This window comes from Balaenoptera ricei, chromosome 4 (assembly GCF_028023285.1).
Source record: "Balaenoptera ricei isolate mBalRic1 chromosome 4, mBalRic1.hap2, whole genome shotgun sequence".
Classification (NCBI taxonomy): Eukaryota; Metazoa; Chordata; class Mammalia; order Artiodactyla; family Balaenopteridae; genus Balaenoptera; species Balaenoptera ricei.
This window is the reverse complement of record NC_082642.1, coordinates 157,783,282-157,854,324: the sequence shown is the minus strand read 5'-3', so window position 1 is coordinate 157,854,324 and position 71,043 is coordinate 157,783,282. Positions and strand designations below refer to the sequence as shown.

The 71,043-nt window shown below is 49.9% G+C and overlaps 1 protein-coding gene and 3 pseudogenes across 1 annotated transcript; 1 reads left to right on the top strand and 3 right to left on the bottom strand.

Moving 5' to 3' along the window:
• Nucleotides 1–58,160: 58,160 nt before the first annotated feature.
• On the bottom strand, nucleotides 58,161–58,789 carry LOC132364463 (keratin-associated protein 12-2-like). Its single transcript, XM_059920027.1, has 2 exons — nucleotides 58,726–58,789; nucleotides 58,161–58,675 (listed from the first exon to the last, which is right to left on the bottom strand). Exons 1-2 carry the CDS (start codon nucleotides 58,787–58,789, stop codon nucleotides 58,161–58,163), a joined length of 579 nt encoding a protein of 192 aa, XP_059776010.1.
• A 4,096-nt stretch (nucleotides 58,790–62,885) lies between these two features.
• On the top strand, nucleotides 62,886–63,250 carry LOC132365577 (large ribosomal subunit protein eL42-like; annotated as a pseudogene).
• A 182-nt stretch (nucleotides 63,251–63,432) lies between these two features.
• On the bottom strand, nucleotides 63,433–63,811 carry LOC132365578 (non-histone chromosomal protein HMG-14-like; annotated as a pseudogene).
• Nucleotides 63,812–66,771: 2,960 nt separating this feature from the next.
• LOC132365576 (keratin-associated protein 10-3-like) lies at nucleotides 66,772–67,370 on the bottom strand (annotated as a pseudogene).
• Nucleotides 67,371–71,043: the final 3,673 nt, after the last annotated feature.

Below are 71,043 nucleotides of genomic sequence, written 5' to 3'. Positions count from 1 at the left end.
GAGGATGGAGAGCGCCTATTACAACCTTATCAGATCCTTCCCGCTGTGGTGTCGGAAGGAGCCCACGGGCCCGACCCACGCTGGAGCCCACTCCCCATAGCCAGAGGGGGCAGGTGGAGGGGCAGCTAAGAGGGCTTCCCCTCGGACTCCAGGGACAGCCTCAGCAGAGAGGGACGCCCCTCGGGTCCTCTGGGGAAGTGGGCTTCCCGTCCACGGTCTACCCTGTCGGCTCCGTCACTGCTTCCCTAGGTCAGGGGTGACACGGGTGAACACATGTGTCCAACGTGTCCCACCTGGCGAGGCTGAGGAGGGCGGGGAGGGAAACAAAGTTTTGGGGTCTGTAGGTCTCCACTCGCAGCCATGGGACGGCCAGTTCCTTGGCCTTGCTGAACCTCAGTTTCCCCAAATGTAAAATGGGGCCCTGTTTCTTGGGCCACGTGACATGGCAGTGCCCTTGTGACTAGAGGTGCCTGAGCTAGAGAAAGGTGTCAGGTGAAGCCTCCAGCAAGACCTGACAGGTGCATCACAGGGCAGACCCCTGAGTCCTAGAACGAGGCCATTTCAGCTGCAGCGGAGAATGGCTCTTCATCCGAAAGGCAGCACTGGGGTGAAAGCTCCCAGGCCTTAGGAGAAACAGGACATCTGCCCATGGGACACAGCCAGACAACGGAATATCCACCAATGGAATATTAGCCAGCCAGAAAAAGGAATGGTCCTGACCTGAGGTGCAGCATGGATGAACCTTGAGGACATGATGCTCAGTGAGAGAAACAGACACAAAAGGCCACAGACTGTCTGATTCCATTTGTAAGGCGTGTCCAGAAGAGGCAAATCCATACAGACAGAGAGTAAGTAGATAAGTGGGTACTGAGCTGATGAAAATGTTCTAAAATTGACTGTAGTGATGGTTGCACACCTGTGAATATACTAAGCAACACTGAATTGTACACTTTAAATGAGTAAATTGTGTGGTATGTGAATTGAATCTCAATAAAACTGTTTTTTTAAAAATGTTGTGTAATAAAAAATGCAAAACAGTAACCAACCACAACAAAGAAACCTCCACACTGATGTGCTAATAGGTGCTGACATCTCAGGTCAAATACAGACTGGTTCCATCCTTGACCTCCTTCTCTGCTGCCTGTTAGCACCGCCAGGGGGCCAGGACTCCCTGGGGACTGGGAGATGGGCCTAAGAGGCACCCCTTCGAGTCCCTGGGCCCACAGCGGGATCTCCTGCCATGTCTGCCTCTGACCCTTTGTCTCCCTCCCCTCTGGCTGCTCTGAGTCAGGCCCTGGCCCAAGAACTAGAAGAACTGGATTCTAGCCTTGGCTCTGCTGTTGGCTGTGTGATCTTGGGCAAGTTACTCCGCCTCTCTGGTCTGTCTTCTCTTTCTTCACCTGTAAATTACAGGCAGCGCCCTAGGTCTAAGATCATTTGATTTGAGTTTAAGGCTTTAGCCATTCATAAATGTGTGCTTTGTTTAAAGGTCTGATAGGAAATAATGAGAAAGTGTTTAGAAAATTCCATTTCTTTTTGCTTTTCGAATCATTGCTTTATGAACAAATAAGACATTTATCAGGTCCTGTTTCTCAAATTTAAATGACTAAGAGTGACTTTCAATGACTTCGCTGAGGGACTGAGCCACGTACAAGGGCACCAGCCTTCAGGAGCACGTCTTCCCTGGCGCCCTCAAGCAAGGGGCAGTGCTGATGGGGAGAGCCTGCCAGACTCCAGCCAGAGCCCTCTATTCCTGGCTGCAAAGCTGAGAGCACGAACCCAAGGAAAGGAGAGGATAGATTCCAGATGATTGTGAAGGATTTTGAGACCCACATGGAATGATCATGTTTACCCCTTGTTGCATTTCAGAAATGTAGCCGAATCCGAAGACCAGAGAGCCGTTTCTCCTTTGCTTTTTGCAAAGCAGAATGCAGCTCGCTGTCCCTTCCTGGAATTTGGAAAGAAGGATGCAGGGATGAAGTAAGACGCCCTCTAGGTACCCCACACCTGCATTGTTCCCCTGTTACCTTCTTCTGCTTCTCCAAGGCTCCTTCCTTATGACACGCCTCATCCTTGCAGAGGTGATGACAGATTCGAGGTGCAGGGAGCCGGGCGGGAGCGGGGGGGCAGGCAGGACCGGCCACTGACTCGGCAGAGCCCAGAGCGAAATAAAAGCACGATGTTCCTTGTTCAAAAAGTATTAGGAATTTCAAGACATCGACAGCAGAGCTTTAAACCAAGTTTGGGCCCTTCTGAGCTCGGGACCCTGGCGTCCAGGCCCTGGCGGCAGGTCGCAGGAGCTGAGAGTCTTAGGAAGAGAGCAGAGAAGGAACGTGTTGTGTTTTGCTAGTACCCTGGAGATGTGCGTCTGTGCAGCTCAGCAACACGGAGGAAGATGCTGCTCTTCTCCAGACCTCCTGCTCATCCAGCTCACCCCTTCGGGGGGGACCCCGGGCACACAAGCAGGTGTGAGAGCTGCACACAGCCAGATGCACGGAGAGGGCTCAGGACAGACCTCACCGGGAGCTAAAAGGAGCCGGCTCGGGGTACGTGATTAAAAGTCAGTTGAGTAAGTCAGAAAGACCAAGACGAGTACCATATGATAGTACTTATACGACACAATACGCCACAAATGAACTTATCTACGAAAGAGAAACAGACTCACGGACATGGAGAACAGGCTGTGGTTGCCAAGGGGGAGGATGAACGGGGAGTCTGGGATTAGCAGATGTAAACTATTATATATATCAATAGGATGGATAAACAACAAGTTCCTACTGTAGAGCACAGGGAACTATGTTCAATATCCTGTGATAAACCATAATAGGAAAGAATATGAAAAAGAGTATATATATGTATAACTGAATCACGTTGCTGTACAGCAGAAACTGACACAACATTGTAAATCAACTATACTTCAATAAAATACATACATACATACATAAATAGGAACTAGAGTCTAAGCTGCACACACACACACACACACACACACACACACAAATCAATTGATGAGGCTTATATGGAGTTCACAGTCTCTTCTGCTTGGCCTCAGTGTGATAAACACATTTTAGAAAGCAGGGTAAAAAACAGACGTTTTTCTCTAATAGGGCAACACCGATGTACGAGGAGCAGAGATGTGGCTCGAAGTGAAAACCCAGACCCAACAAACCTACAGAAGGAAGCTTCCTTCCCACTTCCCCGGACACCTTCCAGCTGCGTTCACCACCTTGTCCTTCATCCTCACAGTGGTCCTGCACTGAGTTAGTAGGGGAGCTGCATAGCCCACTTCACTCAACTGAGATGGAAGAAGTTGCTCAAGGTCAAGTGGATAGTAAAAATCCAGATTTTCTGAATCCACATCAGATGCTCATTCATCCTGCAAGAGCTAGATGGTGGAAACAGCACATCTCCAAAAAAAAAAAAAAAAAAAATACATACTTTGGGACTTGCCTGGTGGTCCAGTGGTTAAGACTGCATGCTTCCCATGCAGGGGGTGCAGGTTCAATCCCTGGTCGGGGAACTAAGATTCCACAAGCCACACGGTGTGGCCAAAAAAAAAAAGAAAGAAAGAAAGAGCACATTTCCTGTACGTTCTATCATCGGGAGCCTTAAAATGCTTACTCCACGCATGGGTGGTGTGAGGTCCCCTTCTCCAGCTGAGCTGAGCAGAGCCGTCCTCTGGCTGCGCTGGTTCCTAATAGACTCGATCAAGGCCGTCTCCGCTAGAACCAGGAGAAATGAGGGGTGAATCTGGATTCAAACTGTTTATGTTTTCTTATTTTTATCTTTTATTGAAGTATGGATGATTTACAATGTTGTATTAGTTTCAGGTGTACAGCACAGCGGTTCAGTCATACATATATATATATATCTATTCTTCTCCAGATTCTTTTCCCATATATGTTATTTCAAAATATTGAATGCAATACAATCCTTGTTGGTTATTTTTTTTAATGATTTACTGCTGACTTTTTTTTTTGGTTGCTGTTGTTGCTTAAAATTTAGCTTTTAAAAGCTGCAAGTATATATTTATGCCAAATTGGAATCATGCAATATAAAAAGTTACGTAATTTTTTTCACAGACTACAAACAGTTCCCCTCATTAAATCTTCTGCCTCACTTTTAATGTCTGCAAAGGGTTCTGTTATGAGGATTTACCGTAATTTATTTAATCAGTGTCCACTCGGTGGTGGTTTTCAATTGTTTACAATTTTTTTTTATCGTAAAATCGTTTTAACAATACCTGAATGAGGTCTTTTCACTTGGGACTTTTGAAAAACAAGGAAATTTTGGGAGAGAAGCCAATATTTTGGCTGAACTAAACTAGATATAGGATTACATAAAAACAAAGGGTCTCATATGTGAGTAATTCTGGTACCTGCGATACAGGTTTGGTCTTGTGGCCTGATGGCTCCCTTCCACCTGTACCTGGGAAGTACTCTGGTTACAGGAGATGCAGAGGTGCCCTGGAGCTGGGGGTCGTTCTCCTTGGTGCTGGGGTTTTCGTTCTGATTCCCTCTGCTTTCTCCTTGTGCTCAGTTGTTTATTTGTTGTCTTAAATAATGAACATACATCTTCCGCCCCCCACGTTGGCACTGCTGTTTCCCATCTTTTGGCCTGGAACATCCATGGACACGTCACCCTACATCGAAATCCTTTTACCTTGGATTTTCACCAATTGATCTTGTTGACAGTGTGACTTTAGTGTCGTAAATGTGGAGCCAGACAAAGCTATGAGAATGTGCCGGATCCAGGGGAGGCCATGTTAATACCCACATGCATTGTGGTCCTGAAAACTAGATGGGAAAATTAGAAGGAAAGCCAATTAGTTGAGCTTGATCCAGTGTTGATGTTTGGTTCTGGCATCCCCAGCATTTGGCCTCCGTCTTGTGGTCCAAGATGGCAGCTCCAGCTCCGGCCAGAAGGAAGAGGAAAGGAAAGGAGGCTGAGTCCACCTCCCCAAACGGTGTGGACACTGCCCATTCCACGTCCACTTACATCCCATGGCCAGACCTTGGTCACAGTGAGTGGAGGTGGGGGGAATGCATCTTTATTCCTCATGGCGGGACGTAGAGCCAGAAAGTAGAGGGTGATGATGACCGAGGAAGGGAAGAGGAGACAGTGAGGGAACCGCCACCGGCAGGGGGTGGCTCCAGGGGGGACAGAAGTGGGGCTGAGGAGAATGCAGGGGCCTGGGTCCAAGGCTGCCTGGCCCAAGGCACCGGGTGCCACTGTGACCCCAAAAGGCTCAACATGGTCGCCTGTGTATTAGGGAAAAGTCAGATCTGGAGTCCAAGTTGAAAGTCAGGTTAATAAGCAACTTCGTCCCCTTGGAGGAGCACCCCAGTCTGCCTAGGAAGGTAGAATTATTTTCTTACTTGGCAAGAGTCTTTCAATACCAGGAAGGCCTAGAATTAAATATGCAAATGATGGAGGAATCAACCACAAATATTAGTATTGGAGGATTAAGTTTAGAACAAAAATACTAGGCGTGTTTGGTATTTAACGCGAAATACTAAGAGAATTTGGCAACAATGACTGTCAGATTAGCCTTGCCATTCGGGTTTAAGTTGTGTCATGGAGTAATTGATTTAAGTGTGACTTAAGTGGAAAAGTGTAAGAGCATTTTGCTAAACTTGTACAAGATTTTGGGACAGTCAAGGACACTTGATATTCACCCCATTCAAACTCTCTTTGTTAGATTTAGTGCAATGAGTTTCGTGCTCGGGGAACTTTTGCTTCTTGGAGACATTGGAAGTAATTTTAAAAGAAAATAATAAATTTACAAATGCAGTTTAAAATGTTTAAGGAAATTAGACTTATTAGGTTTGTGAATGTGACTGATTACATTAGGGAGTTTAACAGTTCAAATTGAGCTGTTCAAATATTAATCGAATTAAGCTCCCTGAAAGTGATATTAGAATTTCCTGGATTTACAAATAAAATTTAATATACAGGTTGAACTACAAAACCTAAGGAAAACCAGATATTAAATGTGAATCAATATTAATCTAAAATCATATTGATTTGATACTAATTTAAAATTAAAAACAAACAGTGGTCTTTTTTTTTTTTTGGTCACAAAAACTGCTTTCAAAGACACCCAAAATCGGGACTTCTCTGGTGGCACAGTGGTTAAGACTCCACACTCCCAATGCAGGGGGCCTAGATCCCACATGCATGCCACAACTAAGAGTTTGCATGTCACAGCTAAGGAGCCCGCCTGCTGCAACTAAGAAGCCCATGTGCCGCAGCTAAGGAGCCTGCCTGCTGCAACTAAGACCCAGCGCAACCAAAAAAAAAAAAAAAAAGGACACCCAAAATCTCACTGACAGTTCTCCTCCCCCATCTGCGCTCAGACCTTAGCCCACAGACCAGGACTCCAAGGACCACCCTAATCACACCCTTTCCACTGCGTCTCGGCCAGCCCTACCATCCCCAGGGTCTCACCTCTCATCCGAGGGAATTCCATGGGCAGTGGATAGTTGCCCTGTGGTTTTGAGTGGGAAATACAGCTTCCTGGTTGAATTCCTCTAAGGTTCTTCTCTGAGAAAATAGACCCTTTTCCTCTGAATCTGGCTGGTTCAGACACTCCCATCCTGACCTGAAAGTCGGGCCACTTGGAGAAGCATCAGTAGCCCCTTTACTCTGCCCCCAGGAGATCCCAGGCTGAGAGGCATGGATGAGCTTCTGAGAGAATTTAAACCCCTGGAGCTCAGAGAAGGGACCACTTCTCTGACAACGCCTTCTGCCACCCCCAAGGAATTAGCTGTTGGAAGGTCTTTTCTAGGGGTAAAGATGGTGAAGTTACTAAAACTCAGGAAAGTTTACCGCTGAGTGACTAACTTGGGTGTTTTTTACTGGAGCTATTTTATCTCTTATCACTTTTGCTTTTTAGAACTTGGGAACTGTCTCCATCTGTACGAAAAGAAAAGACAGCGATAAACACAATCTCAAATGAATATTTATGCTGCCTTGCTTGTCACCCTGTGACCAACAGATATGCCAGTCAGCCTTCAGAAGGGGGTGGGGCAGGAAACAGGAATATTGTGTTCCCTCGATGCTGAGTGTCCCATTGTCACCACAGGAGGCGGATCAATGGGGTTATTGTTCATCTTGGGGTTTCCAGTAAGACCCAGGCTGCCTCAAAGTCCTGCAATTAAGCTGTGAGAAGCCCCTGGAACTCCCCCTTTGCACTTTTCTCTGGCTCTCCCTGTACCACCTTCTCCCGCAGCCCCCATAGGATGGTTTCCTTCCTTCTGCATCTTCATCACCTCTGCTGAAAAGACAGATCCAGTGGAAGTCTGTGGCTTGCTCTGTTACCCCAAATGTTAGCACCCACCTCAGTGAGGGGATCCCCCAGCGGAGCACCTCCAGCCTGGCTCTGCCCACGAGGAATGTGAAGACCTCACTCCGGTGAGCTGCAGGGGCTCGTCGGGGCTGGGGTCTCTTGCCATCGGTCTGTCTTTTTTTATTTTAACTTTTTATTTTATATTAGAGTATAGTTGATTAAGAACGTTGTGAAATTTTCAGGTGTACGGCAAAGTGATTCAGTTATCCATATACATGTATCTATTCTTTTTCAAACTCTTCCCATTTGGGTGGTTACATAATATTGAGCAGAGTTCCCTGTGCTATGCAGTAGATCCTTGTTGGTATCCGTTTTAAATATAGCAGGATGTACGTGTCAATTCCAAATTCCCTAACTATCCCTCCCCCACTCCACCCTTCCACTGGTAACCGTAAGTTCATTCTCTAAGTCTGTGAGTCCTGTTTCTGTTTTGTAAATAAGTTCATTCGTATCGTTTCTTTTTAGATTCGGCATATAAGCGATATCACAGTCAGTAGGTCTTTAGATGCTCTTTTGGAGCAATGAAAATTGTGCAAAGGAGAGTGGATAGAAACTGCATTTTCAGGCAGGGTATTTGAGGTCTTCCCCCCAGCTCAGGCACGTCCCTGCCCGAGGATCATTCCTTTTGGGTGAGACATTGCTTTCCCCTTGGGACCATATCCTGGGAGGGAGTGAGCTCATGGGAAACTGCTCACCGGAGCCAGGACCTGGGAGCCTCGGTGTCAGACACCTGAGCCTGCATCTGACTTGTCACTCTCTGGCCGTGTGATCTCAGCTAGGCTTAAGCTTCTGAAAACCCGAAATCCAGCCTGGATTTCTCTTCTACGACAAGCGGCAGCCACAGCCAGGACCCCGCGGCCAGTTCTTGTCTCTCGGGTGGAGCACGATCTCAGGAAACCACACGAGGACCATCCAGTGACAAGCTGGAGACCACTAGGGACCCACTGGGGCAGGTTCCTTTTGTTTGGACTATTTTCTAATTCGGGTTTTTTTTTGGACAACTCTGCTAGGTTCATATTAACTTGTAGAAAACTGTGAGTGATGCAAATGATTCTATCTGATCACAACACAGTTGAATTTTGTCCTGTAGAGATGCTAATAGTTTATCAATCAACAGATCACCACCCAATGGGAGAGTATTATCGTGCTCTGGAGCCCCGTGCGATGCGGCAGCATCAGCCCAGCACGCCTTCTGGCACAGACCTCATGCTTTCATTCCTCCTGTTCTTTTGGAACCAGCTTTACGGTCCTGGTTACTGAGATCGATAAGTCATTGACAGATGCTCACCTCTTATGAGTCATACCTTTGACCATTAAGCAGTTCTACTTCCTGGAGGCACCCTTCTCTGCTCTCTTCTGTCCCACCGGCCACGCCTCTTCCATCTCCTTGTGTATCCCTCCTTGTGGCAACTTCCTTCCCCTCCCATTCACCCCATAGAAGATCCATCCAGTCCTAGAACCTGACCGAACTATATGCAGCTCCAAAATTTCTCTCTCTCCAGAATGGACCTCTCCCCAAATTCTCAACCTGTGTATTTGCCCTCATGTCTTGTGAGCAACCCAAATTTACTTACTTACTTACTTACTTATTTATTTTAACATCTTTATTGGAGGATAATTGCTTTACAATGCTGGGTTAGTTTCTGCTGTATAACAAAGTGAATCAGCTATACATACACATATATCCCCATATCTCCTCCCTCTTGCATCTCCCTCCCACCCTCCCTATCCCACCCCTCTAGGTGGTCACAAAGCACCGAGCTGATCTCCCTGTGCTATGCGGCTGCTTCCCACTAGCTATCTGTTTTACATTTGGTAGTGTATATATGTCCATGCCACTCTCTCACTTCGTCCCAGCTTACCCTTCCCCCTCCCCCTGCCCTCGAGTCCATTCTCTACATCTGCGTCTTTATTCCTGTCCTGCCCCTAGGTTCATCAGAGCCATTTTTTTTTAGATTCCATATATATGTGTTAGCATGTGGTATTTTTCTCTTTCTGACTTACTTTGCTCTCCATCCACCTCACTACAAATAACTCAATTTCGTTTCTTTTTATGGCTGAGTAATATTACATTGTATATATGTGCCACATCTTCTTTATCCATTCATCCGATGATGGACACTTAGGTTGCTTCCAGGTCCTGGCTATTGTAAATAGAGCTGCAGTGAACATTGTGGTACATGACTCTTTTTGAATTATGGTTTTCTCAGGGTAAATGCCCAGTAGTGGGATTGCTGGGTCGTATGGTAGCTCTATTTGAGCATCCCAAATGTAATGGGTCCAAACTGAACTCCTGATAACCTACTTCACCCCAAATTTGCTTCTTACCGAACACAGCAGACGGCAATTCCACTCTTCTGGATGTTCCAGCTGAGAGGACGCAGAGGGTAACCAAACACCCAATATGTCAAGGCTGAAAACAATACCATTTTATCGGCTCAGTCACTCCGCGACCGTGGCCCTGGTCTTTTCACCAGCCACTCTTTCTCGGACCCCAGAATCCTGCCTCGGGATCCCCCACTTCACTCACATCCCGCGCTCAGCGAGTGGGGCGATCTTGCTGCCTCCACTTTCAAGCCGGAACCAGAACTCAGCCTGCCTCATCATCTCCAGCACCATCCAGGCCACCACCGCTCTGTCGCCCGTGTCACTGTATTAACCGCCACCTCCAGCCTGGCCTCCTGTGTGCCTTCGCCCTTTTATAAACGTGATTCTCTTACTAGCCCTCTGCTCCAAGCCCCCCAGTGGCCTCCAGCTTGAAACAAAGCCAAAGTCCTTTCAACAAAGCCGTAGACCCATCATTATCAAATGGCACTGAGCATGTGAAATCAAGCGGAGAGCCGGCAAGCATCAGATTCCCGAGGTCACCTCCCCTGCCCCGCCCCCAGAGGTTCTGTTGTGGTAGGTCTGGGCTGGGCCTGGTAACCTGCATTCCTACCAGGTTCCCCAGGGGATACTGCTTCTTCTGGTCCTTGCCCTCCATGGTCCGTTCTCCCGGGTGGTGTCTGTCACACCTGTGGTCCCCCATGAACCACACTGCCTCGCGTGGTCCCCTTCTCTTCAATCTGGCTGGCCCTGTGACCCACTGTAACCAACAGCATGTGGCAGAAGTGGCCGTTTGTGGGTCTAAGCCTTAAGAAGACATGGCAGCCTCCACTTCGGCACTTCTGGGTACCCTGGGCCACCACACGAGAAGGCCAGCTCCTCTGCCTGAGAGCTACATGGAGAGAACTAGAGAGTCCACAGAAGGGAGAGAAAGGGGCCCACGTGGAGAGAGAGGAACCCAGCCACCCAGCACCCCTGTTCCGGCTAGCCCCCCGTGTGACACGCCAGCTAAATGCAGCCACACCAGGACCACTGGCGAGACCAGCTGAAGACCCACCCCACCCCCCACAAGCTGAACCTAGTCCAAATTGCAGACTCTCGAAAATAGAAAACGGTCGCTGTTTTCAGCTGTGAAGTGTCGGTGATTTGTCACCCTCTGCTCCCCTCCCATCTCAGCTCCTGCAGCTGTTCCCTCCAGCCACTCCCCTCCAACAGCACTGGCCTTTTTACTGTGTCTCACACACCATCAGCATGATCCTGCCTCAGGACCTTTGCACCTGCTGGCCTCCAGGCTGGACTCCTCTTCACCCAGTGAGGGGCTTGGGGTGCTCCTCACCTCCATAGGTCTCTGCTCAAATCGCACCTGAATGTCCAATTTAAAATTGTGGCACCCTCCCAGATAATCCCCTCCTTCTCCCGGCTTCCTCTTTCCCAGGGGACTTACCTCCACCTGACACAGGACAGATTTACTGCTTGTTTGTATGTGTCTGTCTCTCCCACAAGAATGTGAGCTCTGTGAGGTGCTGCCTTTCTTGGGGTCTAGAGCAGTGCTTGGCACACTGTAGGCACTGAGCTAGGAAGTATTTTAGGGAGGAAAGAAAGAAGAAGGAAGGAAGGAAGGAAGGAAAGAAGGAAGGAAGGAAGGATGGGGGGAGAGGGAAGGAGGGATGGAGGGAGGGAGGAAGGAAGAGGAGAAGGGGGGGTGGAGGGAGAGAGGAAGGAGGGAAGGAGGGAAGGAAAGCAGGTTCACTTCACAGGTTGTTATAGAAAACATCTGGCAGGTTGCCCAGCAGGTCATAGAAAGACCCATAAAATAAAGTTCCCTATTCCAAAGACTTCCCTCTCTAATAAGTGAGGCAAGTAGTATGAGAACAGAGGCGATGGAGGCAGATGAAGAGCAGGAAGGGCTGGAGGAGGGGGCAGAGCACTGAAGTTGGGCTTGAACCACCCTGGATTTTTCCTGGCGCTGGCCGGGCCCCAGACCCTGGCCCTCATCCTGAAAGGTGGGAGAAGCTGTCTCCCCTGTCTTTTGCAAATCCAAGGCTTCTCCTGCATCACAGCTGGCTTGTGGACCTGGGTTCAGGATTGAAAGCAAGAGGAGGAAAGCCCACAGCCCCAGGAGCAAGGGCCCTCCTAGAGCCCCCGATCCGGCCACATAGGCAAGGTCTGGCGTTGATAGGTTTAGGGAGTTTGGGACAAGCCACTTCACTTCTGATGTCCGGAGCCGCGGTTCTCAAACTCCATGCACGAGGGATCCCTGGGAATTTGTTCACACACGGATGCCTGGGTTCTCCCAGACCCTAATCCAAAAGGGCTGGCCCAGAAATGTGCGTACTTTAAACAAGCCGCCGGGGTTCTGAAGCCGATGGTCCCTGGACCACCCCTTGGGCTCTCAGGGCGTAGTCCAGAACCCACAGTGGGTGGTGGGCGAGGAGCCCCCCGGATCCTCTGCTTCTTCGCTCCTGGCTCGACTTCCCTCGGGAAACTGCCCCCAGCTTCGGATGCTTTCTTCTGGGCGCACATATGGCCGTCTGCGTGATGTCCTCAGCAGAGAAAATCCGGGAATCAGAGAAGGGGAGCGTCATCCCCCTGTGTCTGTCCTCTGACACCCTCACCCCTGCAGAGGAGCGGGTGGAGTGCAGATCAGGGTGATGAGAATGAAGAAAGGCCTGTGGGGGGGGGAGTAGGGCAGGACGAGGGGCTCCTGTGAGAAGCAGGGCACCGTCACGCATGTACCTTCCCAGGTGAGTCTGTGCTCTGCAGCCCGATGGGGAACTAGACGCAGGTCTGAGTTCATCTGCGTGTCCCAGCACCTACCATAGGCCTGCATAGGGTGTGGGGCAGGGGTTCGAAGGATGGATGGGTGGATGGAGGGATGGTTGGTGGGTGGGTAGATGGGTGGATGGATAGATGAATGGATAGGTAGTTGGTTAGGCGGGTGGATGGGTAAATGGGTGGATGGATGGATGGATGGGTGAGTGGGTGGATGGATGGATGGGTGGATGGTTGGTTGTGTGGGTGAGTTAATGGATAGGTGAGTGGAGGCAAGGATGGATGGATGGGTAGGTGGTTAGTTGGATGGGTGGGTGGGTGGATGGATGGATGGACAACCTTTACTTCTCTAGCTTGAGGTTTAGATGCTGCTCCCCAGGGCTTTGCACGTTCTATTTGTCTGGGGTCCCATCATTTTGGAGGCAGAATGCTTGTTGTGGAGAGTCTTAAGCTAGGAGGGAAAGTGTGAGAGTAACTTGCAGGTGAGACAAGAATGAGAAAGGGATTGTGGGGAGTGGAAAGGGGGACACAGTAGTGAGCAGGACAGAGAAAAGAGACTGAGAAGGAAGAAGAAAACTGGGGGAAGTAAACTGAGTCTGGCAGCTTTGAAGGCGACCCAGTTGCAGGCCCAGTTACTGCTAATAACACCTTGTAGCTCCTCGGTGCCGTCCTCCTGGGAGCTCAAAGCCTTTTACCGATACTATGAAACTGCACGACCTTCCATCGAGGGAGATACTGTTACTACCATCATCACTGTTTAATAGGCAAGGAGACCTACAGAAGTGGAGGGTCTTGCCAAGGTCGTGGGCAGCTCAGGAGGGATGGAGCCGGGCACGCAGGAAAATGGTCCCTCTGTTAGCAGCCGCTTCCCAGGCCAGGTGAGTTGTGTGGTCTGCCTGACCCAAGCTCTCGGAGAGCGCCCGACCACGTGCTCCGAAGAATTAGTAAGTTGCTGGGTCTCAGGACACACTGTGAGGTCACAGAGGTTACCAGCCTCCTTTTCAGGCAGAGGACACCCTGAGTCTTCCTAAGTCACTCTGTGTGTCAAGGCTAGAACTGGCACAGGGTGAATCTCAGGACTGGGGGGAGGCCAAGGTTTGTCTTTGGGCAGAATAAAGCACCGCATCAGGCGACGCCGTGGCTCAGCAGATGTGCAGGGCTGGCTCTCTCCTCCTCTCTCAGCCACCTCCACTTGGGGCCGCTAGCCCCTTGCTCCCGGCCGCAGCTCCTCAGCTGCCCCCCTACCCCCTCTGATGGGCGTCACTCCTCCCAGCCTTCTCACACATCCCCTGTGCTTCACTGGCAGGGCTGAGGGGTCTAGAGGTCAGGAGGCGGGTGGGGAGGCATTCCTCAGGCCTGAGTCAAAGAGGTAAACTGTCAAATAAAGCATTACCTCCCCCGCACAAAAAAATTTAAAAAAACATAATACATACATAATCCCCAACACAGCAGCCAAGAATGTACCTGAAAGGGCATGATTTCCTGGCTTCCTTCCTCCAGAAGTACCCTTTGTACCTTTATTGAGATGAGAAAAATGCAGAGCCTTCTCGAGCTGCTGTGGCCTCCGGCGCAGTCCTGTGCAGACTGGCAAGGGGGAGGTTGCTGCTCACGCCTGCCTGGGGCAAGGAGTCCTCCTCCTCCGGACTCCCAGGCTTGGAGCAGGGACGGAGTAGTGCGAGTGGAGGAGTGCTCCCTACCTTGAAGCCAGGGCTGCTGAGAAGTAAGACTAAGAGCCAGAGAACGAAGGTGGTGATGGTGGAGGGGCAACTCACCAGTCGAGCCATGCTGCTTGTGCCCTGTGACTGCAGATGACACACATCAAATATGCTGTCTGCTTCCTCCAGAGACCAAAGTCTTCCTGGCAGCAGGACTCTGGTCTTGAAAAGCTCTGTAGCTTCAGAAGCAAGTATAGCCCCTGGCAGAGTAGCAGGTGCTCAATACTTTTCTATGAGATGAAAGGATGGATGATGGCTGATGGATGGATGGATGATGGCTGATGGATGGATGGATGGATGGATGATGGAAGATGAATGATGAATGGATGAATGGGTGGATGGACAAATGAACAGAATTCTAGGACATAAGGAAGAGATTTGGGATCCTGCCAAAATCTCCATTGTAGCAGGCCATTTAATAGCATACTTAAAAGGGCCAAGCTTAAATATGGGGTGTATAGGGAGAAGACCCCCTGTGCCTTACCCAAGCAGCCCACCCGGGACTCTTGGGCCAACCCTCTGCCTTTAGAAGCGGTGGGGCTTGGACAGACAGGTGGCAGGCAGGGGAGAAGAATGACTGAGAGAGAAAGGGGACGGCGGAGGACTGGGGCAGCGTGGCTTCCCTGCTCCCCTGACACCCAGCTCTGCTCTCCTTGCCTCCCAAATCAGGCCAGCTGGCCCCAGCCAGGTTGGCGGTCCTTGGGAGAGTCTGACCTGGGGCCTGGCTCTGCCCTGTCGTCAGGGGCTTCAGGTGGCCCAGTTACACTTGTCCTTTCACTAGCACCTTTCATTTGGCTGGATCACAGCAGAGGGCTGTGATTACATCCCTATCTTATACAGGGACATAAATCTGGGGCAATTCAGGATGTGCCTTTCAAGCTGTGGCATGACTTTACGAGCTTCCAGTGAAGTTCTCAGAGCTGGGGGCCAGGGAGCACGAATTGCACGTTGCTGCTGGAGTGAGCCCCCCTTCCTTGTTGTTGGTTCTGAGCGGGGGGTGCCTGGGGGAGCAGGAGAAGGCTGGGAGGCGAGAGAGGAACATGGTCACCGCCGTCCAGTGGGCCAGGCTCCCAGGCCATGGCGACTGCAACATCCAGGCTGAGCCAGCACGCTGCACCCTCCTGTTGAGACTCTGATACCCCTGCTGGCCCCATTTCCTTTCCTACCCGCCTGGCCTGAAAGTGTACCTCCTTTTGCAGGCAGAGGGCGCTTTACCTGGGAATAAATGAGCTTAAGCTCCAGGGCCTTCATCTGCACGTTCCCTAAGAATGTGCAGGGCTTCTGGGAGCTATGGAGTGTTGTAGGCAGGGAGCAAGGCCAGAAGACAATCTACAGAGCCACTTCTGGTAAATTACCTAAAGAGATGGCGGAAGGAAGGCATCCGAATGTCCGCAGCTCTTGTAATTTGTTTGCATTCTAAATATGAATTCACATTTATACCTAATTTTGCTTTAATAATTTTGTGCTCTTTTCCTCAACGAGGGCCCCCAAATCGTATAAGCATCGGTCCTATAACACTGGGTGTGAATTAAGGTGGGCCCTAAGTGCCATGCCTGGTGTCCCTGGGAAGAAGTGGGAAACCTGGACACAGGGACACACGCCACGTGAAGATGGAAGGAGAGATTGGAGAGATGGTTCTGTAAGCCAGGGACACCAGGCCTGCTGGCGGCCGCCGGGAGCTGGGGGTGCGGTGAGGGACGGATGCCACTCAGAACCTCCAGAAGGAGCCAAGCCTGGCGACACCTTGATTTCAGAGTTCTGGCTACTGTGAGAGAAGACATGTCTGTTCCTTTAAGCCCCCCCAGTGTGTGGTGCTTTGTTACGGTAGCCCCAGGAATTTAACACCTTATGGGGGGAAGGAAGGATCTATAAAAATGCAATAAAATTCTGGGAAACTGATTCAGGGAAAGTGATCTAGACCGTCCACAATTCACGCGTGGCTCTTGAGCGGGTTGATAATTTCGACTCTCAAACTGTGGTTGTGCACGGGACCGTCATGATTTTTGCTAATGATTGCGCAAGAGTTTAAATCTCTCGGCAGGAATTGCCTAAGATCATGTCGAAGTGACCTGCGGCCCTCCGTGCCTCGGCTTCTTCAGGAGCATGGGATGAGGGAAAGCTTTTCTTTTGTTTTCTTTGTAATCACAGCTGCCTGAATTGCTCACCCTTTCTTAAGTTGGCCTGGGAAGTGAGGGCAAACACGTTGCCTCATAAAGGTCTTGACAGCCCTAGTCCTGTGCAGGCCCCGTGGGATGAGTCACTCGAGGGGTTTTAAAGATGAATGACGCTGAGCCGGCTTCCCAGGAAGATTAACCGTCAGTCATGGCTGTGCTTGCCTGACCGGGCCGCTGCGGGGCTGACTCAGGAAACATCTCCATGTAGACGGGCTGAAAAATCACAGAACTTGAAGGCCACGATTCCGCCACCTCCACGTGTTTGGGGGCGTTTTCTCATTTTGTTATTTCTGTTATTGTATATAGTACAGATTACATAAATAGAGGCATCCTGTATATATATCTATACATATATAGATATATATACACACCTAGATGTATATACGTAAAAGTAGAGGTATATGTAGGTATACATATATACCTGCATATACAGGGTACTGTATTTATATATATATATATGCCTATATATACAGGATACCTCTGTTTTGTAATCCGTACTATATATATGTATATGCATATATACTTGGGTGCATATATATATAAAAACAGAGGTATATATAGGTATACATATATACCTGTATATACAGGGTACCTCTATTTATATAATCTGTACTATATACTATATATATGTATTTATCAGTATATATCCCTGTCTGTCTCTGTCTCTATGTATATACACATACACACACACAATACGTATAGGATGCTATATATTGCACATATTATAGAAATAGCATAAAGAGAAGGAGAAGCCAGTGGTTTACAGATTTTTAAAGCCGCAGAACCTTTTTTATTGTGAAATAGGATACGCATAGAAGAACGTGCCCAGAACAGAAAAGCACCGGCTCCATGAAACATCACAAGGTAGAGAAATCCCATGTGACCCTCTCCCAGCACCTCCTGGGGAAATCCACTCCCAGCGCCTTGAGGAGAAGAAACCTGCTAAAAGAGAATGGAAGCCTGCTATTTAGGGAGATGTGCTTAGGTGGACATCGTGACCAGGAGGCTATTCCCGCCAAGGTCAGGATGGTGGAAAGGAGGCAGGGGGCGGGGGAGGGGAGAGCTCAGGCGCCAGGACCGTGTGCGCCCCCCAGAGCCGCCCCCGTGCCCTCGCCCCCCATGCTGTTATGAGGAGCAGCTCCTGGCTCTCCTTCCCGCCTGTGTGGTGCTCTGTGCACGCCCGCACCCCGGTCTATCCGTCCTATCATAAATGCCCCTCGGGGTTGTTTGCAGTTTGGGGCCACTGTGAGTCAATGGCTGGGAACATTCTGTCCTGTCTTCCGGGGGTTACTTGGAGGCCAATGTTTTCCGCTCTCCCCTCCCTCTTCCCTCTCTCCCGTCCACCCTCCTATCCACTTTTCTCTCTCCCTTGCTTTCTTCCCCTCTCCTCCCACTCCCCCGACACTGGGCACCTGGGCGGGGCCCCGAGAGCGAGGCCGTGCCTGGCCTCATGAACGCGAGCGCCATGGTGCCCTTTCTCAGCGCCTCTTCCCTCCGCCCCGGTGAAGGCGCACTTCATACCCACTTTCCGGGCCTGACTACCGAATCTTTTCCTCCCAGAAGGCATACGTTTGATGCAATTTGTAAGGAGCAGCCTGTGACCTCAGGCCCCATAAAGGGCTCCTCATCCTTTGCTCAGGGGGCTCTCATCCGGGTGACCCCCTCTACTCCTCCAGACGCTCTTGAGTCCTGCTCACCTTCCCATACGTAACCCACCTCTCCAGGAAGCCTTCCTGGGTTGCCCTAACCCGTGGGAACCCTCCTTCTAGTGCCCCCGTTGCCCTGGGATCTACCTCTCGCCTCTCAGCCCCAGGCTGCGTGCGGGAGAATGGGCGTGTGAATGCCACAAGCTCTCTGGATGGCATTTTGTTCTGTTTCTCTCAAAGTTAAATATGCCCATACCTTCGGGCTGGGCTGGAATCTATTCTGAAGAGATGTTCCCCAAACTGCTTCAAGGTGGGTGTACAAGAAGACGGATTATATAATTACATATATAATAATAATATAATAAATAAACCTTGATGCATGCATTCAATAGAACATTCAGCAGCCATTATAAAATCTGAGGACAGTATCTGTGGAATACAGTGTCGTGGGAAATACTGTGTCTAGCACAGTGTGTTTAGAAAAATCTCAGACCTCTGTGCGTGTAATTGCTGTGCGCCCAGGAACAGGGCGGGGAGGGCACACATCGGCCATGTGGGTATCGCCCTCAGGAAGGGAAGAAGGCAGGTGGGGGAATCTTCCACTTCTTTCTTTATATCATCTGTATTGTTCCAACTTGTGTTAAACTGGTAATTACTTTCGTAATTAAAAAAAATTTTTTAATGAAGAAATAAAACAATATGTGAAAACCTGTAGAGTGTACAAAACCAAGAGTGAACCCTAATGTAAATGATGAACATTTTAGGTAATAATAATGTGTCAAATAAAATTGATTCATCAATTGTAACAAATGCACCATATAAATGAGGATGTTACTAGTAGGGGAAATGAATTGGGGGCAGGGGATGTGGGCTCTCGGTATGTCTGCACAGTTTTTGTTTTCTGCAAACTAAAACTGTTCTTAAAAATACAGTTTTTTTGTTGTTGTTTTTTTTGGCCTTGTTGTGCCGCATGCGGGATCTTAATTCCCTGCATGCAGGGTCTTAATTCCCCGACCAGGGATCGAACCTGTGTCCCCTGCAGTGGAAGTGTGGAATCCTAACCACTGGACCGCCAGGGAAGTCGCTAAAGAGAGAGAGAGGAATAAAACAGTTAATGGATATCTGGAGCACAGCAGGGATTGCAACTTTTTTCTGTAAAGGGCCAGATGGAAAATAATTTCAGCTTTGAGGACCATACAGTCTCTGTCACAAATACTCAGATTAGCTGTCATTGTGCAGGAGTGGCCACGGGCACCATGTAAGTGAGCGAGCGTAGCTGTGTTCCAATAAAACTTTATTTACAAAATTAGGCACAGGGGCCAGGGCTGTCATTTGGCAGCCCCTGGTGCAGAGGCATGAACGGATTTTGGTGTTTCACATCAGATGGAGGGGAAGCTGATGAGTCACCTACTCGCCTCGGACAGGCTGGTGAACCCAGGGAACACTGGGTGCTTCTCCTTGCTGTTGCACGTGGCTTTCTACCAGAATCAAAATGGATTTGAAAGATTGATTTCGCACAAGTTCAGTTTCACACTGTCTGAGCCCAACAGAGCAGAGGGTCGCCAGTAGCTGGAGATATGGAGAGAGCAGCACTGATCATTTAGCTCAAGGAGCTTCCTCAAAAACGAATTGCCTGGCTTCCACGGGCGGAAGGCAGTCCCCCGAGGCGAGCATTTCTCTTTCTGCAAAGGCAGCGCCAGGATTTCCAGGGCTCAGCACAACCCCAGTCAGGCACGAGCTTGCTTTCTCTGAGGATCTTAGAAGTGTCGTCATAGAGGCCAGCTAGGAAAGCTATCGTTTCCACTTTGTGAGGAAGATTCAAAAGAGAAATTATGCAAAATGCCTTTGGCAAACAGGGAGGTCATGGGGGCAGAAGGAGACACTTAGGCATTGCCACCCTCAGCGTTACGCCTCTGCTCTAGAATTTAGTGGTGAAGGAAAAAGGTCAGCTGTGCAGTGGAATTGTCCTCTTCGTTGGAAGGGGCCAATGAGATGAGGGTTCCATTACTGCCCCTCTGTCACGGGCCAGGCTGTGCTAGGTGAGCCCTACTCAGTACCTCGGATAATCCTCCCAGCGACCCTATGGGTGAGGAATTAACACGCCCATCTTGCAGATCAGGAACATGAGGCTTAGAGAAACTGAGTAACTCTTTTCAAGAAAGTATACCTTTAAAATTGCTAAAGATTGGAGCTGATCTGAATCCACAGCTGGTCCACCTGATGGATGTGTGAGATTGTGCCTTACATCACATTGCATTAATCCGGGAATGTGTGTTTGTGACTTTGTCAGACTCAGGCTAAGCAACGTTGGTCAATAACCTTTCCAGGTGACATTCTGGGCTGGGGGCTTTGTCAGAGTTCCTGAAGTGATGTGAGCAAAGTCTGAACATCTGTCTCTTTCCTTTGAGGCTGTCTTCAAACCCCCAGGCCCTCGGCTCTGCCTGTGTCCGGGTGTGTGTTACACTAGCTGTGACATACGTGTGTGTGTCACCACTTCAGGGGCAGTGCTGACACAACACCTGCCAGGAGACGGCTGCCAGGGCCTGGGCTGCCCATGCCCGCTGAGCCACGAGGAAGATCAGAGGGAATTTCCACGGTCCTGAGTCAGAGCCGACGCGGAGGGAAGGGCCCTTGGAAATGGGCCTGGGTGGGTGAGCGATGGTGGAAGGGATGTGAGGCGAGCACCAAGAGAGGGTCGGCTCATCGTCACCTGCCCAGTGGGGAGAGGCAGGATGGTGTTATATGCATGGACCAATTACCAGATGAGACCTGGGTTCGAATCCCCCTACCGCCAGTCATTGGCTCCTGTGACTCTATAATAAGAATAGTTGCCTTACCTGATGCTCTAAAGCTTAGAGTGAATCTAAGCAAAACACCTGGCACATAACAGAGTCTTTATAAAAGATAGTTTTCGAAAGATTCCTCATGAAGCAACAGAGTCTATTGATTTGGGCAATGAATTTTAAGATCCTCCTTTTTATAATCTGTTATAATGAGCCTGGTCCCGCCTGCGCTTTGCCTGTAACCCCAGACCACAGCGCACGTCCCAGGAAGGGGTGGACAGACGGGCCCCGAGAATAAGGGAACCGGTTCATCTGCCTCCTGCCCGGAATCGATGCTGATGCCTCCTGTCTTGTCACCAGGGGAGCATGTCCCTCTCTCCATCTTCTCTGGGGAAAACAAGTGGGAAGGGCGGAGGAGGAGCGATTTTGACTGAAAACGTTCACGCCATTGCACTAGCACCCTAACCCCTCCTTAACATCCCTCCCTCAGTTTTCTATGACAGCACAGGTCATTTCCTGCCTCATCACGTATCTACGTGCTTATCGTCCGTCTCTCCAGTAGAATAGCTACCCGTGGGAGCAGGGACCCATCCTGCTTATTCATCACTGTATCACCAGCCCCTAGAATAATGCCTGGCACACTTGCATGCACTATTAGAAAATAAAAAGTTACTCTGCTTTCTTACTATATGAAGTAGAAAGTTAAATCTCCCATAGTTCCATACTTCTCCCTGCAAATTAACTATTTAAAAAAAATTGAGGTATACTTGACATATTGTGCTGGTTTCAGGTGTACAACATAGTAATTTGATACTTTTTATAGAATATACTCCACACAAAGTTATTATAAAATATTGACTATATTTTGTATGCTGTACATTATATCCTTCTAACAACTTATTTATTTTGTACCTAGTAGTTTGTACCTCTTAATCCCCACCACCTATCTTGCCCCACCCCCTTCCTTCTCCGCACTGGTAACCACTAGTTCTCTGTATCTGTGAGTCTGTTTCCGTTTTGTTATATTTGTTTTAGTTTTTAGCGTCCACATGTAAGTGAAAACATATATAGTGTTTGTCTTTCTCTGTCTGATTTATTTCACCAAGCATAATACCCTCTAGGTCCATCCATGTGGTTACAAATGACAAGATTTCATTCTTTTTTTTTATAGCTGAGTAGTATTCCATTTTATATCTATATCTATATCTATATCTATCTATCTATCTATCTATCTATATATATATATCACATCTTCTTTATTCATTCATCTGTTGTTGGACACTTAGGTTGTTTCCATATCTTGGCTATTGTAAATAATGCTGCTGTGAACATTTGGGTGCATGTATCTTTTCAAATTAGTGTTTTCGTTTTCTTCAGATAAATACCCAGAATGGAATTGCTGGGTCGTATGGTAGTGCTATTTTTAATTTTTTGAGGAACCTCCATACTCTTTACCACAGTGGCTACACCAATTTACGTTCCCACCAGCAGTGTACTAGGGTTCTCTTTTCTTCACATCTTCGCCAACATTTGTTATTTGTGGTCTTTTTGATGATAGGCATTCTGACAGGTGTAAGGTGATACCTCATTGTTGTTTTGATTTGCATTTCTCTGTTGATTAATGATGTTGAACATCTTTTCATGTGCCTGTTGGCCAACTGTATGTCTTTTTCGGAAAAATGTCTATTCAGGTCTTCTATCCACTTTAAAATCAAGTTGCTTTTTGATGTTGAGTTGTATGAGCTGTTTGTATGTTTTGGGTATTAACCCCTTGTCAGTCATATCATTTGCAAATATTTTCTGCCATTCAGGAGGCTGTCTTTGCATTTTGTTGATGGTTGCGTTTGCTGTGCAAAAGCTTTTAAGTTTAATTAGGTCCAATTTGTTTATTTTTGCTTTTATTTCCTTTGCTTTAGGACACAGATCTAAAGAAATATTGCTACAATTTATGTCAAAGAGTGTTCCACCTTTGTTTCCTTCTAGGAGTTTTATGGTTTCTGGTCTTACAGTTAAGTCTTTAATCCGTTTTGAGTTTATTTTTGTATATGGTGTTAGACAATGTTCCAATTTCATTCTTTTACAAGTAGCTGTCTAGTTTTCCCAGTACCACTTATTGAAGAGATTGTCTTTTCTCCATTGTATATTCTTGCCTCCTTTGTGGTAGACTAACTGACTATATGTGTGTGGGTTTATTTCTGGGCTCTCTATTCTGTTCCATTGATCTATGTGTCTGCTTTTGTGCCAGCACCATACTGGTTTTTTTTTTGTTTGTTTGTTTTAAACGTGATGATCCATTTATTTATTTATTTATGGCTGTGTTGGGTCTTCGTTTCTGTGCGAGGGCTTTCTCTAGTTACGGAAAGTGGGGGCCACTTTTCATCGCGGTGTGCCGGCCTCTCACTATCCTGGCCTCTCTTGTTGCGGAGCACAGGCTCCAGACGCGCAGGCTCAGTAATTGTGGCTCACGGGCCTAGTTGCTCCGTGGCATGTGGGATCTTCCCAGACCAGGGCTCGAACCCATGTCCCCTGCATTGGCAGGCAGACTCTCAACCACTGTGCCACCAGGGAAGCCCCACCATACTGTTTTGATTACTGTAGTTTTGTAGTCTAGTCTGAAGTCAGGGGCATGATACCTCCAGCTTTATTGTCCTCTAAGACATGGTAAGGGTAAGGATAAGGATATCAGAAACATGATAAGGATGCCCACTCTCACCATTTCTACTTAGCATAGTATTGGAAGTCCTAGCCACAGCAATCAGACAAGAAAAAGAATTAAAAAGCATCCAAATTGGAAGGAAAGAAGTAAAACTGTCACTGTTTGCAGATGACATGATGTTATATGTAGAAAACCCTAAAGACTTCACCAAAAAACTATTAGAACTAATAAATCAATTCAGTAAAGTTGCAGGATACAAGATTAGTATACAGAAATCTGTGGCATTTTATACACTAATAATGAACTGTGAGAAAGAGAAATGAAGAAAACAGTACTATTTACAATCCAATCAAAAAGAATAAAATATCTAGGAATAAATTTAACCAATGAGGTGAAAGACCTGTACTCGGAAAACGTAAGACACTGATGAAGGAAGTTGAAAATAATAGAAATAAATGGGAAGATATCCCATATCCATGTGTTGGAAGAATTAATATTGTTACAATGTCCATACTACCCAAAGCAATCTACAGATTTAACGTGATCCCTATCAAAATGCTCATGACCCTTTCCATGGAACTGGAGCAAATAATCCTACAATTTGCATGGAACTACAAAAGACCCTGACTAGCCAAAGCAATCTTGGGAAAAAGACCAAATTAACCATTTTAACAATTTGCTATAAATTCTTTTGTATTTTAAAACATATGTTCATTTTTTAAAGCAATGATGAGATCTTCTTATATTTAGAATTTTTGCAGCTTGCTTAGCAATGTGTCTTGAACATCTTTCCTGTAAGGATGTACAAATTAACCTCATTCTTTCCATGGTTGTATACTATTCCAGCCTGTAGATGTGCCATACTATGCCAATAAAACCTTTGCTGCTAGAAATGCGGGTTGTTTTCAAACTTGGCTCTTCTAAGCAATGTGGTAATAAATATCCAGCATGCATAATTTGGCGCTTTGGGGTGAGTGATGGACACATTTCAGGAGCTGGGTCAAGAGGGTGTGAAAGTTTTACATTTTGTTAGATTTTGCCAACTGCTCTTCCTAAGGCTGCACCAGTTTGCATTCCCTGCGGTGGTGTATGGGAGTGTGATTCTGCTCTTATACTCACCAGCAAATGCTATCACACTTTCAAGTCTTTGTTTACTAGGCTTTTAACACAGTGTTTCAGAAACGGGTCAACATCACAGTGCCGTCTTAATTTTGTGCTTTCATTTTTATTTTAACAAGTGTGCATGAGTGTGCACATGTGCATGTGTCTGTGTTGTACACATGTTTAGATCGTCTGAATGACCACCTTAAATTTTCTGCAGCCCCGAGCCCTCATTGTCTACTTATAATGGACTTATAATCGTAGTCAACTGGCCAAATATATGAGTGAAGCTTTGCAGCCGACCAAGTTGAGTGAGCCGTGGTCACCTTGACACAGACCAGAGGAGGAGTGGTGACCACCAAGACCCCGACCTGCACTGTAGCACTGAGGGTGGTCCTCCTGCTGGGGGTGAACAAATGGTGGGGATCCTGTGTCTCTTTGTAGAAACTCCCAGCATGTCATTAGCAGTAAGTAATATGTGTGTGGGTTTATTTCTGGAAAAAATTAAAAACACCCAGTGTAGACTTTATTATTACGAGTTATTTTTTATTGTATTTTAGGGTGGACTCTTACATTTTTCGGATCATCAAAGTGATGGATTGGAGGTTAAATGGTTTTTTGTTTAAAAAGAGAAATAATAATTACAACAACCATAACTCCAAGAGGGATCACTATTCTCAAAACCAAAGGAATCTACTAAAATATAAAACAGAAATATAGAAAATTTTAAAAGAAAAATTTAAATCCAACATCGGTGATTTATTTTTAACAGAACAGCATCATCCATCTCATTAAGTTTCTACTGTTAATTTGACAGGTGTTGATATTGTAGTTTTGTTTCATTTCGTTTATGAATCTCTTTGGGTTTTAGTTACATATGAACTATAAATGTAATATATTTACCCATATTCTAGTATTGCTACACATATAAGTAACAATAACATTAGAACGATTCAACAAAAACTTGGAAGTTCATACAATTTTTCTTTTAGGGGATCCATAAATACAAGCTCGAGAAACACCGGTTTAAGGGAAACCCCAGCTGAATGTTGTACTTGTAGGCTTGGTCTGTCTTGGATGGAGAGGTAGGAAGTTTATCTGAGCTGATGGGAGGCTCCAGGTGGTATGAGATTCTTGGTCATAGTTCAATTGTGCCCCTGGAGGACTTCTTTCACTTATAGGATGGGGCCCAAGTGTAGTTGGCAGTGAGATGGGGAATCTAGTCCAAGAGACCAGGGGCTAACAAGAGCTGGACAGGATTTTACAGTATCCTAGAATTATCCTGCCAGATCACAGAAGGTCTATAAATGGAAACTGAGGCAGGAGACCAGAGCACAGTATTGGGATAAGAAGATGTTGTCAGAGGGAGGAGATTAGTGAGGCGGGCGTCACACCAGCCCTCAGAGCTGACCCAAGAGCCCACTGGAGACCTGGCCTGCCAGCAGGAAGACTGCCACCTGCCTGAAAGCTCTCTGCCTTGGTCCAGAGAGCTCAGTCCTGGGGATGCTGCAGGGGTCACAGGAGTCTTGTCCCTGAAGCATGTGAGGCAGGGCCCGCAGGGGACAGTCGTTGGCCATTCTGCCCTCACTGGACACGTGGGTTGTTTTTCATTTGCTGGAACTATGAATAAACAGCATACTATCTCAAAATTTTCAAGAGCCAGAAAATCTCCACGCATTGGGGAGCAGAACTTTGGGCTCCTAATTAAATGCTTGTCCTAGGACTTAAGCTGATTCAAATCTCTTTTGAGGGAATCTTTTGGTCTTTCCCACAGGGTGCATGGGAAGGGGTGACCTGTGTTTGAATGAGGCCATCTCTGCTCTTCTGTGAAAATATCTGAATGCCGATGGCTATTTTCTCATCTGGTAACTGGAGCGTTTTGGTCTCTCTTCAATAAGCAACACAAAATATGGAATTAGCACTCTTGGGCTAAATTGACTGATTTCTAGTTCCTGCCAAAAATATGTTTGAGACACCTATGACCAAACAGACATTATTAAAAGCCCTACCATCCATTTTTATTTTCCAAGTTCCATACTGCTTGAAGTTAGAAAATCATCAAAAAGTAACAAAATGACTATTTTAGCTTTGCCCTTCCCCCAAATAAAGTACTTTATTGAGTAATAAGCTAATACAATGCCCTTGGCTTCTCTCCAGAGCCAAAAAAAGAACACTCCCCCCTCTCCTGCCAAGCCAGATGAAAACATGATGCTGTCTCAAATACAGGTGTACATGGCCTTATGTGACATGTTCCTTCTGGATTGGCAATGATGTAAAAGTAAGGGCGTGGGGAAACACAGTGCTGGTGGGAATTCAGACTAGAGGGAAAGCTGGCAATTTCCAACAAAATGACAAAGGCGTATACATCTTTTGACCCAATAAACTTACTTCTGTGAATCTACCCTCCATCTCTACTTGCACACGTGCAGAAGGATGTCATGTACAAGATTGTTCACTGCAGCATTTTCAATAATGGTGAAAGATTGGAAAGACGCCAAAGACCCGTTCATAGAGGAGTGGGTGAATACATTTACAGAACTTCCCTGTTGTGGAAGACTACTTATCTGTAAAAAAAAAAACAAGGGGCTCCCTAGGTATGATATGCAGAATAATGGCCCCCCCAAATGTCCATGTCCTAGAACTCGTGACTAGGTTACTTTACGTGACAAAAGGGACTTTGAGGATGTGATTAAATTAAGGACCTTGCGATGGAGGGATGAACCCAGATCGTACAGGTGGGTCCCATGTAATCACAGGGTATTAATTGATGCAGAGGCAGAAGCGGGGGTCGAGGGGGAAGGAGAGGTGAAGAGGAAAGCAGAGGTCTGGATAACGTGATTGCTGGCTTTGAAGGTGGAGGAAGGGCCACGAGCCAAGGGAAGTGAGCAACCCCTGGAAGCTGGGGCATGGGTTCTCCCATAGAGTTTCCAGAAGGGATGCAGCTCTGCCAACATATGATTTGCAGCCCAGTGAAACTCATTTTCAGCTCTTGAGCCCCAGAACTATAAGATAATAAATTTGGGTTGTTTTAAGTCATTATGTTTTTGGTAATTTGTTGCAACAGCAGTAGGGAATGAATACGGGCGGCCTCGGAGATACTGCGGGTTTAGTTCTACACCACCGCAATAAAGTGAATATTGCAATAAAGTGAGTCATCCCAATTCTGTCGTTTTCCAGTGCTTATAAAAGTTATGCTTACATTATACTGTATTCTATTAAATGTCCAATAGCATTATGCCTAGAAAAATATACAGACTTTAATTTTAAAATACCTTATTTCTAAAATCTGCTAACCATCATCTGAGCCTTCAGCGAGTCGTAACCTTTCTGCTGGTGGAGACTCCTGTTTCCATGTTGACAGCTGCTGACTGATCAGGGTGGTGGATGCTGAATGTTGGGGTGGCCGTGCTAATTTCTTAATATAAGACTACAGCGAAGTTTTCTGCATCGATTGACTCTTCCTTTCACGAACAGTCTCTCGGTAGCATGCAATGCTGTCTGATAGCATTTTACCCACAGGAGAACTTCTTTCAAAATGCGAGTCAATCCTTTCAAACCCTGCCTCTGCTTTAGTAACTATAATTCCTGTCATAGTCTAAATCCTTTGTTGTCGTTCCAACAGTCTTCCCAGCATCTTCACTGACAGTAGTTTCCACTTCAAGGAACCACCGTCTTTGCTCATCCATAAGAAGCAACTCCTCATATGTTAAAGTTTTGATATTTCTAACAAATAGAATAATGAAAAAGCTGGAAATATTGTGACAATTACAGAAATGTGATACAGAGACGTGAAGTGATCAAATGATATTGAAAAATACGGCTCCGATAGACTTGCTCGACATAAGGATGCCAAAATTTGTAAAAACCTTCAATTCGTTAAAACATGCAATATCTATGAAGCACAATAAAATAAAACACCATAAAAGGAGGTATTTCTATATACTAAGGAATGGTGTATTGTTCAGTTTAAAAAAAAAAGAATGAAAGAAAGAAAAGAGGGAAGGAAGAAGGAAGAGGAAGAGAGAGAAGGAAAGAGAAGAGGGCAAGGCCAGGTGAGCACTTCAGAGATGGGATCCGGGGCAAGCGAAGCTCCCAGACACTGGATCATTTACTGACTACATGGCGTCGGGCAGGTAACTTAACCTCCCCGTGCCTGGGTTCCTCATCCATAAACCAGAGTCAATAATTTATTCATCACCCAGGGCTATTGTGAAGGTTAACTTAGAACAATGCCTGGCATATAAGCACCGTGTAAATGTTAGCCAGCATTGTAATAGTAAAACTTTTTGTATAAAAAGAGAGGAGGCGGGGAATAAGAATGTCTATATATTTTTTAAATTTATTTATTTTTATTTATTTTTGGCTGCGTTGGGTCTTTGTTGCTGCGCGCAGGTTTTCTCTAGTTGCGGCGAGCGGGGGCTACTCTTCGATATGGTGTGCAGGCTTCTCATTGTGGTGGCTTCTCTTGTTGCGGAGCACGGGCTCTAGGCTCACGGGCTCAGTAGTTGTGGTACGTGGGCTCAGCAGTTGTGGCACGTGGGCTCAGCAGTTGTGGCTGGCAGGCTCTAGAGCTCAGGCTCAGTAGTTGTGGCGCATGGGCTTAGTTGCCCCACGGCATGTGGGATCTTCCCAGACCAGGGATCGAACCCCTGTCCCCTGCATTGGCAGGCGGAGTCTTAACCACAGCGCCACCAGGGAAGCCCCAGAATGTCTATTTTTTATTTGCTTATTATTTCCTTAAAGAAACTCTTGAGGGATACATAAGAAAACTAGTAACATGGTTGTCTAAGGAGGGGGTGGGGATGGGAAGGGGCTGACGGAGGAGAGAGTTGAAGGGACCTTTCACTGTATACGTAATATGTGGTGAGTTCATATGTGTATGTATACATGCATTTTATAATATATGTATGTATATGAATATATTTAAACCATATGAATGTGTTCCCTGCAAAAACACATACACGTAAACATATGTGATATATCTTTAACATCTTTTGGAGTTTCTCAGCAGAAAGAAGGCAGCCCGTAGGCGAAGCTTGCAGGTGTTCTGTGGGCAACAGGAGCCTCCTGACACCTAGCCTGTCCTCCACCCTGTACCCGGGAAGCATGAGCTAAGTGCAGCTTTCACCTGCAGGAATTAGCTCATCGCAGACACCTGGAACACGCTCTTTAAATTGTTTCTGTTCTCACTTTATAACTTTCATGCAATTGTCTTGACTTATATACTGTTTCATACCCTCTCAGGGCAGATGACGGGCATTCTATTTTAAAAAAATAAGTGTGCAAACCTAACAAGAGCATCTCTTTCTTGAGATCCTATTAAAAGCCGGATGGTGTGAGATGTTTTGCACTCACCCTCAATAATCGTCCCAACGACCCTAAATTTGAGATTCTTATGCCCATTTGGCAGCGGAGGGGACACTGAGACCCAGCCAGGCTAAGTAGCTGCCTTGAATTGCATAGCTGGTCAGCAGAGACCTGGGGTTCGCCTGGCTGGAGAAACAGCTGCCCATGGACCCAGCCGCCCCTCCTCACCCTCCCTGCACTGAGAGGAGGCGACCACACACTGCATTCCTGCTGTGGCAGCCTCACCCACAGACGGCAGGTCCTGACTGTTTCTAGAATGTTCCTGGTCATAGCATGCTCGTTTATTTCACGGTTCTGTGCTAAAGCTTAGAGAAGGGGAAAGTGGCTTTGTTAGGTGTTATCAGACTCCTACTACAGTTCCTGTAGCGAACTACCAAAAAATTAGCACGTAGAAATTTATCATCTTAAGCATCTGTAGGTCACAAGTGTGCAACGGGTCTCGCTGAGCTGAAATCAAGGTGTCAGCAGGGCTAGTTCCTGCTGGTTCCAGGGGAGAATCTGTTTTCTTATCTTTTCCTGCTTCTATGGGCTGCCTGTGTTCCTTGGCTTGGGGCCCCTTCCTCTATTTTCACAGGCAGCTACTCTGGGTCAGAACCTCCCACTTTTAAGAATGCTTGTGGTTACCTTGGGCTCATCCGGATAAGGCAGGAAAACCTCTCTATGTTAAGGTCAGTGGTTTAGCAGTCTGAGCTCTGCCTACAACCTGAATTCCCTTCAACGTGTGCTGTAACGTGGAGTACAGGTGATGTGGATTAGGACGTGGGCACCTTTGGGTGGGGTCATTCCTCTGCCTACACACAGGGTCCTTCGGGGACTGGTACAAGCCAGACTCCTCCCCACTCAGGGTCTCTGTTCTGTGCAGGACGGCTTCGCCAGGTCTTGGCTCATGGAGGTCTCCTCCCACCTGCCCCGCCAAGGTGGGCTCTCCCATTGCAGCTCCTGGAGCTGTTACCTTGGTTACTGTCTCTCTTCCTAGACCACAGGCTCCAGAGGAAGCAATCACACTGGAATATCCAGGTACAGTTTTTTGAAAGCACACTTTAAAAAATGGATAATGCAAGGTTCTGATTTTTTTTTCGAAGTGGTACAACCTTAATTGTTTTTTATATTTTTGTGTTTATAAAAATATATCTTGTATGTGTCTAGGAGCCTATTTATTTCACCTACGTGCATATGCTATTTAAATAGAACCCAGAGTAATACTTGACAGTAAATACTTGACATAGTAATAGTTGACAGTAATACTTTCAGTAAATATATACTGGATGAAGGAATCACTCTTTTGTGACTGTGGCAAACCTGAGTGGCTGGCTCATCAAATTTCCATTCCCCTCCACATCGTATGTCACCAGAGAAATGCAACAACAACAATGAGATACCACTACACACCTATCAGAATGGCCAAAGTCCTGGACACTGACATCACCAAATGCTGGTGAGGATGTGGAGCAACAGGAACTCTCATTCACTGCTTATGGGAGTACAAAATGATAGAGCCACTTTGGAAGACAGTTTGGAGGTTTCTTACAAAACTAAACATACTCTTATCGTACAACCCAACAATTGTGCTCCTTGGTATTTACCCAAAGGAGATGAAAACTTATGTCCCCATGAAAACCTACACATGGATGTTTATAGCAGCTGTATTCATAAATGCCAAAACTTGGAAGCAACCAAGATGTCCTTCAGTAGGTGAACAGATAAAGTGGCCCATCCAGATGATGGAATATCATTCAGTGCTAAAAGGAAATGAACTATGGAGTCATGAAAACACATGGAGGATCCTTAAATGCATTTGATTACTAAGTGAAAGAAGCCAATCTGAAAAGACTGCATAGTGTATGATTCCAATTATACAACATGCTGGAAAAGGCAAAACTATGGAGACAGTAAAAAAAAAAATCAGTGGTTGTCAGAGAGTGGGTAGGGAGAGAGATGAATAGGCAGAGCACAGAGGAATTCTGGGGTAGTGAAAATCCTCTATATGATACTACGATGACACATACATGTCATTATACATTTGTCCAAACCCATAGAATGTAAAACACTGAGTGAACCCTAATGTAAACTATGGACTCCGGGTGAGATTATAATGTACCACTGTAGGCTGATCCTTGGTTAAAAATGTGCTACTCTGGGAGTGATGTTGATCATGTGGGGAAGATAGGCAAGCGGGGGGCATGGGGTCAAGGGGGAATTTCTGTACCTACCTCTCAATTTTATTGTAAACCTAAAACTGCTCTGTAAACTAAGATCTTTCAGAAAAGTTGCCATTCTCTAGGATGCTCTGTCTCTCCCATTTACCGACTACAGAGGCTAGAAAGTCTCACTCTTTCAGCCTCCATTTTTAGCATGTTTTCTGAATTAGGCTTGGAGTGTCCATCGAGAAAGAGCCTCAGAGTGGTCCATTCTCCATCCCAGCATGAAGCCCGGCATCGCGGTGTGGGAGGGATGGAGGACAGGTTTGCAGGATGAGTGAATGAATAAATGACTAGTAGACATGGGCTGATTTAAATAAGTGACACGGAGAGGCGTGAAGGGAGCTTCCACTTGGTAAGCTCAGGGAGACGCATGCAATCTCTCCGAGCATGAAGGCCAGAAGGTAGAAGGCAGTTTGCACGCGGACACCTGTATCGTCCTCCTGGGAATCTTCTCCAGGGTGGCCCCTCTGCGGAGCACTGCAGAGAGGGGAGCAGGGGAGGGCACGAGGCAGAGGTGAGGCCTGGAGCGGGGATGTCTGGGCTTGTTCCCAGGCCCAGGAGCTGCGAGCTTCCCACACTGCGCTCCAGGACCCAGATCAAAGCCCCATTCAAGTCCGGAGGCTAAAGTCGCTGCAGGCGAACACACATTCCTTTCAACCTAAAACTGGGGGAGAATTAACGTATGTGTGTCTTGGCAGAGAGAGGCGAGAAAGGAATCTGGGTGGCTCTGCCTTTCTTACGAGAAGGTTGCGTTCTGAACCCGCTGCATGGATGCTCTCCACGAGGCTGAGACCCTTCCCAGCTGGACAGCCCGGGCGTGCTGTGGGCCAGATGTGTGTGGGGGTGTGGAAGGTGCAGATCACTTAGACAGACCCTCCCTGCCCCCAGTGCACGGTCCACAGGGAGCTCAGCCCGCAGCCCTGGCTTTGCTCAGCCTCGACCACTCTCAGCAACTCCAGGAAGTCTGGGACTTGAGCAACAGAATTCAAGGCATTCAGCAGGGACCAGTTTTGCTAAAAAAAAAAAAAAAAGAAAAAGAAAAAAATTTAATGTTCTTGCCTCTTCAGTTGCTGCAGTGCTCCAGACAAGGACAGGGACCCTCTACGCCATCTTCCCAAATACGGAGCACGTGTTTGCAAAGGGATGGGATGTGGGCTTCAACATTTCTACTGCCCACCCCGCGGTTCCCCGGGTGGGGATACTGCTTTGCGTCCAGCATCCTGTGCTTCTGGGCTTGTGGAAGCTGAGGCCGCCAGGGGAGGGCCAGGTCAACGCTGGCTTAGACCAGAAGGTGTGGAAAGTGTCGGGGCTCACCCGTCAAGGCAAGGGAGAGAGCTCCCTCGTCTGGAAGCTGCAGCTCTGAACCCAGGTGTCTGTCCTGCTCAGGTTCAGCCAGGTTCCAGCAAACGGGAATCACAGAGATGCTTCCTCCCAGTTTGAGGCGAGGAGCCTTCGGTGCAGAGAACCTACGGGTCCACGCAGAGCACACACGTGGTGCAGCCCCAGCTGCCCGCTGCGTCCCTGCCCCTGAGGGGCTGACACCTGGTGACATGCTGAAGGGCCCCCCTCTCTGGCCTCTCTGGCCGCGGCACCTCCTGCCTCACACTGAGACCCCCAAACCCCTTCTGCACGGGGTCCAGATGTGCCTCTACGGGCTGAGGCTGACACCCCTCAGCCTCAGAAGCGCTGAGAAATGACCAGAACAGGGTTCATGCTTTAGGGGGAGAATTAATGTATGTGCAATAGATGATAGATTATACATTAGTAAGTCGTGTGTGGGCACCTCTTCAAGGACTAGAGTCCTAAGGGTCATTCCCCGTTGGCAGAAGCTGGCCTGTGGTGAGAGGTGCTAAGGCCCGTGACTGCTTCCGTTTCCCCTGCCAGGACAGATTGCTGCTGGGACCTCCCAGAAACCTCTCTGAGGTCCGTCTTTTTTACTTTTATTTAGATTTGCTTGTGTATTTTAAAGTTATCAAGTCAGTGTTGGAAACGCCTGCAGCGGCAAAAGCCCCCAAGTGCTGCCTGAACTTTCTTAGTAAATGATTATGGCCACAGATCTGGATCTTCTATTTAATAGGGGGACCCCCGCCAGGCAATCCCTTCTTCAGAGGCAGGGCCCTGGGTGAGCAGACACGTGCCACACTGCCCCCTGCTGGCCGGGGGCCGCCAGGTCAGCCCCATGCTGCCCTGTAACTGCTCTGCCTTGTGTTAGCTGGAGAGGGCTGCCAGCCTCCATGCCCCGCAGCTAGAGGAAATGTCTTCTAAGAGGAGGTTAGATTGTAATCCTAGAGGGCTCTTCCACACGCCCCCAGGCCTTCTGGGGGGCGAGGGAGCTGCCCAGACTGTGAGCAGGGCTGGCCGAAAGGCAGCAACCCCTGCTTTCTATTGTCGACGGAAAAAAATGCACGACCTACGAGCTGAGAATCATGTGTTATTTGGAGGCTCTCTGAGGACTTCAAGCCCAGGAGGCAGCCTCTCACATGGCCCTGAGCGACTGCCCTGAAGAGGTGGGGGGGGGGGGGGAGCCAGGATATAGAGGAGTTTTGTACCAAAGACCAGGCAGTCGGAACATCAGAGATTACTGTTAATTAAAGAAAACCTGACGTCACCAGTTAAGGAATTCAGTGCTTTTCTATGTATGGGAAGATGCAAGAGTCCCGGCTCACTGAAATCCTTCCTTTGCTGTGCACCTCAGCTCTCTGGGGCCAGGAGTCTGTGCTTTCTCATCCTGAGTCTCCTCCGGCGGCTCGGGGGTGGGGGGGGGGGCTGCAGTGGCTGAGGGCTAGATGGTGGGCCTCCTGTTTTCCATCCCGAGTTCCCTCGGGGCTCACCATCTGGGCGGCTGTTATGTGATGGCTTGATGGCTGCGACCTCCTCTGCTTACTGGTACGGCAGGCAATAGTTCTCATTCACATCCTCCAGGCATTTGAGACCACCCACCATGCCCTCAGCACTGTGCTGGGCCAGGAGGGGTCCCAGAGCGATCGGATCCAGCCCGCATCCTCCAAGAACTTGCCAAGGACTGCACGACCTTCCAGCCACCAAGCGCAGCACACAGACTTGCTTCTACCGGATGAGGATTAATGAGCGGAGCCCACACTTGTTCCCAAGGTCGTCCACCAAAGGTTCTGTGGACCGTGAAGGCCACCCTCCATAAGGTGGAGTCAGTGGTCAGTGAGTGGCAAGAGAGGAAGAGTGGGGATTCTGCTTCTCAGCTGGGTGAAGGTTCCCCACTCCTACCTCTCCTCCAGTGGCTCCAATCTAGACCCTGTACCCCAAGTATGAGCACCAGAAGCCTCTGGGAACTTACACCTTCATCTCCCGGGCCGGGCAAGCTGACATCTTTCTTCTGGGGAAGCCTGGGAGGGTCCAAGGTGAGGCCCCCTCCTCCCACAGTTGGGCAGTCAGGACACCCGAGCCCTAATCGCAGCTCTGTCTGGTGGGAATGTAGCACCAGCCACTTCAAAAACAGTTAAAAATTAAAATCTATTATTAAAATTAATTTCATCAGTATATTTGATTTAACTCCATATATCCAAAATAGTAACATTTCAATATGTAATGATATAAAATGTTATGGATGAGACATGGCACATTCCTTGCTCTGCACCGTCTTTGGAGGCCTGTGTGCAGTTTATTTATGTATGTATGTATGTATGTATGTATTTATTTATTTATTTATTTATTTATTAACATCTTTATCGGAGTATAATTGCTTTACAATGGTGTGTTAGTTTCTGCTGTATAACAAAGTGAATCAGCTATATGCATATGTATATCCCCATATCCCCTCCCTCTTGCGTCTCCCTCCCACCCTCCCTATCCCACCCCTCTAGGTGGTCACAAAGCACCGAGCTGATCTCCCTGTGCTATGCGGCTGCTTCCCACTAGCTATCTACTTTACATTTGGTAGTGTATATATGTCCATGCCACTCTCTCACTTCGTCCCAGCTTCCCCTTCCCCTTACCTGTGCCCTCAAGTCCACTCTCTAGTAGGCTGTGTGCATTTTACACCAACTCCATCAGACCAGCCGCGTCTCAGGCGGCCCTGGATCCACAGCTCTGGGCCGGGCCACATTCTGTCTTCCTGACCTGGGAACAGCTACTCGGCAAGGAGGAACTGGTGAGCAGAAGACAGGGTTCTGGGCAGGAACAGCTATGGAGTTCCCTAGCGCGTACGTATGTCCCTCTCCCCAGATCCCACCTCCCGTGCCATCGCATCAGCTCAACGCGATGCTGAAAAAAGAAATAAATGACTTTCCTTGGTCTGCGAATTTAACTCAGATCTGCCTGGGATCCTGGTGTCCCCTTCTCTCACCAGGAAGACAGTATATCACAGTGCAGGACAGCGTCGAGGCCCACAGTGTGTTCTGGCTCTTTGATGTATTTGTAAGTGTTTGATGAAAGAAAAGAGTCTATGAACAGAAACTCTGCCTGGAGAAATTCTCCAAGTTTTCTATTTCCTCCAGGCCATCCATCTCAGAGCTGGTGACATGCTAATGTGAATGTCTCTATAACAGGGAGCTTTAGAGCAACGTATGGTGGCCACCAGCTCCATGAGACCTGACACTTTTTCTCTCAGAGCACCTCTTTCTGTCTTAAGGGGCATTGGGTGCCACGGGACACAGGATGAGTGAGGCTGGACCAGTTCTCCAGACATGCTTCCTGATAACGCTTTATGATCACAGGGGTTCTTTACTGAGCAGGGGGCCTGGGGGTGGCCTTTAGATTTAGAGCCAGAATTCCCAGGTGTCAGGTTCCTAGGGCTGCCAGAACGAGTGACCACAAACTCTGTGACCAACACAGCAGGAGTTTATTCTCGTCACCAATCTGGAGGCCAGAATTCCGAAAGCAGGTTGTGGGCAGGTTGGTTCCTTCTGGAGGATCCGAGGACGAATCTGATCCAGGCCCCTCTTCCAGCTTCCTGCAGGTGGCTGGCAGCCCTTGGCGTTCCTTGGATTATACGCACATCACTCCGGCCTCTGCCCTGTCTTCCCATCACTGTGTGTCTCTGTGTCTGTTCCTCTTGTGACAAGGACAGCAGGCATTGGATTCAGGGCCCATCCGGATAACCCGGCGTGATCTCATCTCCAGGTTCTTAACCACTTATATCTGCAAAGACCCTGTTTCCAAATGAGGTCACATTCTGAGGTTCTGGATGCACATAAATTCTGGGGGGACACCATTCAACCCACTACACCAGTGAATTCCTACATCGGAGAAAAACAAAAGAGGAGGGGCTGGACTGCCCCACTTTCGTACAGTTTGCTGTTTACACAGCCTTATTCTAGCCTGTTTCCTCCAGCCCTGGAGGACAAAAGTGCTTGCCCAGGTCTCACCAGCCCAGCCTGACCCATGGTCCCTCCACATGGATGGAATCCCGTGGACACCCACGATGACCTGGGTCTGCCACCTGGTCTGGTGAACCGATGTCCGAATGGGTCTGCCGAGGGATTTTTATTAATATCTCCAAATTCAATTTCCACAGGACGGTGAGACAAGTATTGACAAAGCAGGGTGTGAAGGGCCAAGTATGAAAGGAAAAGCCAGTGTGCTTTTATTAGCTTTTCTCCTCACTTGTGGCAGCTGTCAGAGGTTGCATCCATCACGACTTTCTATGATACAAGTGTTGGCTCAATCCAGCTTTAACTCCAGATCCCTTGGCTTTCACTCCTGGAAAGTCTGGGGATGGGTGTCATCGAGGGCCTGCTTGCCTTCTGTCTCTTGGCTCTACCCTAAGGGATTTCCCTCATGGTGACAGAAAGGCTGCAGTGGTTCCAAGCATCACCTCTTTATACTGTACCATCCAGGAGAAAAGCAGGCTGGTTTCCCAAATGCCTCTTAGAAGAGCCAAGAGCCTTGTGTTCCCTCTACCCCTGTGAGGGCAGATGTCCCCCATGCCTCAATGGCAGCAGGCAGGCTGCAGGTTCATTTCTGAACCCATCTCACACGGATGACCGTAGGCCAAGGTCACTCTGATCCCTGGGCTAAGAGGATGGACTCACTCAGTTGGGTTCAAACAGTGGAGGCCTTCCCTGCAGCTTGGGTAGTTTCACCCAAATGCTCAGAAATGCAGGAAATGATTTACACACGAGGATGTTCATTTGCATTTCTTTTAAATTGCAAACAATTGGAAATAATGAAATGAAATGGCTTAGCTATTTGATGGTGTATTATATAACCATTTCAAGGAACAAATAATAATACAGGAAAATAGTCATATTTTAAAGGAAAAGCACACAGTATGATCAACTTGATACCTACACACATGCGGCAAAAAAACGGAAGGACATCCACCAAAAAGTGTGCTGTCTCTGAGATCTAGGGTTGTTATTTTTGTCTTTATGATTTTTATACTTTCCATATTTATTAAATAGGCATGTATTTTGTATATGTCTGTAGGTATTAGTTTGCTAGGTTTGCTGTAACAAAGTACCACAAACTGAGTGGCTTCAACAACAGAAGTTTATTCTCTCACAGTTCTTTCTGGAGGCCAGAAGACTGAGACAGAGTTGTTGGCAGGGTTGTTTCTTTATGAGGCTCTGAGGGGGGATTCAGCCCAGGTTCTCCCCCAGTTTCTGGGGGTTTGTTAACAATCTTTGTCACTCCTAGGCCTGTAGAAGCATCACCTTGATCACTGCCTTCATCTTGACGTGGCAACTCCCTGTGTCCTCTGTCCAAATTTCCCCTTTCTATAAGGACACCAGGCATACTGGATTAGGGGCCACCTACTCCAGTGTGACCTCATCTTAACTAATTACATCTGCAATGACCCTATTTCCGAATAAAGTCACATGGTGAGGTGCTGGGGGTAGGGCTGGAATACATGAATTTTGAGGGGACACAATTCAGTCATAACTATATGCATATATATGTTTATACACATACATATGCACACACACAATTTTCTTAGAAGAGAATAAAGGAAAAGAAAAAAAGCCAACATTTCTAAGCTTTGAGAGCAGAGTGGTGACCGTGGTGAGAACCTCTAGCTGAGAGTGGCTGGCTGGTGAGGAGGCCATGTGATCGGGGACCCAGAGGTGGAAGCCCGCAGCTCCCGTGAGGGCTGGAAGCACAGGCGTATCTCCCAGTGTCCCCTTGAGGCAGCTAAGGGGGCACCATCCTCACTCAATCCCCCTCGAGTCTAAGCGGCTTGGGGGACTTTGGATTCTTCACGGATGTTTGCAATCCCTGCGCTGCTGACGTCATAATTAGGACAGAGATTTTACCAAGCTTTTCTCAGCTAACAAGCCGGAGCAGGTAGCTTAGAGCAGCTGGGTGGTGACATGAGATTCTCGAGATGCTGTGTTGTGACAGAGTCGAAAACTGGCTGTAGGGGGCGGATCCCCAGCCTGCGCCCCAGAGGACCAGCGTGGAGGGGTACCCACCCAGGGCCCACTGGCTCCCCCCCACCTCCCCTTCCTGTATCTCCCCCATGCCTGTCCCCAGCCAGCGATTCTGACCACTCACCCCGCTACTTGCCCTTTTGATTCAGTCTTTGGTGCCAGCCCGCTTTCCTCCGGCCTCTGTGCCAGAACCTGGATGAATAGATGAGTTTCATTATTACAGTCTAATCCCCATCACTAAGTACCGCACAGGAACTCTGGGACCAAGGAAAAGACGCTGCCTCAGGGCCAAAAAATAGGAAAACACATGGACAATGGAAGTGAATTAACCCCTCGCCCTTGTTGAATCATCTCTCTGCTCCCCTGACCTTCATGGTGTCCCTGTGGGAACCAGCCCCCGTGCTAATCAGGGGCTCCACGAGCATGACCGCAGTCCCTGCCAGCGGGGAAGCCTCTGTCCAGCAGAGGACACCCATGCATGGACGATGATTAACCCAACAGTGTGGGAAATGCCAGTGTGAGGGCTTCTTCCACAACACGGGGGCTTCCTGGAAGCCTTCCTGGAGGAGGAGACGTATGAATGGAGGTTTCCAGGCTGTGAGAGCAGGCTAAAGTGGGCGGGCGGGAATGGACTGGCAGGTGGCGTTGATGTGGGTGGACAAGGCTTCGCCTGAAGGAGTAGCAGGAGGTGGGGTGATAGGGGGTCTGGGCCAGGCTGCTTAGGACCACGGTCAAGTCCATAGTCAGGGCTGGGTGGGGAGGAGTGGGGAGTAAGGCAACAGCCTAGGGTCAGACAAGCAAGGCCTGGCTGGGAGGGAGTTAAGGGACCCGACTCTGGCCTGACCTCATCTCACCTTGGTTACATCTGTAAAGACCCTATTTCCAAATAAGGTGACATCCACAGGTACTGGGGGGTAGGACTTGGATATCGCTTTTTGGGGGGACACGGTTAGAAAGAAGACCGCACACAGCGAGGCAAGCACAGCTTCAGCTTCACCCCCTCAGGACCTCTGGAGCCACGGGCAAAAACAAGAGAGGTTCCCCAGGGAACGGGGAGGGATGAGAACCCAGCCACCGCTCCGGGGGAAGAGTTATGAAACCTCAAGAATGCAGAGCCCCAAACTTCCTTAACTTGAGACAGTGAGAAAAATCCCGAATCAAAAGCATCTGAAGAACAATGCCCCGAGCTAGTGGTGTCTTCTCCTGGTATCTCGTGTCAGGCTTGAACACGTCTAGTATCTCAGCCGCCGCCAGCACGGCGTGTGCCTGGGGCTTCCAGCGTCCTTGGGCTCCTCCCTGAAGCCACCAGGCCACAGTTCCAGGCTCTGTGCCCAGGTCATCCACAGCCCGGGGGACCTGGCCTGGGGCTGGCCTCGCCCACAGCACAGCAGCTTTTGTGCAGCGCTTCCTCAGCGCTCAGGGCCTGGCCCGCCAGCCTCTGCCCTCCCGTCCTGGCTGGACCGCCTGGCCTGCCCACTGTCTGGCTCCACGCTGGCGAAGGGCATCGGGACCTCGTGGGTTAGAATCCCGGCTCGGGGGAGGGGCGCTGGTAAGTCGAGGCAGCGGGAGGCCACACCACCAGCCTCGTCCCAGGTTTCAGCCCCGCTGCGCCTCTGCAGCCTCAAGAATTTGGGGAAGGTCCTGTGTTGACTCAGTTGTTCCATCTGTAAAGTGGGCCACTAGGAACACCCTCCTGGGGCTGTGGTGGTTAAATGACACAGCGTACTAGCCCGGAGCCTGGCTCTCAACTAATGATGCTGTAACTTTCATTATTCTTGGCCTCGCTTTCCTCGTTTGCATATAGAATGGAAGAGCCTCCCATCCCTTCCAGGAGCCTGTCGCTACCTGCTTCCCCACCAGGGCGGCGGTGAGTGTCTGCTTTGGCCGGCAGGCGCCGCTTCTCTCCTTGTGAGAAGGTCAACGGAGGCATCATGAACATTTTCAGAGTTTATCTGAGCAAAAGTTGATTGGAATGGGGCAGCGCCAAAACCAGCAGTGGCGAGGAGCCCTTGCAGACAGAGGCGGAGACGTCGAAAGCGGGCCGTTCCTGATGGGTGTAGCTGAAGGCCTAGGTGGCTGTTAGGACTGGTTGTCCTTCGGGTTTGATTTCAGAACCGGGAGGCGTTTGCAGGCTTAGGTCTTGGTTTGCTTACGCAGCCGTCGAGCCATATCTGTTTAACAGCCTCCGTGTTGGATTCATTTAACACCTGCTATGCAGGACACTCCAGTCCCCAAGGCGGCCCTGGCCCTTCCGCCCTGTGAGGGCCACCCGGTCCCTCTAGGACAAGCGCCTGGCCCAGGCTGCCCTCGCGGGCTGTGACCTGGGCAGTGGCACAAGGCCCCCTGTCCCCCACCGCCCAGCAGGGCGACTTCTGCACACACCACCCTCTTCACCAGGCCCCTGTCCTAGGAAGGACACGGTGACATCTCCATCCAGGAGTGCTCTGTCCCCCCAGCCCCCCGGGGCTTGTCCTGGGGGTGGGGAGGTGGCAAGAGGAGGTGTCCGGTGCTGCCCAAAGGGCAGCGTGGCTTGAGGCTTACGTGGACACACCCGCCCCAAGCCTGTGCGCCTCTGCCGCCCAACCGGAGGGACTGGCTTCACGTCCCCCCCAACCCAGTCGGCACGTGCTCTCAGGGTGCAGACGACCCTTTGCGAGGGCTCCGTCTCCTGATCTCATCCCACCTCCCGCGCCCTTCCCTGCTGATCTTGCTTTGTTCAGATGCCTCTGCCCGATGCTCGTCTCTGGGGGTGTCTGCTTGTGTATGTGCAGGTGCAGGCCCCCTGCAGTGAGGCCTGTCTGAGGGTCCGGGGTGGTCCCAGCTCACAGGCTCATTGCGTGTCCATCAGGGACCAGGCAGGCACCGTGCGATGGGCAGTGTCTGCGAGGACCAGCGTTGGCTTCCTGGGGCTGCTGTATCAAAGTACCACAGTCTGGGGGCTTAAACAGCAGAAAGCTATTCTCTCAGTCTGGCGGCCAGAAGTCAGAACTCGAGGTGTCAGCAGGGCCGTGCTCTCTCTGAAGGCTCCAGGGGAGGATCCTGCCTTGCCTCTCCCAGGTTCTGGTGGCTGCCGGCAGCCCTTGGCTTGTGGCTGCGTCACTCCAGTCTCTACCTCTGTCTTCACACGGTCTTCTCCTCGTGCATCTGTGCGTCTCCAGTTTCTCACAAGGACACCAGTCGCTGCATCAGGGCCCACCCTAATCCAGCCTGACCTCATCTGAACTTGACTACATCTACCAAGACCTTATTTCCAAATCAGGTCACTTTCAAGGGTGCCGGGGGGTAGGATTTCACTGTATCTTTTGTGGGGCACATGTCACCCCACATCAGGACCTATGAGGGAAGGGCTCTGCTCCTTTTTAATCACGGCACGTGCTCCCATCTGTTTACCCCCCTCCCCTCCTCCATCACCCCGCCACTGACCCCTCCCCTCCCAGTCCGCTCCTCCCCCCAGGCTGTCCTCAGCGACTTTTTCACACCCCAGGCTCAGCTCTTCTAAGCTCCCACCCACTCCTGCCACTCAGCCGGCGGTCACACCCTCGTCCCGCACTACTCAGCTGGCTTCACCCCCGCAAGCTGGACCTTGGCCCATTCTGCCTGCTTCCTCCCCCCTCCCCCTTTCTGTCTCTCCATCCTGCCTGTGGGAGCCTGGAAGACCAGGCGGCTGCAGCTGATTCCGAGGACGGTGCCTATGGCGGTGTTTTACACTGGGTTGTCGATGACACATCCGCTTTGCTGGTTCCTTTAAGGGAGATGCAGAGTGGGCTGTGCACGTGGACCATCCCTGCAGGGCGGCCTTGCGAAGCCCCTCACAACGGAATGCAAGCAGGCCACGCACCCTGCTGGTCCCACCCACCGTTCCATCCCTCCCGTCCGTCGGTTCCTCTAAGTACCCCCATGTGTCCCCCACAATATACCCAAAGGGACGGTCCGTCCACCCCTCCCGGCGTAACTCCCACTGGCTCCCAGGGCCCCTGCGATGGAGCTCGCCGTGCCCGGTGTCAGGTCCGGGTCTGAGGTCCTGCAGCACTGTCCCTGCTGCTCTCATCCTACACTGCCCTCAGCTACGGGCATCGATTTCAGCTGCTATTGCTGCCAGAGAGAATTTTACTGACTCTTGTTCTTAATATAAAAGTCATATGAGTTTATGCTAAATGTTTTTGAAAATTTCAAGAAAAAAGAAAAGCTTTAAACCACCTGTAATCTCACCATCCAGAGAAAATCACCTGTAACAAATTGGTGTCTTTTCAATGTTTTCTGTAGGTAAGTGCTATAGTCTGAATGTGTGTGTTCCCTCAAAATTCAAATCTTGGGACTTCCCTGGTGGTCCAGTGGTTAAGAATCGACGGATTCTTGCAATGCAGGGGACGCGGGTTTGATCCCCGGTCGCGGAACTAAGATCTCACGTGCCGCGGGGCAACTAAGCCCGCGTGCTGCAATGACAGAGCCCACGTGCTCTGGAGCTCGCGGACCACAACTAGAGAGAAGCCCACAGACCGCAATGAAGAGCCCGCGTGGCAGAACGAAAGATCCCCCGTGCTGCAACTAAGACCTGATGCAGCCAATAAATAAATAAATAAACAAATATTTTTAAAAATTCAAATCTGGAGATCCTAATGGCCCATGTGAGGTTAGGAGGTTGGGTCTTTGGGAGGTGATTAGGACCCCAGGGTGGAGCCCTCATGAACGTTTCCCTTATGAAAGAAACCCCAGAGAGCAGCTTTTCCTTTCCCCATGTGAGGACGCAGTGAGAAGTGTGAGGCCCGGAAGAGGACCCCCACCGACCATGCTGCACCCTCCAGGACTGGGAGAAATGAATTGCTTGTTTATCAGCTCAGGCTGCGGCATTTGTTACAGCAGCCCGAACGGACTGAGAGAGTTAACGTGCACTGTGCCAAAGAGTGAGATAAACTGTAGGACTTGGGGTCCTGCTTCGTTCACTTGCTAGCACCGCATGAACACCCCTGCGCCATGCCATAGTCTCTACCGCGATGTTTGCAGTCTCAGCGCAAGGGGGCTGAGGGGCCACCATGGGGGGCACGGGAAGGGCTGGTGCTCCGGCTCCCCTGCCCTGCTGCAAGCAGAACAGCTTTAGGCTTTTGGTCTGGAGGCCACTGTGCAATATTTAAAATTTTTCAATAAAGCTTCTCAGTGCTAGAATATCAGGAGACCCCTGCTTTAGGTATGCCTCCCAGGCACTCTACGCTGTGAATGCATCATGAATTACCTAGCGGTCCTCTACGGGGGCACATCTTGACCGCCTCTGTTTGCCAGTACGCATGGCCCTGTGCTCTTCGTAAGCAGCTCCCCGTGCATCTCACTGTGAAGGAGGCCACCCTTCGTGTCAGCGATGTGCCCGTGCTGGACGCAGGGTTCGAAGCGTGCTGGTGGCCACGGTAGGATGGGTTCCTGCACCGGAAGCCCGACAGTCAAGGGCACGTGACCTTAAGCCTTTTGATGCTGAGCCCCAGCCCCTGAGGTCATCTTAGGGTCACAAGTAGAACAAAAAAAGAGGGAGAGAGAGGTAAGGGGAGAAGAAAGCCAGGGAAAGGTAAAATAAAACAGAAGAGAAATTGATCTGGGCTTGAAGGCAGAGGTGAAGGTGATGAGAGGTGAGGGGGCAGGCGGAAGAGGCTCTCAAGGTGAAAGGGGCTGAGACGCTCGTCACATGAAGCACTTGCCATGTGCTGGGCGTCGTTTAAGAGCGTCACAGAACAGCTCCTTGAGGCTTCACCACAGCCCTGCCAGTAGATGTCGTCACCTCCATTTTGTGTGCTGGGAGAGGGAGGCACAGAGAGGTTGAGTGACTTGCTCAAGGTCACACAGCCAGTAGTGATGGAGCTGGGACTCGAACCCAGGGTGTCATCCTCTCGACCCCTCAGCTTGGCATGGGGGTGGGGATGGGAGGTTTGGTGAGTGCTTGACCCTCCCCTCCCTTGTGGGAGGGACAGAGGGGCTGGGACTGCCTTGGGGTGGAGTTGGGCTGGCGAAGGGGATAACCCCACCATCGCGTGGTCAAACCAGACATCTCAGAGGGGCAGTTTATGGGGCTGAGGCTTTACCTTTATTTTAAAACAAACGTGGACAGTCTGTGTAACAGAATGACAATATTTCATGGCCTTTAAAGATAAAACATAAGTCTCTGAAGACATTTTGAACTTTGAGGAGGCGACTCAGGGCCAAAGATGCCCGGGAGGTGCCCCGAGCTTTCCCTGCGTTAGGCGCGCGCAGTTCAGTGGAGAAGTTTGAGACACTGACTTGAGTTAACTCTCTTCATTTTAGAGGTGCAGGAACTCGCCCCGGAAATCCAGGGAATTTCCCAAGACACCTTCATGAGTGACTAGTGGCTGAGCTGGGGTAGAAACCAGGATGTTTTTTTCTTCTACATTCAGCTATTTGGTGCAGACTTCTGAGGGCTTGGCCGACTTCAGACCGGCTAACAGAGATGCCAGGCCCGTGACCGGGCGGCCAGCGCGTGACCAATCCGGGCATAGCCACTGGGGAGACCACACCCCGTCTTGCTTGGCTGTCCGACCTGCACATGTCCCAAGCAGGGTCGTCTTCTCCTATTTGACAAAAGCATTCACAGGACTCTGGGTGGAGCCGGGGGAAGGTAGCCGGGGCCTTTCACAGGGGTAACCTTTGTGCAGCCAAGCGTCTCACTCAATGAGGAAGAGTTTCATAAAAACTCTCCCCTGTGGGGCAGACAGAATAGGTCACCCCAGAGCTGCCCTGTTGACTTAGGGATCAAATTTAGCTGAAGGCACTTGAAAAGCAGCCAGGGCAAGGAGGGTGCTCTGGACCCCCTTTTCCTCCTGAAGGTGAGAGATAAAAGTCCCCTTTGAGGGGACTTCCCTGGCGGTCCAGTGGTTAGGACTCCACGCTTCCACTGCAGGGGGCACGGGTTTGATCCCTGGTCAGGGAACCGAGATCCCACGTGCCGTGAGGCCAAAAAACAATAACAACAACAACAACAACAACAAAAAGCCCCCTTTGAGGGTTGCCCTCCCGGTACCAGGAGGACAGGAAGTTCTGTACAAACAGACCTCGTTAGAATAGCGCCTCCCTTCCCCTTGCCTCGCCGTGTACTTAGTCACTTTTCCACAATAGTCTCTCTGTTCAACCCGGTATAAACGCATGTAGGTTTTGCCACTTCTTGGGGTCCTCATTGCCTTATGAAGGCTCCTGTGTCTTATATGGAATAAACTTACATGGAATAAATGTGTCTGCTTTTCTCCTGTTAATATGTCTTATGTCACTCAATTCTCAGGCCAGCTGGAGATGGAGAGATAGAGTTTGACTTCCTGCAACTGCCTGGCACTGGGCACTGATAGACAGATGGACACTGGCCGGGGTGCAGGAGCAGGGCCCCAGGGACCCCCATGATCCAGGACTTTCCTCGTTAGGGAGGTCCCCACAGGGAGCACTTGGGGGGCCTTTGTGCAGCGGCCACCTATGGCTGGTCCTGGAGCATTTCAGGGACAAGAGGCCCAGCCCTACCATCTGTCCAGCGGTCCACTATCTCCGTTCTCAGCTCCGTCTGTCTATGAGATCGTCTCTGCCCCTCAAGCAGGCCATGGGCCTCACAGTTCTCTGTGGCCCCGTCACCCCTTCCACAGACCCTAGGGGATTTACCATCTCTGGAGAGTGGGACCAGCTCTTGTGCTTTGCAGGTGGCAGTTATTAATAAACCTGGGCTGAGTTGAAGAAACACGTTTCCTACAGTGGCATATACACTCTGCAGGCACAGAGAGGGCACGGCTCTGTACGAGTTAGCTATCGCTGCCTAACAAATAAACCCAGGGGGTAGTGGCTGAGAATGACATTTATCATCTCAGTCTCCATGGGGCGGGGATTCAGGCACGGCTGGGCTGACTCTTCGTCGGGGCCTCTCCCAAGCTTGCAGTCAAGGTGTCCGTGTGGGGCCCCAGGCATCTGAAGCTCCACTGGGGTGGATCCACCTGCATTCAGCACTCATCAGCAGGATTCGGTGCCTGGCAGGCTGGCTGTTAGCCAGGGGCTCCGGGCCTCGCTGACTGTTGACCAGAGGCTGCCCTAGTTCCTTGCCACGTGGACCAGAGTCTAACACAACTGCTGCTTCATTGGAGTGTGCAAGCTGGGAGCACAGCAGAGAGAAGCCCTGCAGGAAGGAAGTTGGTCTTGAGACCTCAACAGGGAAGTGACGTCCTGTCATTCCTGCTGTTTTCTATTCTTTAGAAGGTAGTCACTAGGGGGCGGGTCACACAGGACATGAACGGCAAGAGGCAGAATCATGGTTGGGGGCTGTCTTGGAGCCTGACCAGCCCCAGCACTGTGCATCAGGGTGGACCGGCTGGAAGCAGCAGCGCTGACTGACACTCACCAATTTTGTGCTGGCCTGTGCTCAGCACCTGACGTCAATTACCTCCAACTTTGGGATGTCCTGCCCTGTGTCCTGTGTCACTGAGCCCTGATAACACAGACACTTGGAGAAGGTGAGCGGCTTTCCCCCATTGATGAATGAGGGACAAAGCCTGGTGCTGACCCAGATCATCTGGCTACACCGGCTCAATCTTCCTGCTGGCCGTGATCTTGGCCTTTCTCAAAGCTGAGGGGTTTACTCTAAGGAGGCAGCACTGGCCACGGTTGTGAAGGAGGAAAAGGACTGGGCCTGATGACTTGGGTGAAGAACGTTCTCACTGGGGAAATGCCAAGTGCCAAGGTTAAGTTGCCTTGACCTGTGGGTATTTGGAGCTGAGGCAGAGGTATGTCCTCGGGCTACTGGCTCTATTCATACCTTCTGGAAACCTGTCAGGGCTGACTCTTGGCAAAGTGACCCGCAGCCTGGGTTTGCAGCTGACTGAACGCCAAAGAATAAGCCAGCTGCCATGACAACACTCCAGCGGTCCCCTCGATGTGGGGCCTTTCAGAGGTGTCGCCGTGACGCCCGCCTCTCACTGGGCCACAAATGCAAGACAAACAGTTGCACGGGGACGGGGAGAAAGGCCTCGGCCTCAGCACGGCCCGTCCTGCAGGGGCCTGGCCCTCAGCAGGCCCAGGGCTTCCTTGCTGTAGCCTTATTTCTTCCAGGAACTGACGCTTCTGTGAAGGCCAGACCCGCCCACGGGCCAGATCAAGGTGTCCTTTCCTCGTCCGTGGGCCTGTCTTTCTGGCCGGGGGTCTGCATGCTGCCGATGAAAGAGGAGCCCCTTAGAAGTCAGATTTCTTTCTGTTTTCCTTACTCTGGTTTAACAAGCAGGAGCAAAGAGAGAGCGCTTGGGGCCAGAAAGCCATGAGGGTGCCCTTGAAGGAGGTCACGTCGATGGGAATTTTCTCCTGGACTCTACATCTTGTGGGTCTTCCTGTACGTAGAGCTGAAATGTCCTGAGGCAGAGCCTGTAAGACGTGAGGGTGGATGAGCTTCCTGGGGCTGCTGTTAAGAAAGCACCTCACTCAATACTCTGTAATGAGCTATATGGGAATAGAATCTAAAAAAAGAGTGGATAGATGTATATGTATAACCGATTCACCGTGCTGTACAGCAGAAACTAACACAACATTGTAAATCAACTATACTCCAATAAAAATTAATTAAAAAAAAATAAACATTAGGTTCTGCTTCAATTTTTAAAAAAAAAAAAAAAAGAAACTGAGGGGTTTTAAAACAACAGAAATGTGTTCTCTCACAGTTCTGGAAGCCAGAAGTCCAAAACCGCTATCACCGGGCTGGCAAGGCGTGCCAAGGTGCCAGCAGGGCTGTGGTCCCTCCGGAGGCTCTAGGGGAGAAGCTGTTCCTTGTCTCCTGCAGCTGCTGTAGGCTGCCCGGTATCCTTGGTTTGTGGCCCCACCACTTGAATCTCCATCCGTGTGGTCGCATGGCCTCCTCCTCTTTTGCGTGTGTGTGCGAAATCTCCCTCTGCCTTCCTTTTGTAAGGCCACCTGTGATGACATTTAGGGCCCATGTGGATAATCCAGGATCATCTCCTCATCTCAAGAGCTTTAACTGAATCATATCTGCAATGTCCTTTTTTGCTGTATAAGGTCAGAGTCACAGGTTCCAGGAATTAGGAAGGATGTGGGTGTCTTTGGGGGACAATCATTCAGCCTTTCACAGATGGTGGCCGCCAGGCAGAGAGGTGCCCTTGGTCGTGTAGTCAGGCTCTGGGTGCCTGTGACCTCTGTCTCGGGCTCCAGGTGGGCCCAGGGACGCCTGCAAGGGAGCAGGTGTAGACCGGCGAAGTGAGCCACGGATGACCTTGGTACACTGGAGAACACCTCGGGCTGAGGGCCCTCTCTCCACCTCCTCCCCTCCTGCTGTCACACTCTGGAGGGCCCAGGGCTCCCTCCTGGGACAGAGCCCGAGGTGTGCTCCACGCTCTGGCGGCCCGCACATGGCGACCTGAGGTCGTCACCCTGACCCCGAGCCTCAGCCTCGGTTTGAGTCTGAATCCTATCAGGAGTGGGACTTCAGGGACTTTGCATCTCGTGGCTGGATCCTGTCCCCTGGGGCTGTGGGTCTCACAGCAGCCCGTGAATGCAGGTCAGAGGGGGCCTGAGAAGGAGGTGGCGGGGCGGGGCCTGCTCGGAGGGCTCACGGGCCATCAGGCTGGCCATCCTGGCCGAGGTCACTCCCTCCACGCTATGGCTCGACGTCCCAGCAAAGCTGCTCTGTCACTATCGACTCCAGGGGACTCTCCCAGGGACCCACAGGGGTCAGGACCCGAGGTCCAGCCACGCTGAGCCCTCTTGCTTCACAGCCTGCCCTGGTGACGGGATAGAGAGGGCAGTGACGCCACTGGCTGCTGACGCAGGCCCACTGCTGCTGGTGGGACAGCACATGGGGCTCAGGAACCCCCAGGCGGTGGTTTGGAGGAAGGATGCTGAGAGAGCCCCGCCCCCCAGTGGGGTTCCTGGAGGCAGTGCTCTGAGGGGTCCACTCCCAGCCCGTGAGCTTCTCTCCCCTCTGTCCCCACTGAGACCCGGGATCCCAGGGTCCTACAGCCACAGGAAGCTGTCCCCCAAGCTCCCTGCTTTACCACCCCTTTACCAGTGTTCTGGGGCTGCTGTGACCAAGCGCCACAAACTGGGTGACTTTAAACAACGGGCGTTTATTGCCTCACGGTTCTGGAGGCCAGAATCCAAGGTCAAAGTGTCAGTAGGTCCTGCTCTCCCTGAAACCAGTCAGAGAGGGTCCTCCCAGGCCTCTTCCAGCGTCTGGGGGCCGCTGGCAGTCCTTGGTGGCCTCGGCTTGTAGATGCTTCACTCCAGTCTCTGCCTCTATGTTCCCAAGGCCTCCTCCCTCTGCGTCTGTCCACGTTTCTTGCTTCTTTAAGGACACTTGTTATAGGCTTGCCCCAATCCAACATGACCTCATCTAAACTTTGTGACATCTGCAAAGATCCTACTTCCAGACAAGGTCACGCCCACGAGTACCAGGAGTTAGGACTGCAACATCTCTTTTGGGGGACGTGATTCACCCCATAACCACCCCCATGAGTGAGGCCTCAGGCAGCGCCCCACCTGGCTGATGACGCTTTGTTAGGGGGTCTCCTGTTCGTTCTTCATCGGTTTGGGGGGTAGGTTATTGTGGCCACAGCTGCCTGTCATCAGCTCCAACAGGTGTGTGGACAGATCCGCCATATCAGTAAGCAAAGGATGTTGTGGCCATCAGGCCGTCAGCCACTGCAGCCACCAGAGACTGTGCATCCTGAGGGGGCTCAGGATGGAGAAAAGCAGGATACTGGCCCCAGATCATTAAGGTGCATATCAAAGGAATGATTTCCATGAGCCCAGACTCCTGCATCTTCCTATACACAGAAAAACCCTAAATTCATTAACTTGAGATGTCTGGTTTTTCTTTAATTAACAGTAATCTTCTGATGTTCCAACTACCTGGTTTTTGTTGCAAAAACTCCTGTATAACAACATATATGTGTATATATATATATATCACTTTGCTGTACACCTGTACACCTGAAAGTAACACAACATTGTAAATTAACTATGCTTTAATTTTTAAAAAAAGTTTTAAAAAAAGGTTAAAAAAAATTTTCCTATATACCCTGGCTCCTCCCTGACCTCTTTGGAGCAGTTTCCCAGGGCTCTCTGAGAGGCTGCCTCCCGGGCTTGAGTCCTCAGAAAGTCCACCATATAAAATGTAATTCTTAACTTTCAGGTTCTGTATTTTTTTTCAGTCGACAGGCGGCATGATGGAAATGCCAGGATTTTACCCAGAAGGGAATCAAGACTCCAGTGGAGAAAACAAGGAAACCAGACAAACTACTGCAGGGATCCCAGTGTATACTTGGGGTTTTGGTCATCTGACCAAAAGGGTCAAAGTTTACAGCCTGCAAACGTATTAGAATATCACAGAAATGATCAGAAACAACACCAGCCTGAAATCTGAGGAGAGCCGACGTGAACTGCTCCCAAGTTCAAACCCTTTTCGACGGGGCTTTGCAGCGTTGGCGAGACGTCCCTCCACCGTCATCTAAATCCAAATTCTGATTTGTTATTTTTCAGGGTCCTCCCTACTCCAATACAGCAGATTATTTTAAATAGCAAAGCATTATGTAAACAGCATCATGGATTGCAAACAGGAGGCTGATGGCCACCATAGCGATTCGTTCTGCTAATAGGTCTACGGCACAAACGGGATGTATGAGAAAAAAGCAGGAAACAAGGTTATACCGACAATATAGCCACATCTTTATAACAAGAAGAAGCAAACTCTTCTCCACCCCCAACAGCATACACACGCAATACAGAAAAAGGATTTTTAAAAAACACACCAGAATCTCAATAGTGGTTCCCACCGTAGGGAGTGTGGAGGTGGGGTCAGTTCTTTCCCTCCCTTTTTATAGGAACTCTGAGTGGCAGGGTTGAAGAAATCCTTGAGGTTTGTCCCGAGTCCTGGGGCAAGCACGACTCTTGCCCTCCGTTGAGGCTGTCGACTGAAAAAAAGTGCACAACCTAAAAGTTGAGAATTATGTTTTATTTGGCGGACATACTGAGAACTTCAACCCAGGGACACAGCCTCTCAGATGCTCCGAGGGACTGATCTGAAGAGGTCAAGAAGGAGCCAGGATGTATAGGAGTTTTTGCAACAAAAACTAGGTAGTTGGAACATTAAAAGATTACTGTTAATTAAAGAAAAACAGACACCTCAAGTTAATGATCTTAGTGCTTTTCTCTGTATGGGAAGATGCAAGAGTCAGGGCTCATGGAAATCATTTCTTTGATATGCACCTTAATGACCTGGGGCCAGTATCCTGCTTTTCTCCATCCTGAATCCCCTCAGGATGCACAGTCTCCGGTGGCTGCAGTGGCTGCTGGCTTGATGGCCACAACATCCTTTGTTTACTGAAATGGCAGGCGACATACCTTGTCCACAAGTCCAGAACCATGAGTTATGTGAAAGCGCCTGACGTCTCCTCTGTGTGAACAAGCGGGTGGCTTTTCTTTTTTTTTTTCTTGTGCCAATTTACTATGGGAGGACAGCAGCCAAAGGGCATACCTTAAAGTTTCCAAGATACCTGAGTCGCAGGGTAAGCAAAGCTTATCTAGGATTATTTACCTGGTGATAGAAACGGCTCTTTGAAAAGTCTTTCTACCACTGTGTCAACAGTACTGAGTTAAAATGTAAATTATTAACACATTCTTCTACAAAAAGACACAGAAAGCCCATTAATGGTATATCATAGTTACCTACACGATATTATTTTCCAGTTGCTTAATATACTTACAAAGCATAAAGGCTACAACTGTCAAGGGAGGGAGGCCAGCAAAGATAGCATTTGCTGCGCAGCTTTGCAGATTGGAAAGTAAATGGAATGGCTCATATTTCAAAGAGTTTTCTCAGCACCTATTGTCCTCTTGCCCAAGGAATCTTGTAGGTTTAGGAAGAAAGATTCTTTCTGAGAATTGAAAAATCTCGTATGGGCCAGACCCCATCCCAAAACCAGGCTAGAAGTCCCTTTTCTGCCCCTTGGTGACTTTATAGAATTCGTTTTTCTTCAAGACTGGTTGTCGCCTCCCCAGTGCGTGTGCTAATAATCAACCAGAGTTAAGTGTCACAGGAGCGGAACAGAATAGTCCAAGGACGTCATTGCCCCTCTCCAGTTGCTAGGCAACGCCTCCTTCGCGGAGATGGACAAAACAGGTTGGGGGAGATACCAGAAAAGAAGCCTTCTTATTCCAGGTCAGCCCCACTGCCCCCTGGAAGGGGACAAGACAGGGGAGCCTCTCTCGGGGCCACGCACTCAAGAGGCATCCTTGTCCCCTCTTCCCCTGCGTCCTCAGTTCAACGAAAGAGAACTTGAAGGCCCTGGGTGCGGCTGGTGTGTGTTACCAAGTGTAATCCCGAGGGAAATTCTTCCATGCCCGCCCGTCTCATCCTCTGCCATCACCTGGTTACTGCCGGGACGGCCCGAGTGGGCGGCGACGGGCTCCATCAGTTTACTGGATTCCAACTGAGAAGTGTCGCCCAACCATGCGGAGGTTCGCGATCTCCCGGTTCACTGAGTGCAGGTTGCAGACATTTGCAGGGGCTGTCAGCCAGGTGGGATGCTGCTGCAGCCCCCTTCCCAGGTTTTCACAGTCAGTTCATTGCAGCGTCTAAAAGAGTCCCCAGAGCAGGAGGCAGGGCAGGAGATGGAAGATGTGATCAGCTTTTGGACAGACAGACGCAGACCAGGTTTTGGACTCCATCAAGCTCTGCTGTGTATACACTGACTGCAGCCTGGGGCAGGGGTCTTTCCAGGTCCTTCCCGCTTCCTTTGAAAAGTGGATATTTTCTCCTAGGAATCAGCCCAACAGAAATGCTTGCACAGAGATATGCGTGAAGGTGTTTGTGACCACATTGTAATAGCAACAACAGCAAGAAAAGGACACTAGATGAAGGTGATTAATAGAGGAATGCTGTTGTTTCTGCATGTCTGTGTAATGAAATACTACTCAGGCATTAAGAAGAACGAGGTAGATCTATGTGTGTGGATGTGGGAAGAAGCCCTTGATATTTTACCAAGAGGAGCAAATTGATCAAGTATAAGTAGATTACAAAAAGCTGTGTGTGTATGGATAGACATGTGTCTATTTTGAATGAATAATGTTGCCTGCCATATCAGTAAACAAAGGATGTTGCAGCCATCAAGCCATCACGTTACAGCAGCTGGGATGGTGAGCCCTGAGGGAACTCGGGATGGAGACCAACGGGTTGCCCACTGCCCACCTCTCAGCCAGGGAAGCCACCCACAGCTGTTCACCCTGTGGGGATTTGGGATGGAGAAAAGCAGGAGACTGGTCCCAGAGAGCTGAGGTGCATATCAAAGGAATGATTTCAGTGAGCCCAGACTCTTGCATCTTCCCATACATAGAAAAGCGCTAAATTCCTTAACTTGAGATGTCTGATTTTCTTTAATTAACAGTAACCTTTTGATGTTCCAACTACCTGGTCTTTGCTGCAAAAACTCCTACATATCCTGGCTCCCCCCTTGCCTCTTCGGAGCTGTCCGTCAGAGTGATCTGAGATGCTGTGTCCCAGGCTTGAACTATGCAGCATGTCCACCAAATAAAACATAATTCTCGACTTTCAAGTTGTGCATTTTTTCCAGTCAACACTATTAGACTTATGTAATGTATATACTATGAACATTTATACAAGTTTGAAATACTGAGTTGTAAACAGTGGTTAACTAATACCTATTCTATTCAATTTATTCTGATTGTCTAAAAAAAAGACATTTAAAGTGCTGGTTTTTTCAAATCAGAATCCAAACAAGGCTCACACAAAGCACATGGGTGTTGCTTCTTTTAAGTCCCTTCTGATTGACAGCAATTCTTACAGCGTGTGTTCTTTAAAGAAACTCAGTTATTTGTCCTGAAGAGTTTTCCACATTCTGGATTAGGTTGTTTGTGTCTTTAGATGTTCTTTAAAATAATCCTCCATCTCCTGTATTTCTTGTAGAATGGGAGATCTGTGGATGGGCTGAAATGCAGGTTCAACTCCTTTGGCGAGAATACTTCACAGGAGTTGTGTGCTTCCAAGTGTATGACATCAAAAGGCAGATGATGTCTGGGTGCCTCGGTTTGGGGGCTGCTGTCATCCCTGGGATGGCTGCTGTCAGCCTGTTCCCCACCAGCCTTTCAGCTCGGTTTCAGCAGCCACTGAGAATCTGGGCTTAGATCTATCATGGCACTGGGCATTGCAAGGTGGCTGTTATCTAAGTCTATCACCCCTTCTACATTTATAACCTGGAATTCTTCTATAAAGAACTTTCCTTCCACACCTATTTGGTTACCCTAAAATACTCTTTTTCCAGGAAAGTCCAGATACATGATTTATTCTGTCCTTTTAATCAATTTTCAGAATAATTTTTGGTTTCCTAGTAACCTCTATAGATCTCTAATTATATACATACATGCTTATAAATGTATATATATATATATATTTATGTATATGTATATATTTATATGCATAAAATCTTGTGTATTTTATGCACTTAAGGATTTTAATATAGTTGGTGTGTTTCACTCTACAGCAGGAGTTATTCTTTTGGAGGATGAAATTACTCCTTCTTCAGTGGGCATCAGTGGGAGCCCCTTCAGGTTGGCTCCTGTGTCCTGTTGATATAATCTCAGTAGTCTTTGATAGCTTGCTTGCTTTGGGGCTCAAGGTGTCCCAGACTCGTTAAGCTCATTTCCTGACCCAGTAGCCCACCTTTCTTTCAGGGAGCACCTGGTCCTTTTTAGTGGGAAATGAGATTTAGCAACCACATGTGAGATCCTGGGGCACTCATTGCTACAGGACTGCCATTGCTTCCAGGTCCTTTGCTGCAGACAGAGGTGCCCAGATATTAGGTTTATTAGGGAGCTCTCTCAGAATCAACATCTGTGGAGGGGAGAGTCTTTTAGAGCTGTCCTGAGTTGGGGCCCCAGCCCAGGTCTTTATTACCCTGGACCAGTTATTAGATGTGAGTTTCCCTGAAAAGGCAGTCTGACCATGGTCAAGACTATTGTCTTCAGCTGAAGCCTCCCAGAAAGCCTCCCTTATCACTCCCAGAAAGTGATAAGCGATATCGAATAACTGCCTTCTAATTTTTCTAATTCTCTCTTCAGCTGTGTCTAGTATTTTGTTTAACTGAGTTTTTAATTTCTATGACTTGACTTTTTATTTCTAGAAGTTCTATTTGTTTCTCCTGAAGTCTGTTTCTTTCTTCTATTTTAATAGACTATCACTCTGTTTTCATAATTCTCTCTTTTATTTCTTTAAATAAAAGTAAATAATTAAAACTAAAATGTTTTCCCTCTTATGGTCACCATGCTGTACATTGCATCCCCAGGACTTATTTGTTTTATAACTGGACGTTCTTACCTTTTGATCCCCTTTACCCATTTTGCCCACCCCTCTCCCCACCTCTGACAATCACCAATCTCTTCTCTGTATCTATGAGTTTTGTTTTTTCCTTAGATTCCACATATAAGTGAGATCATACAGTATTTGTCTTTCTTTGTCTCACTTAGTTCACTACTCATAGTTATTTTAAACTTTCATTCTGACAGCTCCAACATCTGGGTCATTTTCAGTCTAGTTGTGTTGATTGCTTTGTCTGTTGACAATGGATTGATTTTTCCCTGCTTTTTCATATATCTATTAGTTTTGTTGAATATCAAATATCATGTGTTAATTTAAATGGACACAAACAATGTTTCCTTCTGGGAATGGGTATGTCTCGTCTCTTATCCTGTCAGGTCAGCAGTGTTGGGGGAGGTTTGAATCAACTTGCTTTGACCTTGGTTTGGGTTTTATTATTATTTGAGGACCTTCAGGGCACCAGCAACTTCAGATTCCTTGTGGGGAGCCATCAGTACCTTGTGCTTAGGACGAGGGCTGGGGGACTCAGTGTTTTCGCTCTGTCCTACCTTTCAGCTGTTCTCCACACAGAAGGGACCTCTACACGCGTCTGCCTTTCCCTGGTGGGGAACGACGCTGCTCAGGCATCTGTGCTGGCTGGGCTGGAGCCAGGGGCCAGGGGGTGGGGTCTCTGGTCCTGGCCCAGGGTCAGCCTTGGCAGGCCCTGTGTGCCTGGGGCTTGGGGGTGAGGCTTTCTCAGACTTCTGCCTCTTCTCCCTGGGATGGCCGGACCCCCTTTGTGTGGGTGGTGGGTTTGTGTGAGTGTTCCCAGCCCTCCCTGTATAGACATCCTTTAGGCACCAGGTGGGACCCTGGACCCAGGCCTGTTTCCTGTGCCCCACTCAGAGGGAGGGGAAGTCCTTCCCCATCCACAATGTGAGTCTCGAGTGGTGGACGTGAGGACACACCTTCCCCACCCTCCACCCACCAAGGACCCTCCACCTTCAGGTGAGCCATCGGGAAGAGGGCTCTTTGAGGAGGGTCTTCCGTGCTTGTGATTTGTATATACTTTCAGGAAGGAAACTTCAAAAATATGTGAAGCTAAAACAGGGGGACAGGCTGCATTGAGAAAGCATGATTTATGTGGCTCACGTGGGGCGTGGTTTCCTGCTGGGGACAGAGGAGGACCCTGGGGACCAGGGCTTCCCAGGGGGGATGCGCCAGCTCACGGAAGGGTCCAGATCATCCTGCCACCTCCTCGCCCGAGTTCAGAGGGTTGGCTGAGCGTGCTTGTCGCCTGCCATGTGCAGAACCTTGAGGCCCACCGAGGACTCGTGCCGGGAGGGGTGCAGATGTGACCCCGTCTGCAGCGGGAGCCGCTGGGAGGAGGCGCGTCATAGGAAGCCGGAAGGGGTGCTACAGGGGGCGGGTCTGCAGAGCAGGGAAGGGCGGGAGGGCTGGCAGCACACGGAGGAGTGGCAGGAGGAGGCCACGCGCACAGGCTTGTAGCTCGCGGGCAGGCACACGGCAGGCTTGCGGCTCACGGGCACGTATACACCTGGCTTGCGGCTCACGGGCACGTATACACCTGGCTTGCGGCTCACGGGCACGTATACACCTGGCTTGCGGCTCACGGGCACGTATACACCTGGCTTGCGGCTCACCGGCACGTATACACCTGGCTTGCGGCTCACGGGCACGTATACACCTGGCTTGCGGCTCACGGGCACGTATACACCTGGCTTGCGGCTCACGGGCACGTATACACCTGGCTTGCGGCTCACGGGCATGCCGGTCGCCTGGCAGGGGCTGGACGTGCAGCAGGACGGCTGGCAGGAGCTGGGAACGCGGCAGGCGGCCTGGCAGCCCGAGGGGCAGCTGGTGTGGCACACAGTGGCGTGGGGTTGGGCTAGTGTTGGGTGGTGATGTCTGCAGGCTGCCTCCCCGGGGCCTTTATACCCAGGCCGTGGGCGTCCCAGCGACACAGAAGCACAGCTGTTGACTTCCTCGTGGCTGCCGCCATCGTGCTTCCCCAGCACCTTGTTATCCTGGGATGCGCTCTCCTGTGCTGCCCTCCACGACAAATTAGTTTGGCTTTGAGGCCAGTTCCTCCTTCTGCAAACAGGATGCTCTGGTTTGCCTTCCCATGGGGTTCGTGGTGTTTCTCCAGGCCATCGCTGTGCACAGAGCACCCCAGGATCCACTCAGAGTGCTGTACCCTTTTACTCCTTTTTGTCTCATGCCGTCAGTGAAGACTTTGAGGCCGTCATGTATTTTGAGTTTTTATTTCGCACAGGAAAACATTGAAGCAGGAGTCTGCAAACTGCCGTCTGTGAGACAAGTCTGTCCTGCTGCCTGTGTGTGAATGAAGTTCTCTGGGGCACAGACACGTCCGTGCGTTTAGTGTGTCTAAGGCTGCTTTTCCCCGACAGCGCTGAGTCGTTGTGAGTGAGACCCTGTGGCTGCAAAGCCTGAGATACTTACTCTCTGCCCTTTACAGAAAGTTTGCCAGCTCTGCCTTATCGTAATCGTACAAGAACTGATTTGTTCATGCAACAGATTATGCTGTGGGCTGGCAACAGAGACGTCCGGCCTCATGAGCCTTCCAGGGCAATGAATAAATGGAAAATGAATGCATGGAATCATTCCGGGGGGCGCTGAGGCCTGGAAAGGAAAGCAGGTTCGGCTGATAGAGAGACGTGGGTGCTGGTGGGTGGTCTGGGGGCCTCGGGGGGGAGGCGATGCTGAGCCGGCACTGGGTGCAGTGAGGGGCGGGGGCGGGGCTCCAGGCAGAGGCAGGCAGGGCGGTGTGAGGACCCTGCTGCAGAAACCGGCGTGTTCCAGGAGCAGCATGGGGAACGGGTGCAGGGGGACTGGCTCACATCGTGGAGGGAAGACGAAAGATCCGGTGAATTGAAGACACATCAGTAGAAAGAATCCAATCTGAAGAAGAGGCACAAAGAGTTAAGAAAAATGAAGAGGGCCTATGAGACCATATCAGAAAGGCTAACATGCAAGGAATTTCAACCCAAGAAGGAGAAGAGAATGACATTGAAGACTAAGAATATTTTGAAGAAATACGGGACAGAATCCCCAAATCTGATTTTAAAATATTCCAGTTTACAGATCCAAGAATCTCAGACCACCCCTAAGGTCCCAGCACCGTTAGGTACAATGGAAAGGCCATGGATTCCAGAGTGAGGCCGAGCAGCCTCAATGCCTGCTTCTCCGTTCGCAGTGGTGAGAACGTGCACACATCCTGGGATCCTTCCAGATCTTCCTGATTGAACATCTGTGCAAATGGGGTATCCCCTGCCCCTTGAATGGTGGCAGGATTGATAATTGATCAGTTACGAGAGAGTCCGTGTAAAATGCTTAGCTCAGCCCTGGCACAAAGTTGGAACCCCGCCGTTAAGGTTATGGCCATGACGTGGCCAAAACCCTCAGTGAGGCGCCCGACCCTGAGGGAGAACCTTCTGGGTCACTGAGTTTCCAAATCGAAATGGGGGACACTGGTGCGGTGAGTGTGACTCTGCTTCTGTGGACAAAGGACAGGGTGTGTAAAACTGGGGAGGGCCTTGAAAATCATGAAGTTGGGCTCCCGTCCCCAACTGACGGCCCTTCCCCATCCAACCCAGGCTCCGATTCCAGAAATCACAGGGCCGCTGTGTCACCGTCAGCCTCCAGCTGAGAAGGAGCTTCCTGAACTGAGTCACTGCAACCAGAAACTCCAGGAAGAGACCCGAGGCGGCCGCCACAAGGAAGACACCAGGGTGCCACGTGGCCAGGACGCCACAGCCTGGGTATGAAGGCAGCTCCAGGGAAGGAGCCTCCGGACCAGCCCCGTCCTCTGCCCTGACCCCACCCAGCCCCACGCCACCGTGTGCCACGCCAGCTGCTCTGAGGGCTGCCAGCTGGCCTCCTGTGTGCCCAGCTTCTGCCAGGCTTCTTGCCGTGTGCCTTTGAGCCACAAGCCTGCTGTGTGTGTGCCCGTGAGCTGCAAGCCCATTGTGTGTGTGGCCCCCTCCTGCCAGCCCTCCTGCCCTGCCCTGGGTGACCAAGCATGGGAAGGCGGCTCTCAGCCTAGGGGCGAGCTCCCAGCGCTCAGCCCGAGGAACCCCACTCTGTCCCCCGAACTCACAAGGTCAGTCCTCACCCTGCTCTGGGTGGATTGAGGGCAAGTCACTAACTTCCTGAACTGACCCCGTTTAGGTGAAAAGGTCTTCTGCTCCGCAACTGATACATGGTGCCCCGCGTCCCCCCACCCCGAGTCTAAATGGAAACGAGATGCTCCACTGGCAAGCAGGGCTCCCCCGCCTCCCGATGGGGGGGAAAGAGCCTCGTGGGGACCTTCCATGGTCCCCCAGAGATGCCCACGGCCCGCCCCCAGAACTGTGACGCGTCCCCTCACACGGCAATGCGATTTTGCCGACGGGAGCAAAGTAATCGTGATCAGGGATGGTCCTGAGTCATCCGGGTGGGACTTGGGAGAGGGGCCGGGGAGACTCGGCCACAGAAGGGGAGGCCGCGGGAAGAGGGAAGCCAGACGCTAGGTCACGAGCCGAGGATGCGGTGCCTCCGGCTGAAAGACACGAGGATCAGATTCTGCCCGGAGCCTCCGGCGAGAAGCGGGCAGCCCACATCGTGACCGTGGCCCGTGAGACTCACTCCCGATTTGGCCTCCACAGCTGTGAGGTGACACTTTGTGTTGTCTCAGCCACGTGTCCCTGGCACTTGTTAGGGCAGCCGCAGGACAGTCCAGCTTCTTGACGGCACAGCCTCGGACTTCCACCCTCCCTCCGTGGTCCTGCCAGCTGCACCGTGACCATCAGTGCCGTGGGCAGAGGTTGGGGAACGAAGGGAAGGAGGGGAGCCACTCGGGGCTGCGGAGCCGGCTCCCCTCGCCCTGCTGTGCGGTCTTGGAGCCCATTCTTCCTCGGGGGCCCTTCCTGCTGGGCGGTAGGACCCTCAGCCCCCAGCCGCGGGAGGAAGCCCCTCCAGCTGGTCCTTGCCCTTCTCTGGCGCTCGCTGCAGCTGATGCTGTTTCTGCCCAGGTCTGTCCCACTCCAGGCTCTCTCCCCTGGCCTGAGTCGGCCCTGTCCTCTCTCCCGCGTGTGGGGACTCTCAGGCCACCCTGCCCCGAGCATCCAGCTCAGGTTCTGGGCACCTTGGCACCGGGCAGTGCTGGGCCACCCTGCAGGGCACTCTGTCACACTCCCGGTGACCCCCTGGGAGCCCCTCCTTTGCCTGCAGAGGACATAACTGCCCCAGTCCCTCCTCCTCAGGAGCGGGGGACATGGCACAGCTTTCTCCAGGGATGGCTCTTGACCTCGGCAGGCACGGGCCTGGACCCCTGACACACAGACCCCCTCCTGGCTTCTCCACCCTCTCTAGGGGGCTGGAGTTGGGGAGAGGCTGGGGTAACGTCCAGGGCTGCAAAGTATTTGGATTTTGCTGGTTGTTTTGAGGATCAGTACACAGACATTTCAATTTGTACACAATTCTTAACGTACGTACCAAAAATCTAAAAAATCATGTAGTTGTGATTCTTTTCTGAACAGTTATTCGAGTGACTTTCCAGCTTAAAATTTGGAGGCAATTTTCCTTGACAGGATACCAAGTACCAATATCTTCAAATATTGATATGCTGTTACATCGTAAGTCCCACTATTTCACAATTTAACATCACATACACTACATGCTCAAATTGTCAATCGTTCACAGCACATTAACAAAGTTACTAGAAGAACTGGACTACCACGACCAAAGTTGTTACAGAGTGCACAAAATTCTGCCCAGGAAAGCCAAGATCAAGGGGTGAGTGGTTTGCTTTAGGAAACAATTCTACCAAAAACAACGTGGGAAGAGAAGTAATTTAGAGTGTTCAAGACATTAAATGCGGAACTGACTCCAAATTGCCATGTAGTATGCTTTGTATTATAGGATATAAAAGCTATCCCCCATCTGTGGAATGTTAAGCTGACACCCAAGACAATCAAAACCTCCCATATTCAATATCCCACTATTTTCTCATTGTACCAAAAAATAAACAGCAAGTGATTTCACCTCTTAAAAAAAGACATTTACCTTCCTTCCGTGCCGACAGCGCTCTCTCAAACATGGTGAACACTCCTAAAACCCACCGGACTTTCTGTAAGAGTGGCAAGCACCAGCCTCACAAAGAGACACAGTACAAGGGCAAGGATTCTCTGTATGCCCAGTGACAGCGGCGTTCTGACAGGAAGCAGAGTGGCTATGGTGGGCAGACTAAGCCGATTTTCTGGAAAAAGGCTAAAACTACAAAGAAGATTGTGCTGAGGCTTGAATGCGTTGAGCCCAACTGCAGATCTAAGAGAATGCTGGCTCTTGAGAGATGCAGGCATTCTGAACTGGGAAGAGATAAGAAGAGAAAGGGCCAAGTGATCCAGTTCTCAGCTTCATATTTTGTTTTATTATGAAGACAATACAAATTTGAGACTGTTTACTTCATTTAACTTCAGTTGGTTTTTTTGGAAGGGAAATAAACTAGTGCCATCCATAAAATTTCCTTGGGAAACTAAAAAAAAAAAAAAAAGGCATTTACACTTAAAAAAAGTGGGATGAGGTAGGATTCCCTCCTTTTAAAAAATGTTTCTAGAGCTACTAAAAAACTTGCATTTGCAAAATAGTTGATAAAAATATTCCTCTGGATTGTACAAGAAGGGAAACAGGGACCACTGATAGGACCAGGTGTGTGATATTAATCAGACTTGGCTTCTTTCTCTCCTGCTTCATCAGAGGTCAGGCTGTCCTCGTTTTTAGTTTCTCCGTTTTCTGCAGGTACGTCTTCTTTAGTCTCTTCGTTAGCCACTTCAGCCTGTTTTCCCTTTGCTCCCCTTTCCCCTTTTGTTTGCACTTTTTTTGTCTGAAGATACATTCTTTCCTGCCACCTTTTTTGACTTCGTCTCCACTTTTGCAGGAGCCGGTTTAGCTGACAGCCTCGCCGGTCTCCTTTGGGCTCCTCCTTCACCACGGCCTCAGGGGAGCTGACCTTCCTCTTGGGCATCATGGCTGCAGGGCCAGCGCGAGCCGGGTGCCTGCGGGCTGTGGTGCAGGGGGAGCCTTTGCAAAGCTGGGCCGCCTGGCCGCTGCCAGGGTACTGTCTTAAACAGCACACACGTATGGTCTCCCGGTGTGGAGGCCTGAATTGGAGATCAGGGTGTGGGCAGGGCTGGTCCCTTCCCAGGGCGTCGAGCGAGAATCCATCCCCTCTTCCGGCTCCTGGCGTTTGTTTGCTGGCGTCTCTGGGGCTCCTCGGCTCGTACAGGCATCACCCCGATCTCTGCCTTCATCTTCACAACATCTTCCCTCTGCTCATGCCTCTGTGTCCAGAGTTTCCTTTTTTTTTTTTTTTTCTGATAAAGACACCGTCATATGTCTTTGGATTAGGGTGCAGCCCACTGGCCTCATTTTAACACGATCACATCTGTAAGGACATCATTTCCAACTAAGGTCACATTCAGAGGTATTGGGAGTTAGGACTTCAGCATATCTTTGGTGGGGGGACACAATTCAACCCACCAGAGGGGCAGCTCAAAGCTGCAAGATGGTCTGTGCTCTGCAACAAGAGAGGCCGCGATAATGAGAGGCCCGCGCACCACGATGAAGAGTGGCCCCCACTTGCCACAACTAGAGAAAGCCCTTGCACAGAAACGAAGACCCAACACAGCCATAAATAAATAAATAAATAAATAAATAAATAACTAAAAATTAAAAAAAAAAAAAAAAAAAGCTGCAAGACGAGTCCGGCCCCTCCTTCTTGCACCCGCGTGGCCGTGCCGCCGTTCTCCTTGTCCTGTGGCATCTGACCTCTTGGTTCCTCAGGAACCAGGAGAGTCCAATTTGAGGATCCCGCCTCACTTGACACTTGACGAGTTCACTGTGCACAAAGGCCCCACTCGCGTCCGGAATCACGACGATTATGGGAGGAAGGTGCAGGCCTGCGTGTGGGATGGCCCAGAAAGGGCCGGCTCAGCCCCTGTGGTGTGAACGTGGGCCCCTCGAGTGCAAGGGCACTGGGGCCACCCTGGGGAGGGGGTTGAGGGGATGCCCAGAGAAGGCACCATCCCCAAGACAAGGAAGCTGTTGTCACAGCAGGGTGCCAGCGGCGAGCTCTTTGGGAACCAAGAAATAGTCCAAGGAGTGCCACCAGGGCATTCTTCTTGTTGGAAGGCACATATCTAGAAACTTCCATCACTGTGATGTCACATGATCATGAGGGTGTGAAGTGCAGAAGGAATTCTTAGAGCACCCACTACTCCGGCACTTTCTCACCATCTTTGCTTTCAAACCAAACCTCCCTGCCAGGCCTGTTTATTTTCACCTGTATCCAAGCCAGCCCATTTCATGTCACCTCCTGGCCTTTTCAACACCCTCCCGGACACCCCCAGGGTGTCACCTGCGCTGTCCACCAGGCAGGGGAGCAAGGCTTCGCGGGTTGCTCTTGTTTCATGGGATGCCTTTGAGGGTGGTGACTGTCCGTGTCTTAGTCGCATGGATGATAGATGTGTCACGGTGACAGAGGTGTGCGCCTGAGATCTGGAGGCTCTCAGAGGATTTAGAAATGTCGTTTTGTTACAAACATGTTCTAAAGAAGCTCTCCAAAGTAGAGACCTGGATGTCCCTAACTGATTCTCTCCTTCCGCGTCTGCGCTGTGGCCTGACCGGCGTGGACACCCACAGCGCCAGCAGTCAGCCTGCTTTCTGCTTGGTGTCACTTGGTGCACGTGCGGCCACGTGTGCCTGCTTGTGTTGTCCGTGGTGACACTGCTGTCCTGTCAGGAACCCCAAAGACGCCCTGCTCAAACTTCTGATGGACGATTTGGTGTCCCTGTGGGTTGTAGGTTCTGGTTTCCGCGTGTGTCAACGTGCCTGTACCTCACTTTTCTTGGGTTGGGGTGAAGTGGAACCTTCTCTATGTGTTTTTAACTCTTTGTGTTATGCAGAGTCCATCAAGGCCTTTGTCCATGGTCCATATGGAGATGGTTATATTTTCTTAAAACTTGAATGAGCAGGTAAAGGGTACAGGTCTTGAATAAACTCGGGCAAGAGATTTAAGAGCTGAGGCAGGTTTGCAATCTGGCCATTTCCTGTTTAAAGGTCCTCTTCGCGTTTTGCTCTGTCCCCTCTTCCCTGGATGGAGCTGAGCTGGGGTGGGTGCAGGACCCCCCGGGAGGCACCTTCAGTTCCTGGTCCCTCCTGCCTGGCCTCCACTGTTCTGCTCCTACGGACCTCATCAGCCTGTCCGTGACTGGGGGATAAGTAGGGTGCCGGATGCTGACGTCATCAGTCTGACTGCTGCCCACTTGACTCTAGTGCTGGTGGTCCACTGAGACTGCAGGCTCATCCTCCTACTGTCCTGAGGGTTTGTTCACAAGGTGTCTTTTTTTGTTCTGTGCCTCCTCACTCAGGCCTTGAAATCTTGAGCAGAACGAGTGATGTCTGAACCGACCCTGCACCGCCCTCGGGGCCCACAGGAGCTCGTATGCAGACAGCATGCAGGCAGCCCTCCTCTGGGTGGGCACCTCCCTGCAACGGTGCTCGTCCTGGACTCTCAGATCCCGACCCAGCAGGGTTTCTGCTGCTCCCCACGCACCTTTAACCTGCACAGGCAGCGGGGTGGGCATGGGAGGAGCCCAGGGCCCGCTCAGCGTCCGAGCCTTCTGCCCCCACGCCCGTCCCCCTTGCCGGCTTTGGGGAGGGTGGGCCCTGGGGTAGGGAGGGTGGGCCCTGGGGTAGGAAGGGACACAGAGCGTGCAGATGGCACCCGCTTTCAGATCCTGTGGTCTCTCAGCTGCTTGAACTCGGATTCGAGACTATGTCTTTGAGGAGGACCCCCTCTGGGGCTTCCCTCTGGGCAGCCACTGAGTGTCAACCGACGGGGAGAGGGGAGGTCCCGGCGCCAGCAGAGGGGCTCCAGGGGCTCCCGAGAGACAGCAGCTTGTGGGGGGCAGACGATCCAGCCGGTCAGCAGCAGGACGTGCCCGAGCTGGGGACGCAGCAGGTGGGGCGGGAGCACACGGGGCGGCAGAGCAGGGACACGGAGGAGGCCGGGCGGCAGCAGCTGGGCTGGCAGGAGGAGGTGGTCACAGCAGGCGGGGCGGCAGAGGAGGGACGCGGAGGAGGAGGGTCTGCAGCAGGACGAGGGGCGGGGGGTGGGCTGGCAGCACGAGGGGGCTGAGCAGGGGGTGGCATCACAGTACACGGGCTTGCAGCACACAGGTGTGCAGCAGACAGGTGTGCAACAGACGGGCACACAGCAGGCCTGCTGGCAGGGGGAGCAGGTGCAGCAGGAGGGCTGGCAGCTAGACTGCTGGCAGCACGGGGCCGTGCAGGGGCTGGTGCAGGCTGGTGGGCAGCAGGGGCTGGACACACAGCTCACTGGGGCGCAGACGAGGGTCAGGCGGGGGCCGGGGCACAGCAGCTGGGGGCGCAGCAGGGGTGCTCGCAGCAGCTCTCTGGGCAGTTGTCCACCTGCCAGCAGGAGCCGATGCAGGAACCGGGCAGGCAGAGCCGCTGCCGTAGCTCAGGGTGCTGGAGCAGACGGACGGGGTGGGCGCGGCCATGGTGGGGGCGGCAGGGGGCTGGAGGAGGGTGTGAGTGTGGGTGTGAGGAGTGTGAGTGTGTGTGAGGTGCTGGGGATGTCCGCCTTTATACCCCCCACCCCAGCGTGTGCACGTGGCCCCAGCAGGAGGCTCCCACGCCTGCCCTTCCTTGTTGATGTTTGGAGCTGGTTGCACGAGACCCTCATTAGGGCTGCTGTGTTTTCTACAATCAGCTTTTACTCATTAAACTTGTGAGTATGTTGCAAGAATCTGTTTTCCCATCTGTTCTTTGGCTCCAGAAAACTTGTAGGGAATATACGACGCAAGTTTCTGCTGAGTGACTGCCACGGTTCTTAAGTCACATCCAGGTACCGGCTGGGCGGGAGATAAACTCCCAGCCGCTGGCAACCCCTCCCTCACACCAGCTCTGCCAGTGTGAGAACACGACAGGGAAAGATGCCCAGCACTACTGCAGCCCAAACTATAAAGCGCCTAAGAGGAATGTTAGGAAATTAAGTAGTGAACAAAATAGTAAACATTACCGAAGAACACACGCACCCTGTGTCCACTGGGACCCGAGAGAGTTGTGGGCAAGAAACTGGAGGCTGTAGAATCTCCACTCTCCCTGGATGGATCCATCGCTGATGTAAGTTCAATCAGAACCCAAAAGGAATCTTTTTGGTATACAAAGTGAAGATATTGAACCACCAGAAAATACTTGCAATATAAAATTTAAAAGTCTTTACAAATAAAACAGAAGTAGATTTGATGGGTTATATGGTAATGCTGTGTTAAACTTTTGAGGAACTGCTAGACTATTTTCCATAGCAGCTGTACCATTTTACATTTCTACTGGTAATGTACAAGGATTCCAATTTCTTCACATGCTCTTTGATATTTCTTTTCTGTTTGTTTGTTATTCGTTTGTTTTAAATTATAGCCCCCCTAGTGGACATGAGGTGGCATCTCCTTGTGGTTTTGATTTGCATTTCCCTAATGACCAGTGATACTGGGCTTCCTTTCTCGTGCTTGTTGGTATATCCTCTTTCGAGAATTGTCAGTCAAAGTGCTTTGCCCATTTTAAATTGGATTGTTTGTCTTTCTGTTGTCGAGTTATAGGAGTTTTTAATGTATTCTGGTTACTAGGACCTTATCAGAATTATGATTTGCAGATATTTCCCCTCATTCTATGGGCTGTCTTTTCACTCTCTTGATAGTGTCCTTTGATACATAGACTTTTTATTATTAGTATTTTTAAAATTTCTTTATTTATTGGGTTGGCCAACAAGTTTGTTCAGGTTTTTCTGTAAGATGGTATATAGCAAAACCCGTACGAACTTTTTGGCCAGCCCGATATGTTTTGGCTGTGCCCCGCGGCAGGTGAGATCTTAGTTCCCTGAACAGGGCTCGAACCCACACCCCCTGCATTGGACGCGTGGAGTCCTAACCACTGGACCACCAGGGAAGTCCCATAGACTTTTAAAATTTTTATGAAATCCAATTTATCCAATTTATTTAAATTTTATGAAATCCATCAGTTGAATGCTCGGTTAAGCTGCTCCAGCAAACATAGCACATCTGTCACAGGAGCTGCAACTGGGGCTACGCCCTGGTTGAACTTGCAGTTGTCCACTGTCATTTCCCAGGATCCGACTGGTTTTTGCAGGGTCTCGACTGGCGAATGGAGATATTACGGGAACCGCTCCCACATCCTTTAGTCTTTAAAGCAGCACTAATTTCTGCCACTCCTCCCAGGTTGCAATGCTGATTTTGAATCACTATCCTGACTTGGGGTGGGGGAGGGTAGGGGAAAGCAATTTCAGAGGCTTACCTTTCTTAATATGATAATTCCTTCCAAAGCTTGGAAATGAATGTTGGAGTTGTTTTAAACACCGAGGACATCCATTCCAATTACACCTCCAGGGACACAGGAATGACCGATGGGTTGGTTTGTGGGCCCAGCGGACCCGCTCTGAGCTGGATGTTGCCAGGACTCCACTAAGGACCTCCCTTCCCTCTGTCTCATGTCGACAGCCCATAATGCTGTTTCAGGAGTGAACTCTGCGCTCAACCATCCTTCCCCTTCCCCAGTATTGCTGCATGAGCAAATGCTGGCGGCGGGGAAGAACTGGGATAATTATTACTACATGCACTTGTCTTGATCGAAAGATTCTTCTTTCTGGGGTGGGAGCATTTCCATCAAGGAAATTGGAAAACACTGCAAATCACGACCTTTTTTTGGAAGGCTAGTTTCCCAACATATCACTCACCTACTCTTCAAAATCCTGTTAAAACAAAACAAAATACCCCCCGCCCCCCAAATAACAGAAATCTAAGCTGGTTGACCAGGAAGGGGAGGACAATCACCCCAATAGAAAGTTTGGTCCTTCTCCCAGCTCCCGGATTTGAGCCAGTCCTCGGACAGGCACACCTTGATCACGTCCGGTACAAAGTTACCAGTAGTTTAACAACCAGCTTGCAAAATTCCTGAATATTTAATACTTGCCTCTTGCAACTTGGTACAAGTCAGCTCCAGACGGCTCCAGCACAATTGCTGCCGCTAAGTTGATTGGCTGCCCATCACGTTCCCCGTGGGAATCTGTGTTCTAGGAACCACCTTCAGTAACACCCCGCAAGATGCCTTCACAGAGGTCTGGCTTTCATTCCAGTCCCTTCCACCTGTTTTTTTAATTCCCCCTATGGGTAATGGTTTATTGAGTTTTGATTTATTTTTCCATTTTTTAAAAAATGTAGGGCTTCCCTGGTGGTGCAGTGGTTGAGAATCTGCCTGCCAATGCAGGGGACACGGGTTCGAGCCCTGGTCTGGGAAGATCCCACATGCCGCGGAGCAACTGGGCCCGTGAGCCACAATTACTGAGCCTGCGCGTCTGGAGCCTGTGCTCCGCAACAAGAGAGGCCGCAACAGTGAGAGGCCCACGCACCGCGATGAAGAGTGGCCCCCACTTGCCGCAACTAGAGAAAGCCCTCGCACAGAAACGAAGACCCAACACAGCCAAAATAAATAAATAAATTAAAAAAAAAAAATGTAATCAAAAATCTGTGTTTGTTTATTCTCCTTTCTTACAAAAAGGTAGCATGTTATACACCCTGCTCTGCACTTTGACTTTTCCCTTACTGATACGTCCTGGAGAACACTCTGTAGCAGGGTTTCAAGACCTTCCTTACTCCTCTTTACAGCTGCATAGCACTCCATATATGAAAGGAACACAGTTTATTGATGGACAATTGTTTTTCCTCCTGTATTTTGCTATTCTGAGTAACACCACAATGAATAGATATCATTTACTAATTTTGCCAGTGTATCTTTGGGATACATTTCTAGCATTTTATTATTTATTGTTTATCACTGGATCAACATGAAATTTTGGTAGACCCTGTCAAATTGCCCTCTGTATTGGGTAGTTCCATTTTGCACTCCCACAAGCAGTGTGTGAGAATGCCTATTTTGTACAGTTTTTCCAACTGCATGTGTCATCAAGCTTTTGACTTTTTGTCATTCCGATAGCTAGGAAATAGTATCTTTTGTGGTTTTTAAAATATTACCTTTCTCTTAATATGAGTTTGAGCATCTTTTCCAAGCCCATTTGCATTTCATTTTCTGTGAGGTGCTGTTCATATCTCCAGCCCACTTAAAATATTGACGTGTTGGTCTTTTTCTTCCCTGATTTTTGGC

Bases quoted from the DNA above. Each gene is read 5' to 3' on its own strand.
- LOC132364463 (XM_059920027.1), bottom strand. From the start codon at position 58,789: ATGGCGGCAGCCACGAGGAAGTCAACAGCTGTGCTTCTGTGTCGCTGG. The intron at 58,676-58,725 runs GTATAAAGGCCC...ACCCAACACTAG, and splicing joins CTGGGACGCCCACGGCCTGG to CCCAACCCCACGCCACTGTG.